General features: G+C 35.8%; 3 protein-coding genes across 7 annotated transcripts; 1 reads left to right on the top strand and 2 right to left on the bottom strand.

Annotated features, from left to right (window-relative positions):
- Window positions 1–8,226: 8,226 nt before the first annotated feature.
- LOC139778412 (uncharacterized) lies at window positions 8,227–11,093 on the bottom strand. Its single transcript, XM_071716327.1, is given in 4 exon segments — window positions 8,227–8,762; window positions 8,764–8,916; window positions 10,211–10,652; window positions 11,089–11,093. Coding segments are annotated over 4 exon segments (1,092 nt in total). The 3' UTR covers window positions 8,227–8,270.
- Window positions 11,094–27,346: 16,253 nt separating this feature from the next.
- Window positions 27,347–51,875, bottom strand: LOC139778395 (cytochrome P450 4C1-like). 2 transcript variants are annotated; one of them, XM_071716309.1, is made up of 14 exons: window positions 51,739–51,875; window positions 51,489–51,641; window positions 45,136–45,359; window positions 44,197–44,306; window positions 43,866–43,956; window positions 37,753–37,938; window positions 37,445–37,538; window positions 35,783–35,885; window positions 32,048–32,153; window positions 31,743–31,849; window positions 31,593–31,661; window positions 31,175–31,343; window positions 29,394–29,573; window positions 27,347–29,317 (listed from the first exon to the last, which is right to left on the bottom strand). In XM_071716309.1, exons 3-14 carry the CDS (start codon window positions 45,287–45,289, stop codon window positions 29,142–29,144), a joined length of 1,545 nt encoding a protein of 514 aa, XP_071572410.1. In that variant the 5' UTR covers window positions 45,290–45,359; window positions 51,489–51,641; window positions 51,739–51,875; the 3' UTR covers window positions 27,347–29,141. The 2 variants fall into 2 exon arrangements, with proteins under 2 accessions (XP_071572410.1, XP_071572411.1); XM_071716310.1 differs by lacking the exons at window positions 45,136–45,359; window positions 51,489–51,641; window positions 51,739–51,875 and adding an exon at window positions 44,876–45,002.
- A 10,134-nt stretch (window positions 51,876–62,009) lies between these two features.
- On the top strand, window positions 62,010–67,444 carry LOC139778388 (serine/threonine-protein phosphatase 6 catalytic subunit-like). 4 transcript variants are annotated; one of them, XR_011719555.1, is made up of 8 exons: window positions 62,010–62,576; window positions 62,705–63,070; window positions 63,338–63,552; window positions 63,645–63,660; window positions 63,743–63,848; window positions 63,974–64,135; window positions 64,222–66,432; window positions 67,168–67,444. XR_011719555.1 is itself a non-coding variant. In XM_071716301.1 (8 exons), exons 5-8 carry the CDS (start codon window positions 63,649–63,651, stop codon window positions 64,410–64,412), a joined length of 471 nt encoding a protein of 156 aa, XP_071572402.1. In that variant the 5' UTR covers window positions 62,010–62,576; window positions 62,705–62,843; window positions 62,948–63,070; window positions 63,338–63,552; window positions 63,645–63,648; the 3' UTR covers window positions 64,413–67,444. The 4 variants fall into 4 exon arrangements, 3 of the variants coding, with proteins under 3 accessions (XP_071572402.1, XP_071572401.1, XP_071572403.1); XM_071716301.1 differs by having other exon boundaries at window positions 62,705–62,843; window positions 62,948–63,070; window positions 64,222–67,444; XM_071716300.1 differs by having other exon boundaries at window positions 64,222–67,444.
- Window positions 67,445–72,089: the final 4,645 nt, after the last annotated feature.

The following is a 72,089-nucleotide window of genomic DNA, read 5'->3' on the forward strand; positions in this document are numbered from 1 at the left end:
AATAAAGCATACTTTATTGTATGATATGTGTGTGTTAGGCCCAACGCGCAATAAAAAAAATTAGAAATAGAAATAAATATTAAATAACAGAAAATCTCTCTTTTTCTGTGATATAAATATATTTAATTTAAAAATCTATCTTTTCAATGTCTTTTCTATATTGTGTGTTGGATTCTCTTTTGTTGTTGGCTTGCTGTTGACTGAGTCTACCGTCATTTGTTTATTGCGTGAGAAATTGGCGGTAAATGTACGTCAGTCAGCTGTGTCAATCAGAGGTGCATTTAAATTGTGGTGTCTGATTAAATGTCAACTCTCATGACAAGTGTAGTGTTACATTGAGTGATCTACTAGTTAAGTGCAAGTGAAAAGGAAGTGATAAGGAAAGGAGAAACCAATTTTAGGGATTGTAATCTGTATAAACAGTATATACAGGTTACACAGGTTTTCAATCCCTCGTGAGCTTTTTTTTTTGGTCTACGCTTTGGTCTTGATTTTGTTTCAGATTTTGCTGTAATTTAGAGTGAAGATTTTTCAAGAAAAATATATTATGACTTCGAAGAATACTCATTGGTGTGCAGCACCAAACTGCATGTTGGCAGTAAATTTAGAGAAGCGACATTATTTCCGTTTTCCAAAAGAGCATCAAAGGTATACATATATTACTTAATATTTAATATATTATAATACATAAATATTTTAAAATTGTATAAATAATAATATGTTAGATTTTTGATTACATATATATATTTTTTTTTGTCATAACTGGCATTAGGGGAGACCGGGGCTAAACCGCCAGCGGGGTTGAACCGCCAAATCAAATATCTCGGAACCTGTATATTGTGCGAACTCGCTATTAACATTGTAAACGCTGCTTATGGTACCCATGTGACCAACGGAGTTTCGGCAGGTTACCTGCCGTGTTATGATTTTTACGAGGGCAAACGTGTTTTCGGAAGGTGAAAGTGAAATTTTCTGCGCGTGGAAATATTGTAATATCTGCAATAATATTTGCTCTCCAAATCTCGCGGTACGTGATTATAAAGAGTAATGCATGCTGAACACGAATCCAGTGTAGTTTTTTCATTATCGTTGATGTCTAATATTTCGTGGGCGATCAAACCTGAAACTTATGTTTGGGGCTTATCCGCCAGTAAGCACCCGGGGTTGGTCCGCCAGTCTCGTCACTGTGGCGCGCCGGGCGCACGACTTCAGCTCACGGCGATTTCAGGTTAGGTTTCCCTCGAGCGTGATTCTGTCTTCCCTTGCACGTGCGTCAGTTTGTGTAGGAGGGAAATGGTACGCACGTATCGTCGCAAAACGGGTGTTTTTGGGTGTTTTGGCCGACCGAAAAGATGGCGGACCGTTGTTTTCGAGATCGCTTACGCTCACGGCACGTCGGCGAGGTACGGCGAGGCACGGCACGGCTCTGAGATCCCGCGATTTCCGCGCGAGAGTTGACATGCCGCGCGCGCTGTAGATCGTCCCGACTCCCGGCCGCGGTAAATCGTCGTTGTTGGTCGTTGTGTCAGTGACAGTCGCGCGTGCGACCGCATCGTCCAGCGTTCGCCGCATCGTCTCGGCGTCATTGTCGCCGCCGTTGTAGTGGTGGTGGTGTCGGTGGTGGTCATCGTCGTCGTCGTCGTCGTCGTCGTCGTCGTCGTCGTCGTGGTGGTCGTGGCCGTTGTCGTCGTGGTGGTCGTGGCCGTCGTCGTCGTGGTGGTCGTGGCCGTCGTCGTCGTGGTGGTCATGGCCGTCGTCGTCGTCGTCGTCGGCGCGTCGAGGAATCGGCGCGAGGACGCCGTCGAGTCGGTAAAATGGTCGCGCTCCACCGCGAGCTTTTCTAACCCCCCTGTCGCTATTTATCGCTCCCCCGCGAGAAACGCGGCTTGGTTAGGTTGCTCGAGGGTCCGCGCTGATCCTATGGCACCGGAACGCCGTCACGCGTATTCCCCGTGGTTGCCCGCGTTGACAATGTGACGTGCCGTTGGGGAGTTTACGATTTGGTTAACCTCTGTATTCACGTGCCTAAATTGTTTTATGGAATAGGTAAAACAATTATTTTTTAATGTTTTGCATAAAAATTTTTAATAAATTTTTATATTTTTCTCTTAAAAAACAATTATTAAAATGTATCATATCATTTTTCAGGATTACATGTACGTATATGTATTGAAAATGCAGTGTGGCGGATAAACCCCGGGGGGGTGGCGGTTCAACCCCGGCATTTTTGAGATTTCAATTTTTGCACCGTTGTCGTTTTTGCTCTATACCGGTTAAACAAAGCGACGTAGATAAAAATTTCCTTAATAAATTTTGTAGCTAAAGGTTCACTTTTTACAGTGGTATACCACATTTAACTTCAATTATTTATTTTGTTGTTAAAAATCGGCTCCGAAAAAAAACTGGCGGTTTAGCCCCGGTCTCCCCTATATATTGAAAAAGAGAACAAGTTTAGCTTCAAAGTCATGTAACTCGGGCAAAAAAATTGTAGAAAAATTTTAAAAAAGCAATTTGTACGTAAAAGATTGTAGTTTATGGAAATTTAGTTGTATTTGTCGAGAGAATTTATCCTGTCACGGCATAGAACGTTAAAAATACGTAAATTTAAGGGAAAAAACGATATGCCCTTTTTTAGAACACAGCACTGAGAAGATTAAGAGATTTTTAAAAACTATCAATAGTACGTTTAAGTAGAAACTTCAAGTTTTGAAATGCTTTTTTGAGCACCTCTGTATGATGATTTTTCACGGAGTTACAACGATTTGAAGATAGCCCATTTCTTTCTTTGTAAAACGCGTTTCCTATTTTTTTTAGAGTAGTATATATTATGTGCAATGCACTGCTTTCAATTAAATGTTGAAACTATTAATAAATGTCTGAATGTAGATATGTAATCCAACATTTATTAATATTGAATTATAAATATTAATTATTTTATAGTTATTTATATTATTTTATTATTAATTTTTTAGTATTTAATTAATTATTTACTATTAACAATTAATTATTTTTAATTACTTATTAATTGTTTATTTATATAATATATTAATATATTTAATATTATATAGATGGTTGGCATGGGTACAAGCATGTGGAAGGCAAGATCTTATACCTTTAGGACCAGAATATGCCTATCGAAATTGTCGTCTGTGTCACCATCATTTTGAAGAAAAATGGTATACAATTAAAGCAAGAGCACGACTTCATCCAAATGCCATTCCAACGAAATTTTTTATGTCAGATTTGAATAATAGGTAGGCTTTCATCTTGTTATTATTACTGTAATAATTTAAATAACTATATGTATAAAATGTGTGTGTTTGATGTTTATATATAATACAAATATAATGTTTCTAATATACTGAATATGAATATATAAATAAAATATAAGAAAAAAAATTGATGATAATAATTCTTTTTACAGTAATGAAGTTTCCAATTTAATATCTGAAGAAAAAGATGCAGAAAATCAACAAGAGGAAATAAATAGGTATATTTAATGTGAATTTTTTTATCTATATTTTATTTTAATAATAATATAGCATATCTCTATTATATAAAATCTGTTCGCATTTTTCTTTCAATAACAATATATATACAAATATAAATTTGCTTGCATATTACGTGTATAGATGATAAAATAATTTTGCTTTTATTAAACATAAAATTAATAGTAATTAAGATTTTATCTGTTATCATTGTATATTTTTCAGAGATCTACAGCCAAGAGAATCAGAAACTGAAGTAATGCAAACAGAAACTGATTGTGAGCTGATAGAAGAAGATGAAACTGTGCCATTGCATGCTGACATAGAACCTCAAATTGAACCGTAAGTTTTTATACATAAATTATTAAAGTCAATTATATACAAACATATACATATATATACAATACATACATATATACATACATACATGCATACATACATACATTCATATATATATATATATATATATATATATATATATATATATATATATATATATATACACATAAATGTACATACATATACATATATACATATTTCTCTCTTTTAATCTCTTTCTTTCTCTGTTCTTCTTTGTGCTTTTTCATTTTCTAATAAATTTGAATATTTTGTAGAAGTACATCCAGCGGTATCCAGCATTCAACTGCAATGTCAACTCAGGATAAACTGCAGGCAGAAAATAAAAAATTAAAAGCAAAGGTGAAAACATTGCAGCAGTTAGTTAGAAGATTGAAGAAAAGAGAAGAAAACAATAAGAGAAGAATTGCATTAGCTGAAGAAGAAGGTAATGATCTTGAGAAACTTAGAAAATTAGGAAATAAGTATTTGCATGGTAATTTTAAGAAATTATTATCCGCGCAGATTGATGCACAGATTAAGAGCAAGCGTGGTATGAGATATGATCCGGAATTTAAGAAATTTGCATTATCTTTATTTTTTTTAAGTCCGCGAAATTACAGAGAATTAAAGACGTCAATTGCATTGCCTTCTGTGCGTTCCCTGCAACGATTTACTCAGACATGGGAGATTGAACCAGGTGTAAATTCAAAAATTTTTGAACTATTACGCATAAAATTACAATCACTACCACCTTTAGAGAGACATTGCATTTTATCTGCAGATGAGATGAGCTTAAAAAGTCATTTATTTTATAATGTTTCCAAAGACAAAATTATTGGTTTTCAAAACACTGGTTATGAAAAATCTCCCATACCTGCAAAAAGTGCTTTAGTCATTATGGCACGAAGCATTGCTGGCAAATGGAAAATTCCTGTTTTTTATTGTTTTATTGAAACCGCATGCCCAAGTAAAATTTTAAAAGAGATTATTTTTGAAATAATAATAAAATTAAAAAGTAATGGCGCAAATGTACATGCTTTAGTAACAGATATGGGGTCTAATTTCATACAGTTTTCGCGCGAATTAGGAATTTCAACAACAAACTCTACTTTTGTTGTTGACGAAGAAAGAATATTATATATTTTTGATGTTTGTCATTTAGCTAAAGCAACGCGCAATAATTTAATGAAATATATTTTCGAGTTTTGTTCAAAAGTTGCTTCGTGGGCGCATATCGTTCAATTTTATGAAAAAGATAGCAAACAGTGGATAAGAGCTGCTCATAAATTATCGAAATGTCATATTGAACCAAATGGATTCCAAAAAATGAAAGTCAAATTTGCTGTGCAAGTATTTAGCAATCATGTAGCTGCGGGCATGTGTACCCAAATGTCATCTGGTTTTCTTCCATCTGAAGTAATTGGAACTATTGAGTTAATAGATCGTTTCGATAAGTTATTTGATATTTTAAATTCTTCTGCGATTGTTAGTCCGAAAGAATACGGAAGCGCTTACACTGGAAGTGAAAAACAAAAACAATTTTTAGAGGATATGCTTGAATTTATAAAAGCAATTGTAGTAATTGATAAAAATGGTTCGCCTGTTAAATCAGTAAAATGCTTTCAATGCTGGCAGATCACAATCAATAGTATAATGCAATTGTGGGATACATTAAAATGTCACAACTTTTCGCAACTTTTTACCCGCAGATTAAATCAAGATTGCGTAGAAAATTTTTTTGGTTCAGTTAGACAACAAGGTGGTAATTGCTTAAATCCAACACCTATACAATTTGTGCGCGCTTTCAAAAAACTTTTTAGCATAAAATTTATGAAACATACTGATGATACAACAAATTGTGCTCCAGATAATGATGAAATGTTAAATGAAATTGGAGCAGTTACAGAATCTATAGTATCAGAATTTACTCCATCTACGCCATGCAAAATTTTAAATATACCGAACCATGATTATTATACACTAGATCTGCCAGAAGAGAATGCATTTAAATATGTGTGTGGATTTTTAGTCAAAAAATGTTTAGAAATACATCCTTGCGATACATGTGCAATGTATTTAAAAGAAAATAAGACTGTTTTAGATGATACAACAATATATTGTTCTTTTCGAGCATATCAAAGTCAAGAAGATAATCAATATGGGAAATTGACTGTACCAAGTAATAGTTTTTGTGATTATGTACGTCAATTAGAAAAAATATTCGTAGAAAATTTTGAGAGTAATTGTTTCCAAAAAAATGTTGGCAGTTATTTGCTTGAGCTAACACAGAAAGTAATTTTTAAACCTCCATGTTCTGACTTTCCCATTTTATTTCTCATTAAATTGTTTTTGCGCATGCGAATTTATTTTACATTATCACAACATAATAAATCAAGCAAAAGTATAAGCAATAAAGTAAAGAAAAAAAATAGAAAACTTTTAAATATTTTACATCTCTAATTGTATTTTTATATACATATATAAGTGTGTCCTTTTCATTTCATCTATCACAGTCTTGTTTTTATATAATATGCGTGCAATGTATTAATATGATTTTTTCTTTGAATTGCAACAGTTTTATTAATAATGTAATTAAATTATTATATAATCAATTGCATGTTTTTTCACAGTGTGTTTTTGTTATGTTCTAATTGCATGTATAATTGATATACATATAGTTTGAACATTCTTTAATATTAATGTTTTTGTAATTTTTTTCTCTTTTTTTCTCTCTTTCCAATTTGTATTGAGGTGGATCAAGTAGCTGAGATACGAAAAGGAAAGAGAGTTAAAGAAAGAGAAAAAACGTTTTAATGTATAAGGTGCTGTATGCGTATATACATATGTGTTTAAGTACATTTTAAGGCGTTATTTTTTTAGCATGTAACTAAATAAGTATATATATATGTAAGGTGTGTTATGTAAGATGGGAGGTTTTAGTGGGTAGGGCCAGTTTCGGTGACGACGGGCTGGAGGAGTCCCACACTACCCCGGGCTTTCGCGGCGTCCCGGGATGTGCCTAAATGCATTTTCTCCTCCCTCCTTTAAAAAAGATTTTAAATAACGATATATTTATTGTTTGCCAAAACTAAAAATCGATTATTTATATATATAATGTATATGTTTAAGAAATTCTTTTCATTATAATATTAAAAAATGTTTATTAAAAATTGTTGTAATTTTGCATATATTAATTGTATTGTATAAAAGATCTTTTCTCTTTTTCTCTCCTGTGTAAAATTTAATATTTAATATTTAATATTTAATATTTAATATTTGTCCTATTATGCGCAGGCCCTAATATTAATAAGTACAAAATATAAAATTGGAAAAGAATAAAACTTAAATTTTTTTATTCCAAAAACCAAAAAGCTTTTAACGTGATAAATATATGTTTATTTTTTAATATACATTATTTTTAAGAATTTTTCTGAGAAAATTAGCCTTAGGTTCCTGAAATTATTGATACAGCCTGATACAGAGGGCGCTACTGTCACTTGCCCTAAGTCGCGCATGACCGTGGTCAGCTTGGCTTCACCAACATCAAAGGTGCCGACACAGAGTTGCGCTACTGTATATACTGTGACGCGGTTTCCTTTAATTGTTATTAATTTTTTATTAATAATTTATTCAGCAGCGACCGATAGCAAAGAACGATTCTCTTCAAATTTTTAGGGGATTACGTTTTTGTGATAACCAAACGATTCAGCAAGTATCTGCGACAAGACGCGGTTTTCTTTAATTGTTATTAATTTTTTATTAATAATTTATTCTGCAGCGACCGATAGCAAAGAACGATTCTCTCCAAATTTTTATGGAATTACGTTCTTGTGACAACAAAACGATTCAGCAAGTATTTGCGACAAGACGCGATTTCCCTTAATTGTTATTAATTTTTTATTAACAATTTATGCTCTAGTGGTCGTTCTCGATCTTTATTATCACAAGAACGTAATTCCCTAAAAATTTGGAGAGAATCGTTCTTTGCTATCGACCGCTAGAGAATAAATGGTTAATAAAAAATTAATAACAATTAAAGGAAACCGCGTCCCCTCGCAAATACTTGCTGAATTGTTTTGTTATCGCAAGAACGTGATTACCTAAAAATTTGGAGAGAATCGCTCTTTGCTATGTTCTACAGTTATTTATCGAATAATCTATAACAATTAAAACATATTTTTATATTAAACCGATGAAAAAAATTATTATTGAATAATGAGAATATATTGTTCTTGATATAACTATACAAATTTTTCATGTAAGCAAGTTATCTTTGTCTAACACTATGTAATCTCATTTGAACATTTAATATTTCAAAAATAAAGATAGTTTTAATACAAGAATGTTCTTTCTTCAGTGTGCATAAGAAGGTATTTTATTTAAAAATTTGTTTCATATCTATATGTAAATAATTATTTATTAATTTCTTACAATGTATTTATTTTACAGGATATGTTCTACATGTCCACCATTGTTCTCCAAACACAATGCGACTCTCCGCATAAAATTTTGTCGCACTCTACTTAATGTGACAGGTGTAATATCGCGACTTGCTACCCGTATTCTTGCAATTAACTCGTTGCGATTCATGGGTAATGTTTTATATACCTGATCGCGTATAAAACCCCATGCAAAAAAGTCCAAAGGCGTGAGATCAGGTGATCGCGGTGGCCACTCGTGCAGATCACTGTGAATGCCTATCCACCTGTTTGTAAATCGACGATTCAAAATCGTACGGGCGAGAACGGAAGTATGGGCTGGATGGCCGTCTTGTTGGAAGATGATGTTTGGGCGGATGTGTAATGAAATATCTTCCAACAAACCGGGCAGTGTTTTCTCCAGAAACTCGGAATATACTTCTGCCGTGACATTTATATGTTCAGGAAAAAAGTACGGTCCGATAATCGTATCGTCCACAACCCCCATCCAAACGTTGGTTGACGTGAAATCTTCCCTGGGCGTGCGTTTCTTTTATGCAGTGGGGGTTCTCTTCCGCGTAATGGTCTCTCTCTCTCTCTCTCTCTCTCTCTCTCTCTCTCTCTCTCTCTCTCTCTCTCTCTCTCTCTCTCTCTCTCTCTCTCTCTCTCTCTCTCTCTCTCTCTCTCTCTCTCTCTCTCTCTCTCTCTCTCTCTCTCTCTCTCTCTCTCTCTCTCTCTCTCTCTCTCTCTCTCTCTCTCTCTCTCCTCTAACCCTCAATCGTGTCGTGTGTGTGTGTGTTCCCGCGGCCAACCTCTATCCCTCTTCTTCTTCTCCCTTACTTACTTTATTCTCTCCTTGACTCCACTCACTCCTACTTTCCCTCTCTTCTGCTTTCTTCCTCGCCTTCCTTGACTTCTCTTTTCCGCTTTTCTACCTTTCCGCTTTTCCGCTTCTCCTTTACCGATCAGCTCTTCATTGCCTTGCGACCACTAGCTTCCACATGCTATTGCCTAGCGCGCACCTCCTCGATCGAACCATCGTCTCGATCCATCGATTTCTCGATTTCTCCCGCTCCTCTCCCATTGGCTGCCGTGCAGTTCTCTTGCGCGCTCGCCTTAATCCAAACGCCTCTCACGCCAACTCCTCCGTCGCCGGTATCTACTCTCTCCTCCTTACCGACCTGCTCTGCCCGCAGCACACTCTTGCGCGCCACGTCCTACCGCCCCGCAGTGGTGCCAACATGCTCTTTCGGAGCAGTCGCCTCCCCGCGCCGGCTCGGACCGATACCTCCATAGCGCCTTTTTCTCGTCGACAGCCAACCAGCGGACTCCACGTCTCCACTTCTGCCCGCCAGGCCCTGCTCCAGCTCCAGCTAACACTCCCCTTCCACCGCCTCTCACCTCTTCCATCCCCGGCGACCTCCTTCCAGTTCCTCACCGTCATCCTAACCTCACTTTCAACTCTTCTCTTCTCCCTCGGTTTCTGGCCACATCACCTCGAATCTTTCCTCACCTCCAATGCCTCTTCTTCCTCTCAACCTCCTTCGTAACCTTCTTTATTCCTGCGCCTCCACCCTTTCACACAATTCTGTCTTCGACCCAATTTCTACCTCCTCGAGCTTTCCACCTGTTCCCCCGCCGAGGGCTAACGGAGGACCGCTATGTTTTACAGTTATTTATCGAATATCTATAACAATTAAAACATATTTTTATATCAAACCGATGAAAAAACAGTTTAAATATTAACAGTCAAAAAATTATTTATATAGATATATTTAATCTTCATTAATTAATTATATCTAAGAAAAGCTCAGCGGCCGATAATAATTAACCTACAATACATATGTAATCTCATTTAAATACTTAACATTTCAAAAATAAAGATATTTTTAATACAAGAGTGTTCGCGCTTAACATTTTTATCAATATTTTTTCACAATTAAGAGAGAAAAGCGCGCGACCTACTCGATAAGTCGGTAATGTCAGTAATGTTAAAGTCGGTAATGTCGGTAATGTTAAAGTATTCAGCAAATCCGCAGCAGGTCTCCAAGGTAAAGAGCCTCTAGTCGATAGACTAATGTAGGTAAGGGAAGTCGGCAAATTGGATCCGTAACTTCGGAATAAGGATTGGCTCTGAGGAGCGGGGCGTGTCGGGCTTGGTCGGGAAGCGGGTTTGGCTGACGTGCCGGGCCTGGGCGAGGTGAACCGATCGGCGTTCTCGCGCCGGTCCCGGGGATCCGAGCTCGGTCCCGTGCCTTGGCCTCCCGCGGATCTTCCTTGCTGCGAGGCTTCCGTGGCGGCGCGAGCCGTCGTGGTCGTCCTCTTCGGCCGCCATTCAACGCTCAGCTCAGAACTGGCAGCGAAGGACAGTTGACGTAGCCCTACGTCAACTGTCCTTCGCTGAATACTTGAACGTGAAATAGTGACAATTGACGTAGCCTTACGTCAACTGTCCTTTGTTGAATACTTTAACGTGAACTAGTGACAGTAGACGTAGTTCTACGTTGTTGGTTGCGACACAGTTGTTACTGTGCCCGTTTGATTTTTTAAAGTAAGTTTTGTATACGTATTGGTAAGAGCAATCCACTCCACGCGTGCTCAACTCTGTATCTAACTTTTTAACTTGCCTAACTTATCTTTCAAAAGTAACAATTAAAATCCATTTGTGAGGTTAAAAAAACCTTCTATGACTCACGCGGATCGCCTGACTATTTGTTACTTTACATTGATTTATTGTTTTACGATATGTTAGGCTATAATACATCTAACAGTCAGTAAGGTAAAATTTCTTTTTTATTTTATTTATTTAACCTACTAAAATATATTTAAATCAGTTCTGTTACCGCATTTTGATGTCATACTTTTGCTCTCTCTTCAGATGTTTCAAATTTAATTATTTAATTAATTATTTGAAATTTTTTGTATAGTATATTTTATTTAGCATTCTTTACATAAAAAATATATAAAATTTCTATTCTTATGTTTGCTTTCATTTTATGACTTTCTCTTTTCTCTGTTTTCTTTCATTTTTATACACTAATCCATAAATTAAATATCATAAAATATCTATAATATTATATAGTAATTTTTCTATAATATAAACTTAAGAATTTAATAGTAATCACAGAAAGGAATAAAAAAAGGATAAACTTACGAAAACCACCCACACCCAATTTTGATAAAATTTTACAGGTATGCAGTACCCACTACATGTAATATAAACCCACAGTGTTGAGTTCCAGAAATTTTTAGTTTCCAAAAAAAAAAAGAAATTTAATTATTCGACAAAATTAACGTCTTGTATGTTTTTGTAACAAAAAAATTATATCACTCTATGGATTAAAAATGACATTAGAAAGAAGATGACCAACTCATACAGCATAAAATATTCCATGAATGTTCTATAAATATTCCTTAAAATATTCATGAATTTTCTATGAATGATCTATAAATGTGCAAAGAACGTGTAATAATGTCCCGCTTTGAATGTTCTTAGAAATTTCTGTAAATATTCTCGAATAATCTACAAATGTTTTATAAATATTTCCGCATAATCCATAATTTTTTAATATATGCAAAATATATTTATGGAACATTTATAGATTATTTTAGGAACATTAAAAATGGGGTATCGCATATTCTGTATACATTTATAAAACAATTATAGGATATTTGTGAATATTTGTGAATTTATTAAAACAATCTTAGAATACAGACATTTTTCTTAATATATTTGGGAATATAGGTACATCTTGATATTTGAAAAATATACATATCTTGCGAATGTCATACTCTTGCTTCGCCAGAGACCTGCTTATATTAGCCCTCAACTGAAATTTACTTACGAGTTAGTCTTACCATCATGCGCCGCCTAGCGGCGTCGTTCCAAACTAGCACGGAAAGATGCGCTACTATGCATTTTTTAATTAAAAATATTTCATAATATTTCAAAAATATTTAAAAAAAGATTATGGAACCAATAATAAATTTAAAATATTTTTAAATATTTTGGAACAAGATTATAAAACAATAAATATGTAGATTTAAATTAATATTTCAAAAATATATTTCAAATATTTAAGAAAATATTGTCTGGGTGATAAAAAAGAACATTTTTATAAATATTTTTAAAAGATTCTTAAAATATTCTTAAAAATGTTATCACAAAAGGTTTTTTAACTTTTTTAAAATATTCATAAAACCATTTTAAAATATTTCTTGTAATATTTTTATAGAAATATTCAGAAATATTTTTTAAAAACATTTTGTGCTGTATGGGTAGGTCCGAAGTTAGAGGGGAGACTGTGGCAAATCGCTTACAGTAATCACGACGATTAACGTAGATACTAAATTTTTATCAAATTTTACGGGAGACCAGTGGCAACTTTCTACCTGTATAGATACATACCTGCTTGTGCAGATATACTCCATTGAAATAATTATATTTATTCCAAAACATTTTTATTAATGTTGATTTCTACGGTTGACAGATACTTATCATATTTGTTTTCTTATTATCTCGATCGTTATGGAGGTTCTAGGGTTGAATATGCGCAAAACGTTTGCAGAATATTTATAAAATATTTCTGAAATATGCATAACATATTGTAGATACTTCAAGAAAATCACGAAATATTCTATAAATATTGCAGAAAAATTTCTAAAAAGTTTTTATTAATGTTTTCCAAAATATTTATATAATGTTCTAAAATATTCTTTAAATATTCCTAGAATAGTTAGAATGTTTTCAATATTTTTCCTAAAATGTTTATAGATTATTTTAAAAATATCCTACTAATATGTAAAAAATATTCTATTAATATTCTGATTATTTCATGTTCATCGCAATGTTTACAGATTATTATCGAAATATTTATAGCAATTCTAGAAAAGTTTCTTAGAATATTCATAGCACATGCTATAAATGTTTAAGAATATTAACAAAATGTTCTGTAAATATTCCAAATATTCTATATTTGTCAAAATATTTATAGAACATTCTGTTGTGAGCGCACAACGTAGTTAAGACTAATTAATGCACTTGGCAACACCAAGTGCCTCCGATACGAAATCCGACCCTAGCGACGGACATAAAATCCACATCCGCCGAAAAGACTGACGATTGCATCGGGCGACCGATCATCCGATGCAACTCGACACGACCAGAAACGCTGACCGCGTAGGGTTAGCGCTAACGCGGGAGCCCCCGAGTTAGCGACAGACGCGGACAAATACCGCCGAATCCGACGATCGGCGGGCAGTCGTCAGTTAACAACGAAACGGTAACGTGCGTCTAAAATATAAAAGCGTTTCAACTTCGCGAGTATCGGAACTAGAATAAAGGGAACTAATGTAAAGTGTAAAAGGGAAATATATTTGGCTCAATTATTGTACACATTGTGACGTGCTTTACTCTCCGACCCGGAATTCCCGAATCCTGTGCCGGCCCTGAGAACAACTCCCGGTTACGGCACAACAATTGGTGGCAGCGGTGGGATTCTGGCAATCGGAGAACATCCCCGTCGCGTGTGTTCCCGCCACGAGTATTCGCCTGAAAGAAAAGAGCGAAACAGTGAAAGTGGTGAAATCAACCCTGACGGAAGCACCCGGTAGCAGCCCGCTCGAGAGGAAGGAAGCACCCGGTAGCAGTCCGAGCCAGAGGAAGGAAGCACCCGGTAGCGGCCCGTTCCAGAAGAAGGAAACACCCAGTAGCGGCTAGCAACGACACCGGAGAAGGCGTTGACTTACCACAACGGTGACTCGTCGGTCCAGCAGCCGAGCCACGCAGCGACGGTCAACAACCAGTGCAGTAACGAGCAACATGCGACTACTAATGTAAGTCGAGAAAACAATTGTAATGCGTTTAGGTGTAGAGCGTGATAAAGCGATAAATGCCAGAAGGCGAAATTACCCCGTTCCGCCCCGTTCGAAACGCGTCGTTCCTCCACAGTGAACCAGCACTGCGCGCGATAGAATCTAGCTCGCGACGTCCCGTGCGCGTCAATAGACATACCGATAGCGAAACATTAGACCGCGTGCGACGGAATTTAGACTCGCAATTTTCGGACGATAGCACACCGGTGCTAGAACTGCACCCGAACGTCATTATAGAGCGGGAATTTCCGTTCGACGAAATAGACGCAAGTTTAGCGCGTGAAAATAACAATAATAATTGCGGTAACGGCGACGATAGACTGACCCCGACACAAGCAGACGCACACTCCGACGTCGCAAGCAGTACGATTAGCAGAATCTCTCAACGAGGAGAATTCTCCCTGACCTCGTACGACAGCGAAATATTCGATCCGACGGAAGAGGATTATACCCCCCGGGCCAACACTATGAGCCAGCAAGGAAGAGCGGTTCCGGTTAATACGCCCCGCGACGAAACTCGAGACATGCCGGTGATACCAGAGCAGATCGACGCGGAAATAACGCGACTCTCGGTAAACGGGCGACCGTCCGAAATTGACCAACGCCGAGCCCCTGAGCCGGCGCGAGCAGGTCCAGGAGCACAGGACTCCGTGCTAGACGACATCCTGAACATGATGCGCGACATGCAGGATCGCATGAACCGTGCAGAGGCCGCGGAATTCGATCGTTCTGTAGAACTCCTTCGCGCAATGCGCGATATGCAGGACCGCGTAAGCAGGCTAGAAGCCGCAAATTACAATCGCCCCGACGAAATAGGTCGCCGCGTACGCAGCCAAAATCCTCTCGACATAACTTACGGACGAACGGTGGAAGACGTCAGAAACCAACACGATCTCGTAAATACGTACCTTAAATTAAAGGAAGCTCGCGATATGATTCCGGAAATCGACGGAACTTCGCGTAGTCAGGTACAAAAATTCTTAAACGCAAGCTCCTATGCGATGAACGAAATTAACCCCGCTGAGGAGAAATCATTATTAAAAGCTATACGTTGCACGAAATTAACGGGGAAGGCAATGTATGATTTCCAAACGCGAGACATACACTCTTTCACTCAATTGAAGCAGGAAATAGAAATGTGCTATTTGGCAAAGCGAAGCACCACGCACATTCAGAGAGAATTTAATATGCTCCGGCAAAAGCCAGGCGAAAGCGCGAGAGAATACGGACTCCGCGTAGACAAATTATCAATGGAGCTATATCAATCAATGATCGAAGGCCGTGAACAGTCTTCAAAACAAAGAAAAGCGATATTAGATACGATACAGGAGCTAGCGCTAGAAAATTTCCAGCTAGGACTCCGAGATGACATTCAAACTATCGTGAGATCACGAAATTACGCTAATCTCACAGCAGCCATTTTAGGCGCCACGTCCGAGGAGAAGTTGAAAGGACCGCCTCAGCGCTCAACATATAATATTGACCGAAACAAAAACGGTCAGGAGCAAACCCGACAAGCTCAAAGCGTTGGAGTTGAATGCGATAAATGCGGAAAGCTAGGCAATAGCGGACAAGAATGCCGCATTAGCCGATACGCCAATAGATATTCTCTCCCGAGAGCAGAAAAACCCAGCGGAATAAATACCGTTGAGAAATATTGCTTCCACTGCAAGAAAGAGGGGCACAAACGGGAAGATTGTTGGCAGCTGAACGGCCGACCCGAAAAGGAAAGAACACGCCAATCTAAAACTGATGGAAATAAAAAACCACAGGTATATACCACAGCGAAAGCGTTTAAGCATACGTCAGACAAGGACGATGAAATATCGAATAGCAGCAGCAGCGGCAGCAGCAGTAGCAGTGAAGAGGAAAAGAAACCGAGAAAGCATAAGGCGCGAGACGTGAGCGAGTATCAAGTTACTCAAGTGACAAGCAAGACTAGTAAAAATTATAATCTAGATCTCGTGACACTCCCGATGCAGGAAACCAATACGGGAAAAATGAATTTTTTGCTCGATTCCGGAGCTATCTCTGCTGACAGACACACACACACACACGCACACACACACACACACACATACACGCACACACACACACACACACACACACACACACACACACAAGGGATCAAACACCCGTCACGTCCACGCCGTTGATAGCGCTAAGAACGGGTAGCGCGAGTCAAGAGCCATATTATACTCGATCTGGCCGTATCAGTAACTTGGCCATATTAGCTGCACGAATGTTGCGTAGCTATTGCTTATCCTGACAGTCTTCACACATCCTCTGAACAAGTCCCGTCTCAATGCGGAACAAGTTCCGTCTCAATGAGTGCCGTCGATGCGTGCGTAGATAACCCATGTAAGCTAGATCTGTTGGCCATATTCCCAACTTTTGACCTCTCGTATCTTGAAAACTGACCATTTTCGGACTTCGCGCCCATTGAAACTTTTGATCAGCATCACATAAACTACCGATTCCCAAAGTTTTAGCCAATTCGACAGAACGGCTTTTTCACGTGGTTTTGTGCGGGGTTCTTTAAGTGTTGACACTTAACTTTGATGACAAACACTAAACTTACGCCCAAATTTGAGTGTTAACTCTTAAATTTGGGCGTAAGTTTAGTGTTAACACTCAAATTTGGGTGTTAACCATCAAAGTTGAGTGTACTTTTTCATAAGGGAATTGGCGGGGTGCCGTGAAATCACCGGGTTTCGTCGTGAGCGGGGGATGCGGGAAATTTCGGGATTCGCGTGGCAAGTCGCGGAATCGTCCGCGATTCGGGTCATCTTGCGTTGGTGTGAGGCGAGGACGATCGTCTGCCGATGGTTTGGCAGGGCGAGGCCAACCGCCGAAAGTTGGGTAACGAGAGGCGAGGACGATCGTCTGCCAAGGGTTCGGCAGAGCGAGGCCAACCGCCGAGAGTTGGGTAACAAGAGGCGAGGACGATCGTCTGCCGATGGTTCGGCCTGGCGAGGCCAACCGCCGAGAGTTGGGTAACGTTCGGATCGTGAGTACAAGCCGTTGCGTGTTGTTCGGATTCGTGCGTATGCGTGAGTACTAGTCGTTGCGTGTTATTCGGATTCGTGCGTAGGCGTGAGTACCAGTCGTTGCGTGAGATTCGGATTCGTGAGTATGCGTGAGTGTAAGTCGTTGCGTGAGATTTTCGTGAGTATGCGTGAGAATAAGTCGTTGCGTGTTATTCGATATCTGAGTGTTTCGTGACTCGTGTTTGCGCGAAAGGCGGTTCGCCGCACTGACATTCGTCCTTACATCTTTTCTGATATCTGCCTTATTTCTGACTTCAAACATATTATTCTGTTTCCGATTCTGACTCCAAAATATGTTATTCTATCTCGGACTACATTTCTGTCTCTGATTTCAACTATGTTATCCTATCTCTGATTACATTTCTTTCTCTGATTTCAAATATATATTATTCTATTTTGTTAATTGTGTATGATTAATTGTGTTACGTCTCCTCTCCAAAATTTCCACGTAAAAGGAAACTACGCCCTTAGGTATTACGTTAGGTATTGGTGCTAAGGTATTGTACGGTGGCGCGAATAGTCGCGCCTGGCGCCCATTTTATTACGTTTATCTGGCAATTATCTGCGGGCATCCGCCCGCGTTACCTTGACGTCTCTCAACCTAACTTCGCGTTTTGTTAATCCACGACTGCCCTTCTCCGGATAGCGAGACCGTAGGAAATAGCGTCGCAATATATATATATATATATATATATATATATATATATATATAAACATTTATAATATTTAGTTTATTATGTTAACTGTAAGTTTATTCATTAATTAAGTTTATTCGTTAACTAAGTTGATTTACTGCTATATGATTTTAAGTTACCTGTCATATAAATTTAAGAACAAAGCTTAAATCTGATTAAAGAACCTTATGCAATATATTTCTGTCTTTATTTTGTCTCTTTTTCAATGTAATTTAGTTTTAATTTTATTTTAATTTTGCATTTATATTACTGTAAAGGGAATTATTTACTTTGACATCAAACAGACATCAAAATGACATCAAAATGACAGTCATAATCACAATCAAGGTATGGGACGTTTTGCAGTCATGATGCCATCATTTTGATCACTCCTTTTGACATCATACCTCTCGTCAATTTGATGGCAATTTGACATCACTTTGACTAGGTTGTTTTCACTGGGTACTTCCTCATTAAATTATAAGAATAAAAAGAAAATTCATACGTCAACAAACTTTCGATTAAAATGTCTTAGAAACTAAAGCCGCAATAAAAAATCTAACGATATTTTTTAAATATAATGTCGATACAAGCTTTCGATTGCGACCAATCCGAATAAGATTGGTGCAGCCAATCCCGAGATATATAAGAATCAATGCAAACAAAAAAATCAAATATTTTTTAAACCAATAAGAGAATTGTGCTCAATTTTCACAAATATTTAGACGTAATAATAGAACAATCTATGAAATTTTTAGATTTTTGGTGATACTTTGAGATGTGTCACATACATCCTTAACGACCCTTACGAAAAAGTAGTACTAGCAATCAGTACTCAGTACTGAGTGATTAGTACTCGTACTATTGAGAGTATTAGTATGTTAATACTCATGAATACTGCAGAATGGTCAGTACTGTGTCTGTCAGTGCTTACAGTACTGGCAGTACTACAAGCAATAATACTCATTAGTACTTCAAAGTATTGAAGTGGTCAGTACTTTATCAGATTAATATACGGAGTACTATCATGATAGTACTGCCAGTACTGTAAGAAACTAATAGGCACAGTACTGACCATTCTGCAATATTCATGAGTATTAACATACTAATACTGTCAATACTACGAGTACTGATCACTCAGTACTGAGTACTGATTGCTAGTACTACTTTTTCGTAACGTATCTTGGAAATACTAAATTAATAAAATACTAAATTAACACACTAAACTATCAATATGACGTTATTTTGATATCATCTTGACTTTTTGTTCTACTTGGATAGTACTGCGTAAGTAGGGGAGAGTGGGCTCCCTTGAGCCACGGGGTCCAATGTGACAGTGCGAGTTTTCTGTATTAACGTTCTGCAAAATAGTGACGGTGGGTATGAAAACTTTCGTTTTCAAAACATATAACTTCCATCAAAAAATTATGCCGAAATAAGTATAGGGGAGACCGGGGCTAAGCCGACACTATTTTTTCAAAGGCAATTTTTAATATTTAATTAAAATTTTTAGGCAAATTCAATGGTACATATTTAAAGAGTGTTTCTTCAGGTACAAAATTGATTCAGGAAGTTTTGCTGTACGTCGCTTTGTTTTGCCGCCAGGAAAAGAAAAGTGACGCGAAGACAAATTTTCGAATTGAAAAATGCCGGGGCAAACTCGACACCCCGCCGGGGCAAACTCAACACTTTGTCTGATCGACACAATTTGATCTGGAACTTATTTTTTACTGTCTGAAAATGAAAATACATTGTTTATTGTGTATTTAAAAAGTTCAAAAATTTGGAATAAAGTAGCTAGAACAATCATTTGAAATAATAAGAACAAAAATTGTTGAACTTTCAATTATCTTCATCTAAACTCATGTCTGAAAAACAATTAATGCAGGTAAACTCGCGATCGGACGTGCGCATACATTTGTCATGAGCCATACGGCTGCATGACAAGCATTGTTAGTTACTGGGAGCCGACGAAACGGCGTGGTGTTGACTTTGCCCCGGACGTCGTTTTTCACTTTTGTCACTTCAAAAACATGAAAATTTTGAAAATATGCAAAAACGATTATCGGATTCATATAGAGCATCAAATTTCCCATCAAAATCACTTACCGGTAGATTCGCAAGAGTAAAGCTCGATGAAAGAGTAGACATTTTCGAGAGATCAGAAAAATTACTTTTCACTATCAAAAACGCTTATGTCGCGTTAAAAATTACACTATAACTCAGAATGTTACCAAATTCCGTTGATAATACTGGCACATAAAGACGCATTTACAGTAGGAAAGGCAAGTTTCTACGATAGATTTAAATTGGCAAAAAGCCTAGTGTCAAGTTTGCCCCGTTGTCGGCTTAGCCCCGGTCTCCCCTATATACTTTAGTTAAAGGCAGATATGTAATTGGAGCCTTGCAAAGTAAATTTTTACTTGTCATAACTTTTTGATATGTATGGATTTCTAGGGATTCTACAGTTTAAAAAAAATTCATAAGACGTTCGTCGGGATCTAGGTTCAATACCAACGTGCGCACAAAAACGTTTAATTATTCTGTATCTGAAATATTTACGATAAATAATATCGATGTTCAGTGGGGTCCAATGTAACTGTAGCGTCTTAAGCGGAAAGGATGGAAGGAAAATAGCACACGACGTATTTAATATCACACTTTTTAATCGACTTGACTCTTCAATGTTACAAGAAGGAATCTTTTTTATCAAAGACAACGGAATGTCTCTTTATATGAAGCTGCGCTTCTAGCGTTCGATTATTATTGGCTGGAGGCCTTAAGTCCGCTTTGCAAGAGCGCGACCGTAGTAGGCTTAAGGCCATATTACTCCCCTCCGAGCAACTTTGCTTGAGTTGCGAAAGTGACCTTCTTCTTCGCTGGAGGATAGGTCCTTACAGGTTGCTGTGGTGGAGTAGACTCTTGTTGCGCATCATGTTCGGCAGGAATCAGCTCTTGAAATGCTGGCTTTAACCTTTCTGTGGATACTGTAACTTTCTCTCCTTTTATGTTAAGCTTAAAAACTCGATCTGATATTCTCTCTACTATCTCGTATGGACCCTCGTACGGACAGTCTAAAGGTTTCTTTACAGCATCTACTCGGATGAAAACATGTGTACAAGTAAAAAGGTCTTTGTGAACGAATACTTTGGGTCTGATGTGGTGCGCTGGTGGTGAAGGACGTATCTTACGCATGAACTCACGTAAGTTCTCGATAAATATCTGCGGATCTTCCGGTGGGTCCTCGTTGCTGAAGAATTCTCCTGGTAAACGGATGGGCGTTCCATATACGAGTTCTGCTGCGCTGGTTTTGATATCCTCTTTTACGCTGGCTCGTAGCCCCAAGAGAACTGTAGGAAGTGTGTCTACCCATTCTGAGTCTGCATGACAACGGATAGCTGCTTTAAGAGAACGGTGAAATCGCTCTATCATACCGTTGGACGAAGGATGGTATGCCGTAGTTCTGATTCTATGTGCGCCAATCAGTTGAGTGAGAGCTTGAAATAGTCTTGATTCAAACTGAGAACCGCGGTCTGTAGTTATTGTTGCTGGGGCGCCGAAACGAGAAATCCAACCTGCATAGAATGCTTTGACGATAGTGCTTGCGCTTATATCTTGTATCGGGATGACTTCTGGCCATCTAGTGAATCTGTCTATTGCCGTTAAGCAATACTGATATCCGTGTGATGGAGGTAACGGGCCGACGATATCCAAGTGAATTTGGTGGAATCTGCTGTCTGGAATTCGAATATGCTCTGGAAGGTTTCGATTGTGCCTTTGAATCTTCGCGCGTTGGCATGCTAAGCATGTTTTTACCCATTCTGCGATGTCTTTGTTAAGGCCAGGCCAAATGAATCGGCGTGCAATAAGCTCTCTAGTAACTCGGGTTCCTGGATGTGATAGGTGGTGTACGGTGTCGAAAATCTTACGGCGGAGAGAGAAAGGTATGTATGGGCGTACTTCTTCAGTGGAAATGTCGCAATATATAGTGTGTTCGGAGTCATCAAGGCGTAGCTTGCGTAACTGAAGGCTTGAATTTGTTGGTGAGGCAATTAGCTCTCGCAGTTCTTCATCACTGGATTGTTCGCGAGCGATGTCCTCAGTTGAGACGATGATCGGCATATCTATCGTTTGAATGCGGGAGAGTGCGTCTGCAACAGTATTCTTTGCTCCTGGAAGGTGAATGATGTGAGTGCCCACTCGGCATGTAATATTTCAGAAACATTTCTGCAAAATTCCATTTGAAATATTACACCTTTCATCAATATTTCAGAAATATTTCACGACCGTTTCTGCAACATTTCTGCAATGTTTCAATCGGCACAATTATTTCAAATGCAACTTTGCTGAAAGATTTCGGCAATATGTCTGAAATATTTCTGAAATATATCTACGAAATATTGCAGAAACACTTCAGAAATATTTCAAATACATTTTACACTGAGAAAACAAAATTTTGTTACTGACGCAAAAACTATTTGTTGATATGTGAAAAATGAAATATTTTGTTACCGGAACAAAAAAAATATATGTGCGTATAGTCGCCGCGCATTTGTCCGAAGAAATCCGCTCTCTCAGCCGGTCACCCATCCAAGTAGTATACCGGCGCCTTGTTGCTTGACATCGATGATCGAACAGGGTAGTGGTGATCCTCTGACTCTGACGCTTCTTTCTTTCTTATACTTGCTTATTTTGGTGAGCATAAAGCTATCGCATAACAATATTAACAATACAGATATACGAATAAATCTTTTTTGCCAGTCAGCGTCGAATATTATTTTATATTAAATATTATTAAATATTTTATATTTTATATTAAAAATGCCATATAACAAAATTTGGAATATTAGAAAATTCTTAATAAAAGAGAAAAAATGCAATAAAATGCAATATTAAATAATAATAAATTTAATTTTTTATAAGTTCTAAAGTCTGTCAGCAATTTTTCGGAAATATTACAAATGCAATGTTGTATGTGAAACATTCAAAAATATAACGCGTTCAATGTAAACGTAATAATAGTTTTATCATGTATCAGAAATGTTTCTAAACCATTACATCTGCAATATTTCTTCTGCAATATTGTAGAAATTCACTGCCTGCAATTCAATTTTTCATTACCTACGCAATCTTTCAGAAATTTTTCAGAAATATTTTAAATGCAATGTTGCGTTTGATATGTTACAGAAATATTATTCGTGCAATGCAAACGTAATATTACTTTTATAATGTTTCAGAAATATTTCTGAAATATTGCATCTGCTACATTTTTTTGCAATATTACAGAAACTTACAAATATTGTAAACAACTTTCTGAAAGATTTCAGAAATATTGTTAATGCAATGTTATAAAAAACATGATGCAGGTACATTTCTGAAATATTTCAGATGCATAGTTACAAATGAAATGTTAACGAAATATTTCTGCACCATTTCCGAATATGTCAATATTTCAGCAACATAACATGCCGAGTGGGTGGTAAACTGAGCAATAAAATCTAATTGACGCAGCTGCCTTGGCGATGCCCGATCTGCTTTTTGATGAAAGGCATAGGTTATAGGTTTGTGATCGGTTACGACAGTGCATTCTCGACCTTCTACGAAATGGCGAAAATATTTAAGAGCTTTATAAATCGCTAGCAGCTCACGGTCGTAAGTGCTGTAATTCTTTTGCGTGTCTGTTAGTTTCTGTGAAAAGAAACTCAGAGGTACATACGTGTCTCCTTGATGTTGCTGCAGGACTGCTCCAATTGCGGTATCCGAGGCGTCGGTTTGTAGTATTAATGGTGCTCCTTCCTTTGGGTGTGCGAGGAGTGTTGCTTTTTCGAGTTGCTTCTTGCATGCTTCAAATGCTTCCTCTGCAACTGGTGTCCACACTAACTGTCGTTTGTCTCGCTTCTCTGCTCCGACTGTCATCTCGTGAAGTGGTGCCTGTGTGAGGGCTGCATCTTTTAACATTCGGCGGTAAAAATTGATGAAACCAAGAAATCGGCGTAATTCTGTCACAGTTTGTGGTTTTGGATATTCTTTTATTGCTTTCACGCGTTCTGGAAGGGCAGTGATACCATCCCCGTTAATCAGGTATCCGAGGTAACGGACTTGCTGTGCCCCAAACGTACATTTCTCTAGGTTGATGGATAAACCATGTTGTTGTAGTCGTGACAGTATCTCACGTACGTGTGATGCGTGCTGTTCCGGTGTCGCCGATGCAATTAGTATGTCGTCTATGTAGCAGAATGCGTAATCTATCCCTCTGAGGATAGAGTCCATTAGGCGTTGAAAGGTTTGTGCGGCATTGCATAACCCGAATGTCATCCTGTTGAACTGAAATAATCCAAACGGAGTAATCACAGCTGTCTTTGGTCTGTCTTCTGGAGCAACTGGTATCTTGTGGAATGCTTTCTTCAGGTCGAGTGTTGTGAATATTTTGCATCCATGAAGGCGATGTGTAAAGTCATGTATATGAGGAACTGGGTACCTGTCAGGGATTGTAGCTTTGTTAAGGCGGCGGTAGTCACCGCATGGTCTCCAACTTCCGTCTGCTTTTTTAACCATGTGTAATGGGGAAGCCCATGGGCTTGACGACGGTTCACACACACCTTGTTGAATGAGAGTTTGGAATTCTGCGCGGGCTGCTTTGAGACGGTTTGGTGAAAGACGTCTGGCACGCTCCGCGACAGGATGTCCGGTAGTGATGATGTGGTGTTGCACGGAATGTTTTGGCTCCACGACTCTACTCGGACGTAAGACTTCGTTGAATTCTTGAAGAATTTCCTTTAAGTTGTTGTTGTGACTTATCTTGGTTAAGCACGGTGTAAAGCATGTAGTAATCGTTCCGATTACGTGCAGTTGAGTTACTGAATCGATTAGGCGGCGTCCGTGAAGATCGACAAGTAACTGATAGTATTTTAAAAAGTCAGCGCCGAGTATAGGTTGTTGAACATCAGCTATAGTAAATCGCCACTCATAATCTCTGCGTAGTGCAAGGTTGGGCTTCATGTTGATCTCGCCGTATGTTGAAATAATGGTATCGTTAGCTGCGTAGATCTTCCCCTTGACAGGAACAGGCTTCTTGTGCGTGAGAGATTTGGGGATTACCGACACGTCTGCCCCTGTATCTAAGAAAATTTATCCTTGAATTTCGATCAAAGATGGTGAGACGGCTTGGCGTGTTAACAGTCCCCGCAACCGCCTCTATACACGGAGACTTTGTTAGTTTTCCTGTTGCAATTTTGTTCCTTGTGCCCAGGAACATGGACTCTGGCATTTTCTTGCGCTAGCGCCGAACCTGTTATGGTAGTAACATATCTCGGGTTTTGCTTGAGTTGAAGCAGGCGTCAAGGCTCTGGATTGCGTTTCTCTGCTCCTACTTCGAGCGCGTCGAAATCGATTGGCACGATTCAATTTCTTTTGAATCTTGGCGACTTGTAAGGTCAGTGCGTTTAGAGATTCCTGTAATGTTGGTTGCGTACCTGAAGACGCTTGAGCGCTTGCCGTGGTCCCTGCGGAAACCAACTGAGTCGACGAGACGGTGGGCTTCATGACATCAACGGCCTTGTCGGCCATCTCTGCCAAGCGTTGAAGATTACTTGTGTCCGAAATGGCGAGAACCGCACGGATGTGTTCCGGCAACTGTTCTAGAAACAACGAGCGTAAAATGGCGTCTCCGCACTGGTTAGCGGCGAGACTTCGGAGGCGGTGGAGATAAGCCGTAGCTGGTTTTTTCTCTCGCATTTCATGACCGCGAAGTAATCGTCGAAGGCGTGCTTCGTCTCCTTCATCGTATGCTGACATGACGCGTCGTTTTATGCTTTCATATTTATTCTCGGCCGGCGGATTGAGTACTAGATCCGAGACGCTACGTAAGGCTTCGCCGGATAATTGTGTTGCGACGTATCTAAATTTCGTCGTATCCGAGGTTATGTTGTAATTAGCGAAAACTAGGTCTACCTGCGCGAACCATAGTCGCGGGTCAGCTTGATAAAACGGCGGTAGCTCTATATGACGCCAAACGACCGAAACTCCCGAGCCGGAATCACCATTCATGCTTGTCGGTTGCCGGGCGTTGGTGCTATCGTGAACGTTGCTTTCCCCTTGGCCGGCTTCTTCTCCTCGGGGAGGCGAACTATCTCTCGGCATTAGCCAGCTGGGAATACCCGTACTCTCTCGTGCTTCGATATCACGTCGGGGTCACCAATGTAGCGTCTTAAGCGGAAAGGATGGAAGGAAAATAGCACACGACGTATTTAATATCACACTTTTTAATCGACTTGACTCTTCAACATTACAAGAAGGAATCTTTTTTATCAAAGACAACGAAATGTCTCTTTATATGAAGCTGCGCTCGATTATTATTGGCTGGAGGCCTTAAGTCCGCTTTGTAAGAGCGCGACCGTAGTAGGCTTAAGGCCATATGACGCAGGTTGATGGGGTCCTCTGTGCCACGCTTACAGAACTATCTAACCTACCTACGTGACAGCGCGAGTTTCCGTAGTGTGTTTCGATCGCGGAATAGTAAATGTTAGTGCCTAAATTTTCCTATAAAATGAAATAATTTCCATCGATAATCATATCCACACTTTCATTTTCTCTTTTTTTCACCCTTTATAGTTACAGATCACATGTAATCGAGTCGCTGTGAGGCAATATTCGTTGATCTCTGCTAGGTTACGACAAAAAGTGAGGTTATAGGACTTTGTTTTCAGTTTTCAATTTCTTAGGTCATCTGATGAAACAAATATGACACGATTATTGATAAATTGGTTCTCTAGCACAGTCTTGGTTTTTCATTTGACCAAAGATTTGTAATAAACAGGATTTAAACAGATCTCTTCTACGTGTCACAGGGTACCCTACCTTTCACATTACATGTCACAGTGTACCCTACGCTATGGCTCAATCGACCCCACGCGTGGGGTCCACTGTGACAAACGCAGCATTTCGAAATATCATTATTTTTGCAAAATATTTCTGAAAATTTACTTCTTAAATCATTTACAAACAAAGTTTATTATATTAAACATCGAATAGTCTCATTTATATTATAATGAAGTTATTAAAATTTTTAAATTCACATTTTTAATGTGATTTGAAAAAACGTGGTTCAAGGGTGCCCACTTTCCCCTACTGCGCCTGTACCACACGTTAGTATCCCACGATTATTTGATAAGTACTAAAAGAATACTGGAGGGAGTACTGGAGGGAGTACTGGTGGGAGTACTGGGGAGTGAGTACTGGGGGGAGTACTGGAGGGAGTATTGGGGGGAGTACTGGGGGGAATACTGGAGAAAGTACTGGAGGGAGTACTGGAGGGAGTACTAGAGGAAGTACTGAATTGAGTACTGAATGAGTATTGGATGAGTACTGGGAAGGAGTACTGACGAAGTCAGTATGGTCGAATTTAGTAGTATTTTGAGTACTTATGTCTCCAGTACTTTCACCAATACTTTTTCCAGTATTAAAACCAGTACTACTTTTTCATAAGGGGATTAAAACAAATATAATAATGTTGATCATACTTTATTATATTGATCATAATATTATATTGGTTATATACATAATATGCAAAATATATTTTTATCTTTGCGACGTTTGTCTTCGGGAAAATCCCGTTTACTTATAAGAAGATTGCCAACAACATCGCTTGTGTATAAGTATATCTACTGTTATATTGCACGTATGCAAGTTGCATACAAGGGTATATCACACACAAATTGCACACGCGACTGTATTGCACATATAAAATAGTAAAACCATAGAAACGTTTTGTGCATATGCCATTATTGAATATATTAATAAAATAATTATTTATTAATTATATATTTTATATTTATTATATTTTACTTATATTTTAACTATATAGGGGAGACCGGGGCTATCTGTCTACGGGAGCCATGTGTCCACAGTACTGCTATCTCAAGTTTTAAGAGACAGATGTCTCTACCATTGTAACAAGTAGTTGAAAAATGCCCTACATAAGATATTTAAATGTTGTTTGCTTTCTTGCAATGCCTCTCGCAGACGCTATATACGTTAAAAGAAAAGCGAAAACAATTATTCACATTTTTCGACGGTCAAAAAATTTGCTGTGCGACAGTAGTTTAACTTAAATTAAAGTAAGAAATTCATAATATTATCAATTAATATATAGTTATCACGTGTGAGAAGTGTCAAATCTTAATTCCGCATTATCTAAAATTGGCAACATGTTAAAGACTGAAAAACGTGGTCGGGGCTATCTGTCCTATTTTTGATGGGGCAATGTGTCCACACTTTAATGACGAATTGTTTTTTTATAAATAGATAATGGTGCGTAACTATAAAAGAAAGACTTTTCTTAAGACGGATAAGGTAGACATATCGAATAAAATTATATTTAGAGCGATTAAAAGAATAAAAATTGAGCGAGAATCTTTTAAAAAAAAACAGCGTTAGACTTTGGAATAAATGTTCGGGCTCTCACTCGCTACTGTAAAAAAGTGACCTACAAGCAACTACTTGATTCTGCGATTCAAGAATCGTCATCAAATTTTTATTTTAAAAATACACGTCAAGTTAAATATATGAGTTTGTCTTAAATTATTGAGTATTTTCTATTTCAAACGCTGCCGAGGATAAAGTAAAGGCCCCAAATAAAAAAAAAAGATTAAAGAATTGAGGGGACAAAAGAAACTCATCACATTGATTTTGCAACGGACTCATAATCAGTTTGATGCCACCGTATATAAAATAAAGTCAGCTCTACGCAGGAAACTTGTCAAAAAATCTACACAAAGTGCCTACAACTTTTCTGACTCCAACGACTACGACTTCAACGACTCCAACGACTCCAACTGCCCCATAGGCAGTTTTTTCAATATTATATATTAATAATAAATAATATTATAAATAAGTATAGAAATTAATATAAATAATGTGTTTTTTATTATGTGGACAGATAGCACCTCGAATGTGGACAGATAGCCCCGCATATGGGGCTATCTGTCTACGCTTGACTTGTCCACTTAAAAAATTCGCCTCTTTAAAATGTTAAAAGATCAACGATTCTAATTATGTTTTTTTTTAATAGCAAAGTTAAAAGGTTATACCATTAAAATTTTAGCCAAATATCTTTATTAGTTTTTTAGTAAACTTGAAAAAAGCGTAAAGTGTGGACACATAGCCCCGGTCTCCCCTAATAAGCGATAATGAGATGTAATGAATATAAAGTGTTACTATTACGACGCTGTGGCAATCATTTTGTAAGCAAATAAAGCCTTCTCTTTGTCTTTTATGATCTTCATTAAGGCGATATTTGCTTTAAAGAGTTACATTTGTTTTACAGACAGGGATAAATTTTACACGAAGTTGATCAACGCGAATGACCAAATCAACTTTCAGCCGAAGATTTTTTAAATAATCAATGGGCTCCAAGTAGAAATTGTGTACCAGAGGAGCTATCATTGCCTTTAATTCCAGCATAGCAAATCGTTGGCCTATAATTTGGTACGTATTGTAATTTGTTTATATAACACTGCATTGTATATTAAGGTATAAAAATATGCAGCTTACCGATGCAGTTACGTGGTCCAGCACTGAATGGTAAATACGAATAAGGATGACGATTTCGGATCCTCTCTGGCAAGAATCTATCGGGATCAAATACTTCTGGATTTGGCCAAAAATTCGGATCTCTGTGGACTGCGTAAATATAAATATTCACCATTGTTCCAGCAGGTACCAAATATGACTCTAAAAAGTATATTATACAATAAGATTTACAAATAATCATTGAAAACTATATTAAATTTTTAAAATTGAATATACATCTAATATACAACATAGAAATAGATGCCTATTAATATTTAAATTTTATTAAGAAATTGTTAGTTTAATACTATTTTCTGAAAATATTGTATGTTGCATTAGATATAGCTATGTATATAAAATTTTGAAATATTACAGAAGCAAACTTATCAATATAAATATTAAAATATTAAAATGTTAAAAATATATAAGAATATTGTATTTTTTACATACGTGGTATGTCTAGAAAGTAATCAGACTATTTTTTTTTTCTTTACAACTGGTAACATTGTAAAAACGAGACTGTAATAGACCGAGAGTTACATTCATACTCTACCTTTAGTCAAAATTTCAATTTGATAACATTAACACATGTGATTTTACACACACACACACACACACACACACACACACACACACACACACACATACACACACACACACACAATTATTTGTATAACTGTATGTCTATAGGTGACGCGTCACAAAAATGGAATACAAGAAAATCGAGCAGCGTTATGCGACTAAATTCTGTGTCATAAAACTCCCGGATAATGCGATGGAAACATTTAAGAAGTTGAAACAGACTTACAGAGATCAAGTTCTATAGCGGGCACAAGGCATTTTTAGATGACGGTCAAATTGTGAAGATGAATCCCGTGCTAGACCACCAATGACATAAATAATTTAGCGATTAAAATTTAATTTAATTGATCACCGATCATTTTCACTGTCAAATGTCGATCAGATCTGATGAGTGTCCTTACTTTTGTCACATTTCTTTAATTCGTGCAGTACTTTGTCGTTCAGAACGAGGTTTATCTTCATAGTTTCACGGCCATCTAAAAATGCCTTGTGCCACCTAAAAATTTGTGCCCGGGATAGAACTTGATCTCTGTAAGTCTGTTTCAACTTTTTAAATGTTTCTGTCGCGTTATCCTGAAATTTAACATAGAATTTGCTGTGTCAAACTTTGCATAACGCTGCTCGATTTTCTTGTGTTCCATTTTCGTGACGCGTCACCCAAACATACAGTTATACAAATGATTGTGGAACCGCATATGTTAATATTATTAAATTGAAATTTTAACTGAAAGTAGAGTATGAATGTAGCTCTCGATCTACTGCAGTCTCGTTTTTACCAGTTGTTGTGAAAAAAATTCAGTCTTATTATTCTAGCGGAGAGAAGAATGAGAGTGGTCATGTCTGCGTTTTGGCTGTTACCAAATCCTGTAATGTGCACGATTTTGTGGTTCTCTTTCGTGCTATGTCCATGATTTTTCGATTCTTCTTTGGAAAAAAACCAAAAAATCGTGAACATAACACGGAAGAGAAGCACAAAATCGTGGACCTACCACTGCATGAAAAGAACCACAAAATCGTGCACATTACCTACAGGATTCGGTAACAGCCAAAACGCGGGCATAACCACTCTCATCTTTCTCTCTAATTCTTATAGACATACCACGTAAATACTCATACATTTGATGATATGTAGCGTAATATACTTAAAAAAATGTACAATAAAAAATTTGATAGATGCATACGTAATTTTACGTCTTCCGCAGGAATTCGTGATATAAAGAATACGCTGGGATATAAGCGCAAGGCTTCCTTTATACATCTTTCTAAATATGGCAAATCTTGCAATAATTTCATAGTAAATTTCTCCCCATGCTCTTGCAATGCAGTATCGACTTCGTTTCTAACACGATCCTGTATCATTATTGTTAATTAAAAAGGTGTTTCTTGTGTATTGTGATGGTTTTATTTAGAAACAAATATATTTCGAGAAATTATAAAAATGTTTTTTTTACAAATGTCTTGATTAATTTGTTTGGAATATATATATATATATATATATATATATAATACATTTGATATTAATATATCTTTGATAAATAACTTCTAGGATCAATTAATTTCTTTGTTTAGGAATGACGACTTAGACTTGACGATAGATACCTGAATGTCCTTATGCTCAGCTAATAGTGCTAAAATAAAGCACAGACCCATCGCTGTAGTATCGTGACCCTATAATCGTATACATCAATGTATCATATATCAATAAATCAAATATGAATAAGGTTTACAAGAGAACTTACAAATACAAACCTCAAACATAAAAGTATCAACTTCTTCTCTGATATCTGAATCAGACATAAGGGCATCACGAGATGCTGCTATTAGAAGATCCAACATTGCAAGCCGTTTTTTCCGTACTAAGTATGTAAGCATGTCAAAATCAATTTAATAGCCTGATTTTTCTGTGACGTTTTTATTACATGACATTGACTACGTTGAAAATTTAACTACACTTAGATTTTGAACTACATAATATTAGTAAATTGTAAAATTTATTTTATAGACAATATAAAACTAACCAAATTAAAAGAATTGCTGTTAATTACATTACGTACTTCCTATCGGTTCTGTGTCATCTTTCTCCCCCGATGTATCATTGTTAAAACTTCTTAGGTATTGACCATTAGTGCGATCATGATAAAGTTTTCTTTCAGCAATAATCTGTGTAAATATAGCATTATAATGTTTTAAATAAATGCATTAGCAATGTGTTGTCAACCTTTATTCAGATTCAAAGGCCAAGAACGAACATATTTAGGTGTTAATTGATTCATTAAAAAAAAACTAATTAAACATTTTATAATCCGAACGTTTCGACTATACTCAGTCTTCATCAGTGGTGAATTACTTGAATAAACATATAAACATTGAAATAAATTAAATAAAATGTCGTGGATTAATATGTGTATTTATAATAAAAATAATTAAACAAAATAAAAGTAAAAGAGTGTCAAAATCAATGGCAAGATCGGACTCATTGTCAGCAGTATAAAATAATGAAAAATAACATCTTTCCCTCTGCATATTGTATTTTATAAAATAAAATTGTGTGAATTTCAAAGGTTGTGCACGCGACCTATGAATCCCTAAATTCTTAATGTCAAGGTGGTCAAGGTCCGCGGTGATAAAGGTATCAACAGTTATTAGGATTTCAAGCCAGTCAAAAATGTAACTGTGAAGGTCTATATTATTAAAAATGCAATTTACTTTTTAGAGAGTTAGTAAAAGTTAGTTGTCCCTATTTATTTTTGTTGTTAACGTTTATGAATTATTTGACAATATTATTTTATGTTTTTACATGATACTCGTGAAATCTTTATTGTAATTGTTGGAAATAATAATTTAACTCCCTAACGGAGGGCAGCAATCTTTTGTTTTAGTTAGAGCCCCTCTAATCAGAATCTGGCTAACTTGACAGTTCTGGCAAAATTCTACGAGAGAGAAGGATATACCCAGGTAGCACATATTAGTTTCATAACCGTAAAGAACCATTAAAAAACGTTTGAACATAAATATTTTTGAAACCATGATTTAAGAAACGTATTTTTTTACGTTTCTACAGTTAATAAAAATACCTATTTGTTAAATTTTTCCTTTTAAAATTATAATTTACTTTATCTATATATATAATAGCTTTAATAGCCTTTTTTGAAACATTTAAATTTATATTGCACTAATTATTGCACAAAATAAATCATTTTATCCATGCACATATGTCCACTTATTTACTTAAATTAATTTTGTCCTACCGGTCTTAATCTATTTGTCATCGGACAAATCTGAGCTCAGAAAACTTCCAACAGTTGCAAAATAAACGTTCTGCTGAACGTGGCCATTGAAAAAACATTTATACGTGTGTTCCGTTTTGAAGAACTTCCTGAACTGGTGCACATCAGTAAAGCAATTAAGTTGGAGTAAGACAAGTATATTTTGTTCTACTTTAACTTATTGCACGAATGTGCACCAGTTCAGGAATTTCTTTAAAAAAGAATAGACGTCATAAATGGTATATGCATAAAGCTTCTAGAACATTCTCACGCATGTCTCAAAGACGTCATAAACACGTTCAAAAGACGTGAAAAGTAGGAATTTTAAATGTCTTTATCTAAAATGTCTTTATCATTAAAACAAAACGTTTCTATAATAGTTTTTTAAATGTTATTTTATCGGAAAAGAAACGTTCCATCGAACGTTTTTCGAATGGACCACTGAGAGAAAAATCCAGGTTTTTATCCATCCGAAAATTAACAGACGAATGTTTCCGATCTTTTAGATCGGAAAAAAACCCGATCAGACCGAAGTGATATCCGACCAAAGTTATCCGATCCAAAAATTGAAACACATTCGATCCAAAAAATCCGTTTGTTAATTTAAAGACGGATGATTCAATTATATCTTATCCGATTATATCTTATCCGATTATAATATATTTTATCCCGAATATGGCTGATGACAAAGAACGAGACGTCTGTTGTAATCGTGGATGTAAAGCAAGGCAGAGAAAAACGTAAGTTGTTATAGACTATCATACAACAGCCTTTTACGAATTACGTTTTTCTCTACTGCCTTACTTTACGTCCATGACTACGACCGACAGACGTCTCGTTCTCTCCCATTAGCCTATGCATACGAGAAACATATATCATATATGTGTTACTCGTATATGCATATTCGGGATAAGATAAAACTGCACACTTGCACAACTTCTCACAACCGGCTCAACACGCACATACGTAGCTGTAACGATTCTGGTCGAAAAGCACGCGAGCGCGAGGCATATACGAGGCACTCAGGGACGAGCAGGCACGAGCACGAGGCTCGCATACCGGAGACGAAGGAAACGAAGATCGAGCCGTGTACTACGCGTGCGCTCTAAATGATATCGGATAAAATATTCAGCTCACTGACATCATCGGATAACTTTTCATCGAATGTCACTCAATTTCATGGGATGTTAAACTTTGTCGGATAAAATAGTTCGTTTTTTTCCAATGAAATCAATGTCTGATATTAATCCGACGAAATTTGAACGACCAAGTAAACGGCGACTCATTTTCCATTCACATATTATCGGAAATTACATTTTTCATTTTGTTTTTCTCTCTAGAGCGTGCCTAGACGTTCTATGGCTACGTTTACACCCTGAATTTAGACCGCGGCCTATACCTCGAATTGACCTAAATTATTTAGACCGCCTGCTGTAAGCACTTGATAGGCGACCGGACCTGGCTTCAAGTCAGGCTGCGTGATTTTAGTGATCCGACTTGAAATAGGCCGTTATCATTTGCGGTGTAAACGCGCGATTCCGCGCGACGCGTCCTAAAAGCTTTATTTGCTTTTTCGGATTCGCTGCAAATCAGGGCGATCCCAAATACGATTCCGTCAATTTTTAGATCTCTTTCGGTGTAAACGAATGATGACTATAGACCTACTTCGGGTCACAATATAGGTCAGGCCGCGATCAGGTCGCTGGGTGTAAACGTAGCCATTGTAACGTAGCCATTGTAACGCTGCCCGCGTAACGCTGCTCGCGTAACACTGCTCGCGTTATATAACCGTTTCTAAGAGATTATTAAAGTTTACTACAATCATATTTTAGTTTTTTTATTGCGTAAATTCACGGCCCTCGATAGTAATTATTCTAAATAAATAATATTCAAATAGGGGAGACCGGGGCTAGACCGTTAGTTTTTTTTCGGTGCCGATTTTTAACAACAAAATAAATAATTGTAGTTAAATGTGGTATACCACTGTAAAGAGTGAACCTTTAGCTACAAAATTTATACAGGAAATTTTTATCTACGTCGCTTTGTTTAACCGGTATAGAGCAACAACGACAACGGTGCAAAAATTGAAATCTCAAAAATGCCGGGGTTGAACCGCCACCCCCCCGGGATAAATCAGTTTCAGGTTTGATTGCCCATGAAATATTAGATATCTACACTGGATTCGTGTTCAGCATGCATTACTCTTTATAATCAGCATGCATTTATAATCACGTACTTCGAGATTTGGAGAGCAAATATTATTGCAGATATTACAAAATTTCCACGCGCAGAAAATTTCACTTTTCACCACGAAAACACGTTTGCCGCCGTAAAAATCATAACACGGCAGGTAACCTGCCGAAACTCCGTTGGTCACATGGGTACCATAAGCAGCGTTTACAATGTTAATAGCGAGTTCGCACAATATACAGGTTCCGAGATATTTGATTTGGCGGATTTACCCCGTTAGCGGTCTAGCCCCGGTCTCCCCTATAATATATATTAAGTATTATATTTACGTACTCGTTCAGTAAATCCATGCAGTATCTTTAGAATCTTCCTTTGCTCTCTACCTGTCGGCGATAACGATAACATCCATTCGCTGTACAGCCATGGACTCACTAATCTAAATAATTAATAAATAATAGGCATATTACTTTAATTCTAGTTTGCAACATTCTGGTCCAGTGGACCGCTAAACGTCTTTCGATTTTCTGGCTTTCACATAATAACATAATTTTCTAGTTTTCTTATAATAAGTTCATTTTAAACTCAAATTATTTTCTTGACCTAATATTATCATGAACATCTTATTCAGATTCTGTATTTCCAATTCCCAATTATTTAGAATGAATATGACAATGCGACAAAATCGAGCGTTCTCATGGGTCGGAGTGTGGCAAATTTGGAACTCGAAAATAAGTGTGGCTAGCTAGGGTTAAGAAAATTATAAAATAATTTTGTAACAGCTTTCTTTAATTTTTCTCTAAACTCGATCTATACAATTAGTAATACTTATCTATATATATAAAGGAAGATGTCCTGACTGACTCACTCATCAACGCCCAGCCTAAACCCCTGAACCGAATTTTTACCAAAAGTATGCCACTATGTGTATAGTTTTTTGTTACCGATTTTCTGGAAACCGGTTTTTTTAATTTTTCTAATTTTTCGAGAAATAATTGACCGAATCTCAAAGAATTACAGATCAAATTTTTACCAAAAGTATGTGAAATAGGGGTAGAATTTTCCGGGGAGTGCCACTATGTGTATAGTTTTTTTGCATATAAAACAGGGGTAGAATTTCCCGGGGAGTGTTATAAACTGTATAGTTTTTCGTTACCAATCTTTTTGGGAACCGGTATCTTTTTGGAAATCGGTTACGAAATTTTTCCAATTTTTTAGGAAATAATTGAGTGAATCTCAAAGAATTGTATACGACGGAATTGAATTTCAGTCGATAAAAAAGTAATATTTTTCAATTTATAGCATTTTAGAGAGGGAGAGAGAGAGAGAGAGAGAGAGAGAGAGAGAGAGTGTGAGAGAGAGAGAGAGAGAGAGTGAGAGAGAGAGAGAGAGAGAGAGAGAGAGAGAGAGAGAGAGAGAGAGAGAGAGAGAGAGAGAGAGAGAGAGAGAGAGAGAGAGAGAGAGAGAGAGAGAGAGAGAGAGAGAGGGGGGGGGAGGGAGAGAGGGAGAGAGAGGGGGAGAGAGAGACTATTTGCGTGTTTTATTACATATGTCCTCCGGGGCGAAGCCCGGGTAACCAGCTAGTGTAAGTATATAAAAAGAGAATACATATACAACACAAAAAAAATTTTGCTAAAACGATACACGGAATATTAGTATAAACATTATACTTTCTTTAACTATATTATCCTAGATTAAAAATCTAGGATTAAATGTTTCACGATATCATTCTTACCTATACTGTGACAATTACAATAGTTAACATTTGAAGAACTGTCAACTATATTAATTTCTAAATAAAAACAATTTAATAGATCATACCTATGTTATGTGTAAATTTCTAATTACCAACAAAAGTGATGTTTTACATTGAGTATGATTATTATTATATTTCACTATCTTTTGAGTATTATTACTATTATTATTATTATTATTATATGAATTTGTATCTTAAGACAGAATATAAATATGTAGTTACTTATCACACTTATACATTACCTATAAATAAAAAGTTCGCCCATGCGATAAACCGCTTCTCGATACCGATGCTGGAACGCACCAAGGCCTCGTAGAGAAGTGCCCATAGAAGTTTCTGCAAACACATTTGTAAAGATATTATGATAATATTGTCATATATATTTCAAGAATATCTGTGGTTGCAAAAATTATGTAAGTATTAGTGTGTTGGATATTGATATTTATAACTTAAAAAAAAATTAATTTTAACCTAATATTATTTGTCACTGGCAATAAAATTTACAGTTAAAATATATAGTTTAAAATATATAGTTATGAATACATCATACCACATATTGCATTTAGCGTATGTTTACTAACAAACGGTACTAAATCTTTTACAACTGTCCCTCCTGTATTTTTCAAAGACTTGGCCATGTTTTCACCTTCTTCGATCAAAATCTCAACAAACTGCTGCAATATATTAAAATGAAATGTGGGGGTTAATATCTTTCGTCGTGAATGCCATTTGGCTCCTGAAACATAAACAACATAAAGGATAATTGAGATAACAATGTGTAACAAACATTGTGGTAAATATATATATTTTTAAAAATATTTTTAATTTATTTAAATTTTATTTTTTTAAATTAATTGTTTTTATTGGTTATTACACATTTATTTTTTCTTTGTTGTGCGTTTAAACTTTTGCGACAATATATTCTATGATAAAATATACAAAAAAGAAGCCCTTTATAATACGCTTTGTCTATAAATACCTAATATATACATTGGATCAAAAAAGTATTTGCACACCCAGTTTTCTTACAATAACTTTATTCGAATAATACATAATTACGAATTGTGTCCATAAGTACCCACACAGCAAAATATATCTGAGATATAGCCAGATATCTTTATGTCTACGATTTTAAGTCAAATCTGAGATATCTTATTTTCAGATATTCACAGAATATCTGCAGGACATCATTACTCGATATCACATTATATCTTTGAAAAAGACATCTCTGCAACATTTGCATTCAAATATATGGCCAATTCACAGTTAGCTCTTATATTTTATAAAAATCAACTCAAGTATATTCGTAGCCAATAAAACAATCCGAGAGGACTTGGACGCCGTACCGATTCGTCCCGGCGAAAGCCACACGCCGCGAGGAAACAAAATTTTCATTCGGACGGCGCCGGAGGTAACGACCGCGGCGCGAAAGCAACACGCCGCGAGGGAATTTAGAAAATCACTCGGGCGAGCGCTAGTGACATGCGCTGCTGCGACGCGGCTACATGCGCCAGTACCTTCTCGTAAGCAAAAATCCTTACGTGCTAGGATAAAAGGCGAGCATGTGAGATACTTGGCTCTAATATTTTTCGTGATACCTCCGAGATATCATACAGAGATGGCAAAATGCAAAATATTGGAATAGTAAGATAGATAAATACGTTTATTGACTTCCCTCAGGGTTGCAAGGCGTTTTTGTAGGGACGTTCCCAACCCTTTATTCAATTCTCATCCATTACTACCCTTCTTCTCTCACTTAATCCTTTGGACCAACGGCTTAACGTCTCTTTCCGAAAGACGGAGCCCAGTTTGTTCCGCACAAGAGCTTATATCTTGCACGAAGGGCGCAGCTTTCGGAAAAAACTTTCCATGTTTACATGGCTCTAGTGGACTCGAACCTGGTTCCTCAGATTACGAGTCTGGCGCTCTACCACTAGACCACACTGCCGCACGCAAATATTGGAATAGTATTGAAGCATAATTTTGAATTTATTGCGAATTCTTATGAAAAGAACTTCTTTTATATCTGAAGAAGAGCTCAGAATTGGTGACATAAAAATGAATTTTTTTAAACTCTTAAGAATTATTTTAGAACAGAGAATAAATACGGAAAGAGAATTAATTTCAGAAATCGAGAATTTAAAAAGAATTCTTCTTTTCTTCTTGCTATTTGGGTTGTATATAACATATCTGCTTTTAAATGAAATATAGATATCCGATATATATGTAGACTCAGATATCATATCTGAGATAAAATTATCATGGCTTTTTATAATCTTGGAGATGTCTCTGAGATATTCTCATGATATCTCGACAAGTGTTGCACAATCAGATATTCTATTATTTAGATATCTTCCACATATCTTGGTAATATATTTTGCTATGTGGGTAACTTATTACATATACTGTATGTAATAAATTACTTATGGACACAATTCATACTTATGTATTATGCCTTCGAATAAAGTTATTGTAAGAAAACTGGGTATGCAAATACTTTTTGATCCACTGTATATACGTTTTTTTATAATGTTTAACGTGCTTATATTATTTTACAATTTTATTATCTATATTTAATAATACTTACATTTATTTTTTTCATGATTGATATAAAATTTTGTAAACATATACGTAAATCTAATTACTATATTAATATTAATAATAATTTCTTCCAATCGATCACCTTCAATTACAGAAATAGAGCGTTTATAATATTAATCCTTTAACTGTTTTGGACAAGAATATTCGCGCGACTATATCGCCCGTCAGACGCTTTGGAGTTAACTTGGGCCGCAAGTTTGTCAAGCAAATCTTCATAATTTGACTATAAATACCTATGACTAAAAATCAAGATTGTTTAATCAACAGCAACTAATGTTTTATTTTGTATTAATATTAAATTATAATATTTAATTAAATTATAGTCTTACCTCTAATAATAGAGGTAAGAGAAGTAAAAAAGAAAAAAATGCATAAAGAAAAAATAGTAATTTATTTGAATTGTTTTTCTGTGAGATAAATTCGAAAGCATGGAACAACACAAACGGCAACATTACAATGCTTACGACTTGACTTCTGAGAGTTTGACTAGTTTCTTTAACAAACGAGTTACTCTTCCAAAGCGTCTGACGGGCGATATCGTCGCGCGAGTATTCTCGTCTAAAGCAGTACTACTGATCGGCTGAGCGTAGTAAGGATGTAACTTCAAGTGTTGAATAAATACATATATATAAATATATAAATATATAAATAAATATAATAGAATTTTTCCTAGCACTTTATCGTTTTTGCGATTCTTCTTCTTATTTTTTGTTTGTTTGTTGCCATATTGGATTCGCCATTTACAGTTCTTGACATCATATTCGGAATCAGCGACCCCGAATACTCCTTAGTACCGATTTTCATACATATTTGATTCAAAAAAGTAGTTTCAATCACCATATTGGGTTTGCTGTTTTGAATTTACAGTGTTTGACCAAAATCTCGGCCAAAATTATTAGGCACTTTATTAAAATAAAGTTTTTTCAAAATAACATTTATTAAAAAAAAAAATTAAAAATAATCATGCAAACGCGTTCATACCCTTATGAAAAAATACACTCAACTTTGATGGTTAACACCTAAATTTGAGTGTTAACACTAAACTTACGCCCAAATTTGAGAGTTAACACTCAAATTTGGGCGTAAGTTTAGTGTTTGTCATCAAAGTTAAGTGTCAACACTTAAATTTAGGTGTAGATTGAGTGTTGACTATTAAGGTTTAGGTAAATTGTGGGTTTAATCCTCAATGATGAGTCTATATTGGGAGTTTATTCTCAATGATAAGTGTAGGTTGGGGATTAAGCCTCAATGTTTAGTGTAGGTTGAAGATTAATCCTCATCGTTGGATGTTGGTTTGGTGTTAACAGAGTGTTAACCTTTAATGTTCTATGTCGATTTAATCAGTGTCGCCATGATCCCTTTATCGTTGGGTGTCGTTTAAATGTTATTGTGTTAATTTTCGTTAAGTGTCAATTGACGGCTTGGTTTATTGGAAAAGTGTTTCAGATAAAAGTTGAAAGGTTTGAAGGGAGTCAATATACGATCTTATTGGATTTTGGATCCAGGGCCTGTATTGAGCCCAATAGGGCCTAAGTCAAATTTTTTAAATGAAAACCCCTATTTTTTATTGTACCATCTTTCTATATAATACTTTTATATAATATATAATACTTTTTGAGATATTCAAGGAAAAATTGGTAACGTTTTCAATATATATTTAGCTTGTGATATCTTGATGATTGTTTGTTAGAGAAAAAAGTGGTACATAAGACTTTTTAACTTAATTTTATTTCAAAAATGTGCTGTTGCAATAGTATACTCCAATTTTTTTTAAATATTTGTGTATGCATCTTCTTGGAGTGTTTACAAATATTTAAAAAAATTGGAGTGCTATTGCAACAGCATATTCTTAAGACAAAATCAAGTCAAAAGGCCTCTATACCACTTTTTCCTCTGGCAAACAATTATCAAGATATCATAAGCTAAATATTGAAAAAGTTACCAAGTTTTCCTTGAATATCTCAAAAAGTATTAGGCAAATAAAAGAATTTTCCAAACAAAAGTTGTTCAAATTAATTAATAGAGAAAGATGGTACAATAAAAAATAGGGGTTTTCATTTAAAAAATTTGACTTAGGCCCTACCCAGCGAGAAATGACCTATCGAATCGACGTCTAATTGACGTCGAAATTATCGATATTACATCATATCGAAATAATGCTCCAAATTTGAAGCTTATTTCGATGTTTGTGCTATATGACATTTAAAAAAAAAAGAGATTATTTGTGACATACATTCATCGCGCCAGACTGTAAACAGGCAAATTATGTATTTTCTGTTAAGACATCGATATTTCATCATTTCGATATCGATTTGAAGCTATTTTGATTTGCCTGTCAAATATATAATAACATTGCCATTATATAAAATGCAATATGAATAAAAAATTATATTGTATTGGCAGACATGGATAATGTAAATACTTTATGATTTGAGCATTATAATAATTGCGTTACAATATTAATTTTTTTAGGCTTCCATTTCCATTAAATAGTTACTTTATAACTGTAAAAGTCACAACAAAATTCCTGTTTGTAATTTGACAATTTTGAAAATTAAAATATTATATAATAGGTACATTTTCAGTACTACATCCGCTCATTTATTAAACAAGAAGTTAAATTAAGCAACTAATTAAATGATTAATATTAAATATTAATACAATAAGATATTTGTATTTACATTTATCAAAATAAAAAATAAGTTCAATTATGAAAATAAATATTAATAATTGGACTTACTTAAAAATTAAATAATTTGTTTAGATATTGCGCTCGAATTCTTTTCGCGTTTTACAACGCCCGATCGTTTCACATTAGATGGCGCGACGCGGGAGTCGCCACTCTCAAAGAGCCCCCGCCTCCTTCCTCACTCGTTAGATGTCATGGCCGCACTTGCTTGCGTTTCTTCGAGTCCGTTACCTCTTTCTTGACGGATTGATCGTTGCGGCGCGTATTCTGGAGACCAACCGAGCGAGAGTTGGATCACCAGGGAGAGCTCACCGCCAGGAAAGGGAGAGCTGCGGCAGCTAGCGTCCGAGAGGGAGGATCGAGGCCAGGAGTCCGGTTCAGCGAGCGGAGCCCTTAAGAGATTCTCATTGGGACGCCATATTTGTTACTTTCATTTGAGGGTTTATATTTTTAGCGTTTATACCGTCATTTTCAAGGATTAACCATTAATTGAAGGTTAACTATCACTTGAAGGTTAACCATCATCCAAAGAAAAACCCTTAAAGTTGGGTGTGATTTTGGACCGCCAATTGAAGATTAACCTTTAAATGATGGTTAACCTTCAATTGACGGTCCGAAATCACACCCAACTTTAAGGGTTTTTCTATGGTGTTTTTTTAACGGTTAACACCAAAAGTTGAGTGTATTTTTCCATAAGGGTAATAATGAACACTCTAGTAAACCGTTTTTAAACAATGGAAGTCTTTCCTGGTATTAGATTCAGTACAGCGTAATGATTACGAGGGTGCCTAACAATTTTGGCCAAGGCTGTACGATTCAAAAAGGTAGTTTTGGTCGCCATATTGGATCCGTTTTGAATTTACAGTTGTTGACATCAGATTCGAAATCAGCAACCCCAAAAACCTTTAGCGTACATGTTTGAAAGAGATTAACTTATTTTATTAATTTTGGTCATTTTTTCGGGTTTCCCGTCCCACTGTGCAGTGAATTCTGAATAAATTGTATAATAAGTAAACTTCCAAAAATTACAAATACAAAATTCGGGAACTTTTTGAACAGATCTCGTATACGTATCATGCCGAAGACATTTATGAAAATAATTGCACATGCATTTTTATTCATATCAAGTTCCACACTTGATTTGAACAGTATTTACACTATTTTATAAGCAAGAGAACATTATATTACATAAGTTTGCCATTTATAATATACATTATTTAAATTTCAATTGCAGAAGTTTATTTTTCTATCAATTAACAAAATTAAAACGTAAAACAAAACTTAATAACAAGCCAAAGAAAAACTTAATTATATACAAAAGAGCATATTGTATTATTATATATTTATGTTAATATTATTATATAATATGTTACCTCCACTAGTGAGAAGACCAGTACCTAACCAAGGATGAAGAGCGTGATAAATCCAACTTTTTTCGATGTGTTTCGTGCTGCTTAATATTGTCTGAAATTACGGAAAATATTACATTTAACATTATTTTATTCAGACACTAATAATACATCCAATAGATAATCATTTAATTAATTTCGAAAGTATTTTAAACATTCCGTTATCTCTAATAACTTATTTATCATCAATAAACATATTCTTGCAAATTAAAAAAAAACAATAAATATCTTATCGCTAATGTACCAATAATAAAAACAATAAAAACGGTATCAAACATTTCTTATATTTTATTACCTCTAAATCATCCGGATGACGGATGAATACTATGGGAAGAAAGATTTCCCAAATTTTACAAATGGGATAGTACTGGTTAGTCATATTAACTAGAATCTTCCATTGTTCTTCTAAAAAAAATGAATGTATACATTTTTTATGTAAATTTATAAATATTGCTCGAAAAATATATTGTTGCGGCACTGCCACAGTATATAGGTACTGTAGCACTGCGCCGTGGCACTCATCGATTAAAGTCAGCTGACCGCGAGAATCGATATCGACAAAAGAAGAGTTATTTTTGGCGATGAGCGGATTATTGATTAAACTGGGAATCTGCTGAGAGATTGACTCAGGCGACTTCCGTTGTATTTGGTGACACATTAAAAGACGTTTGACATTCCTAAATTGTGTTCCTTTCTTCCGGGCGCGTTAGCGGCGAGTGGGGGAGTGCCGTTTCGGGTACGCAAGTGCCGGTAAACAAGAGCGGCGGTTGTCTCTTCGCGAGCAGTGCGATGATCGCAACAATATGATCAACTTTATCAATATACGTATTCTATTGTATCTCAAATAACATGAAATTTAGGAAATAAATTGCTTAAAAAAATTTATGAGCTTAAATAGTTCTTAAAAGTAATCAACATGCAATAATATCTATATTTATATATGTATTTCATAGAGGAATGTCTGCAAGTATTACATTTAAAAACTTGTGTAGAAAGGCGAATCGAGAGACACGGTAGTGTCTCGCGCCAAGTACACGCGAAGCGAGACCGCACCGTGACTCTTTTACGCGACGCAACGAGTTGCAAGTACCCGAGATTTTGAGATCTCGATAATGACTGAACGGATCGAGTTTTGAGTAGACTCAATCGATAGCTTGGGGTCGATTTATATAATAAAAGTGTTTTTATTTTTCCTCTATTAATTTACAAGAATGTATAAGAAATTTTAACTTACCTCGTGTACCAATACATTGCAATACATTTCCAATAATCGGAAGACGTGGCATTCCTGGTATAAGATTGATAAGTTGCCCGTTTTTTCCATAATGCACATAATAATTAGTTATTAATAGAATAAGAATAAGCAATAGCAATATAGTAGTGATCATCGTTTGTGTTGACGAAATAATTAGCCAGTTCTTATTGAGTTTTGCTTCCTTCAGCTCTTTTCTCTTAGTTCTTAAATTACACAAATCATAAAAGATGTATTATTCATTTCAAGACAAAATTACATTCCTTATATTCTACATGTGTTTAGCAAATAAGAAGTACGTTGAAAATTATATATATTTAAAAAAAAAAGGTAAAACAGCCGCCGAGTACACGCGTAGTGTATGTTGTTAAGTAATAAAACCCAAATGGTAAATAATATTTTTTTGCACTTCGGAAAAATCCAAATGGTAGTAGCTTCAATTCTTCTAAAAAAAAAAATAATATCTAATACCATAAAACTGCGTTACCTTACTCGACTCAAGTGATATGTAAAAATTAATATAAAATTAAACATTTATTAAAAAGAAGAATTAAAAATTAATAAAAAATTGAAAAAATTTTTTTAATTTTAGTTGAAAATACTTGGCGCTGCTAGATTTTCAGATATCTGTATTAAATAATTAATTTAAAATATTAAATTAATAATTACAAAGTAAATGTAGAAATACTTTCACACAATTTGATAATAATTTAAACTTTTTCCATTTATAGAAATTATTTTATTAATATAATATATTGTTCAGCAGCGCCAAGTTTTTTCAACTAAAATTTAGAAAAATTTTTTAATTTTAAACTAATTTTTAATTCTTATTTTTTACGCAATTTATATAATATAATTTTTTTTAAGGAAAATTATTTATGATCATTTAATGATTTTACCTTAATACTGTCATATAAATAGATGAAGGAAAATTAAACTAACAATAAGCAAAAAAGATTACATCATTCTATTTATAGTAAGCATAACAATAATGTTGATATCTTGTAAAGACCACATGTTATATAAATATAAATGTACTTGGCGCGAGACACTACCGTGTCTCTTGATAATTTGTTGCATCTGTCCATGAAATTTATATGTATATCTATATATTGGTATATTAGACTTTTATTTGAAGCATATTTTTAGAAGATATACTGTTTCTTTTATATGTCTATTGGAAACTCTTCTCAAAGTTTCTTTTCTTCTTTCTGTACATATAAATGGTAACTAATTTTGTCCTTCAAATATCACTTATCTTATAGACAAAGGAGGGAGCGTAAAATAACTCGATTTCTGCCTCAAAAGTGTTAGGTATATAATGTACGTAAGTTATACATGTAATCTAATGTTTTTTGAGTTGCTGAATACGATATTAGTATTTTTATTCGTCTAAATCCGTGGAAAAGTGGTCAAAATTTGCTTTAAAAAAGTTGAAATAAATCACTTTTAATAGTACAATAATACAATTAGTGACGATTTTGTTCACTTTCCCATGGGTTTAGACCACTGATCTTTATATAACACTGGATGGCGTATTCAAAGGAATTTTTGTGATGAATTGAAGCCATCTTTGATAAAGTGAAATATGCCAATATGCGGCGTCTACTGTTGGTGTATGCTGTTTCGAACTGTGTTCTTTCAAAAAGGTATAAGTAAATAAGAAATGTCTACGCATCGGAAGTATTCCAACAATATACAAATCAGTTGTGTTTACTGTCATGCAGTGAAAGGCAGTGCATATTTTATTTTATCAAAAAATGACTGCACATAGCAAACGCCATCCAGTGTTATATAGAGATCAGTGGTTTAGACGGATAAAAATGATACGTCATATTCAGCGATCAAAAAACGTAAGATTACGTGAATAACTTAAGTTGCACTTTTTAGGGAGAAATCGGCCTATTTTACTCACCCTTTGTCATATAGACAAATAAAGAATATTGATAGAGAAAATTATTTTATGACTTTAAAATGATACGATAATAATATCTTACGGGAAAAGGCTCTTTAGAAGCGCGAGAAAAAAATCGGTTTGCATATTAATATGTGTATAAGAATAAACATGCATTTATTAAGTAATATGCAGAGTATTCTAATATTATCAGGTTATTATAATTAATTTATTCAAATTTTCTAGTTACCCGTTATAGCTCTTTATCCGTTATTATCTACACTTTTCAACTTCACTGGTGTTTATATGAGAACTGTATGAGAGTTTTATCTGCGAAAGTTAAAATGTTTCTTTTCATAAAACTGAAGAAAAACATCTTTACTGTTCTAAATAACGATAACGTTCTCGATAACCCTAAAGTAATGCAATAAGTTATACGATGTATTTTTTGTTTCTCATTCGGTGACAAATAATGGTTAATGTTTTTGCTTTTTCATAAGAGATAGGCCCGTATTTGTAGTCGTTACTCATATCTCGTCTCAAGAGCGTATCAAATAAGATACTCAAAATTGCGTTTTATATCTAATCAAAACACAACTATTGAACCGTCCGCGTCTCTAGAAACGAGACGGTTCAATGAACTCAATCTCTTTTCAAGTCACCTATGAATAACACTTGAGTGATACACGATTTTCTCCGACTCAATATTTAATTGATACAATATTTTTTTCTAAAAAATGAGAACTATCAGAAATAGATCTCGTTATATCTCGAGACAACTTGCAGCTAAGTTCTCACTTGAACTACGAATACAAAAATGATGCATCAAATATCAAGCGACGCGGTAGCGTCGTGACGCCAAGTACATGAAAAAGAGAGCTAGCAGACGACGCTACCAAGTAGTTTATCCGGAGTTTTTGGACCGATTGATTTTTCAAATCAAATATCTCAAGAAAGAAAATTGCGATCGAAAATCTGATGACAATTTTCTAATAAAATGTTGATACGAGTTTTTGATTGCAACCAGTATGATTTAGATTGATGCAGTCAATACTGAGCTCTCGAAATCTTACATGTCAAAAATGTGAATTTTCTCGGCGATATCTCAGCGAGTTCAGATTCTAGTCATACGAGCACGCGTTTGCTGCGCTCACCCACGCAAAGCCAGTTTGTCCCTCAAGGACGCATTCATATCGCTCTGGTCAGTGCAATCAGAGCAACCACATTCGCACGCTTACATTCCTTGACGCTAATTGGTTATCTCGCTTGTGCGTTAAATGCATAATTTAATTATGTGCTGCATTATGCATATATGTAAAGTTTGTTTGTCAGATTTGAGATTACATACAAATTATGCCTGCGCATACACATTGGGAGTTATTGGGAAAATAAAACCTATAATACGTTATTATAAATTCGGGAATAAACGAACACAGGCTATTTAAGAAAAGAGGATAAGAAAGAAGGGAGAAAGAGAAATTATCTTAAAAGAGAAACAGAGAGAGAGAGAGAGAGAGAGAGAGAGAGAGAGAGAGAGAGAGAGAGAGAGAGAGAGAGAGAGAGAGAGAGAGAGAGAGAGAGAGAGAGAGAGAGAGAGAGAGAGAGGTAATATATTTTAAAAATATTATATATATATAATATATATATATATATATACATATAATATTGCATACGCATTTAGAGTAACTTCGGTATATATGCCGCACCTAAGGAAAACTTAATTTATTGAGTACTATTTACTATGTTTAAGGCAAATAAATTATATCAATAAAAACTTTATATTGTTTACTACTACAAAAAAAATTAGAAATATGAAATATTTATTCTTTGTATTTAACTAAAAAGCTTTTAAAAACTCTTGCATTTTTGCCATATATTCCATAGAGATGGGATGGGTGGAATATACGCGTTATAAACAATTACAAATAATGTTTATAAATAAGACAATAAAATGTCATAATAAGTTATAAAATGTGTGTAAAAAGTTTATTAAGGTGTAAGAATGATAAACAAATTATAAAACTGAAAGATTTTAAAAAGAAAATAGAAGAGCAATAGATGCATTAAAGGTTATTGTTATATACGATCCAAAAAAAGAAGGAAAAAGAACACATAGAAAATTTTGATTTTTACAGAGTGTTTGTATTATGGCATAAATCCCGCATGCTAAAGATGCCGTATATCCCAAACAGGAAGGATATACAAGATATCAAGCTAAACAAAGAATACAAGGCTATGCACTTGTACTTGCTGTATATATTCCATCCTTTACTATCTCTCTACACTTATATATCATGAAATAACTATTAAACCTTTTACATTTCCTACAGTAATAATTTTATATGTAGGTCGTAATATATGATCGCGCTACTTAGGAGAGACCGGGACTATAATATCTGTCTACACTTGACGCTCTTTTCAAGTTTACTAAAAAACTAATAAAGATATTTGGCTAAACATTTTAATGGTGTAACCTTTTAACCTTGTTATTAAAAAAAAAATAATTAAAATCGTTAATTTTTTACCATTTTAAAGAAGTGAATTTTTTAAGTAGACAAGTCAAACGTAGACAGATGGCCTCATATGCGGGGCTATCTCTCCACATTCAAGGGGCTATCTATCCACATAATAAAAAACATTATTTATATTAATTTTTATACTTATTTATAATATTTATTATTAATTTATTATTTATTATTTATTATTAATATATAATATTGAAAAAACTGCCTAGTTGTTGGAGTCAGAGTAGTAGTAGGCTTTGTGCAGATTTTCTGACAGGATTCCTGCGTGGAGCTAACTTTTCTTTATATATAGTGGCATCAAACTGATTTTGAGTCCGTTGCAAAATCAATGTGATGAGTTTCTTTTGTCCCTTCAATTCTTTAATTTTTTTTGTATTTGGGGCCTTTACTTTATCCTTTGCAGCGTTTAAAATAGAAAATACTCAATAATTTAAGACAAACTCATATATTATTAACTTAACGTGTATTTTTAAAATAAAAATTTGGTGACGATTCTTGAATCGCAGGATCAAGTAGGTGCTTGTAAGTCACTTTTTTACAGTAGTGAGTGAGAGCCCGAACATTTATTCCGAAGTCTAACGTTGTTTTTGCGAAAACATTCTCGCTCGATTTTTATTTTTTTAATCGTTCTAAGAATAATTAAACTATTATCGCACAGCAAATTTTTCGACCGTCGAAAAATGTGAATAATTGTTTTCGCTTTTCTTTTAACGTATGTAGCGTCTGCGAGAAGCATCGCAAGAAAACAAACAACTTTTAAATCTCTTACATAAAGATTTTTTAACTATTTGTTGCAATAGTAGAGCAGTCTGTTTCTTAAAACCTCAGATAGCAGTACTGTGGACACATATAGCCCCCGTAGACCGATAGCTCTGGTCTCCCTATTACTCCCTATTATTGAGAAATCGATTCAACTCATGACGGTTTTGTTAACATTAACAGTAAAGAACTGAAATTACAACACCATACTAATATGGCATAAAGGCACACAACAGAGTGATTGCGAGCAAATATCTTTATTCCTTTTATTTTTTCTGACTTTTGCGGCGTAAATCCCCGCGCGGCGTAAATACCGGAGTTACACCAATATTAGTTCAGATGAAGATAAGATAAAATAAGTAGTAAATTCATGTATATGTATACTAAGAAAAAATATTTAGATCTAAAAAAATATTTATTAGGTGGCTCCTAATAGCTTATTTACTTAATATAATACACATATTTATTTAGAATTAGATATTTTTATTTAAATTAAGTAAAAATATCTCTATTCTAAATAAATATGTGTATTATATTAAATAAATAAGCTGTTAGGAGCGACCTAAATAAATATTTTTTTGGATCTAAATATTTTTTTCTTAGTGTATGATTTATATACACTCTTTGCTAAAAAAATTAAAGCACCCCGAAGAAATCGCCGGATTTCAATAAAACTTGGAATTCTGACTGGCCAATGGAGGTTGCCAACACCTCGAAGATACTTCTGCATGAGAGATGTGAGTTGCGTGCGCAGGGGCATTAGCTTGAGGTATCTGTACCCTAAATTTTACGGTTCTTGCAACCGTATTTATTTTTCGGGATGCTTCGATTTGTTTTAGCAAGGAACGTATGTATATTTCCTGAGATATTTTAAATTTCTACAAAAATTGTCCGGAGGGGTGTCAATTCCTCCGGAGGTGAAGAAGCAAATATAAACGAAAGACTCGAAGGACCGTGATAAGGGGGGTAAAAAGCTCCTTTGCTAGCGATTGATAATGAAGTGACTCACCTCACAGTGCGCGCCTCTGTGTCTAAACAAAGCATGCGTGATAAGCCCCAGCCAGTGCAGATGTTCAAGCAAGCATGTAAGAGTGCAAGATTTCAAATGTGTATGCTGTCGAAGGCGGCTTGAAGAGAGAGTGTAAGATGGTATGTACCTCCGTACAAGAGAGTGTGATGGTGGGCCCGTGCACGTCTCGGAAATGAGTCGATGTTCACACGAGGACGTCTCGGAGTGAGTGTATTAGATGTGTGAACCCGAAGGCTTCTCGTGAGTGAGTGAGTTCCGCGCACTTACGGCTTCGCTCAAGCTGCCGAAAAGCACGTGTCCGCACAGACACAATATAAGTACATACAGTAGTAACACTGAGAAAGGGGGAGAAGTATCTTTCTCTTTGTCATACATACAGGCCGCCATATTCCTGGTAGGATAAACCGATGCGTGCGCACTGGAAATCGAGTACCACTAAAAAAGTTCAGTGTTTCTACTGTGTACACTTATATTGTAACGCGGACGAGTAACATGCTCTATAGATTTCTATGGCTGGTATTCATAGTCGGTTCTTATTTCAAGACCGTCTTAAGTAATGTCTTAAGCTGTTAATACGGTTCTGTGATTGGTTTATGACATCTTAAGATTGTACTTAAGACGGTCTTAAATATAAGAATCGACTATGAATACCGGCCTATATCAGGTATCGTCGAAAGCGGCACCGATCGGTGAGGTAATGAGTCTATACACATAGTTATCGACCGATACTGCCTCGCGATCCACCGATATTTCACTACGAATGTTCAGCAAATTAAGCTACAGCAAATTATTTACAAACTACACAAATTTATCTATTTTAACACTAATCTATTCAAAGCAGAGAAAACGGACTAAGTAACAAAAAAGACAAAGATACAACTAATTGAATATATGTACAAAGGCGATGCACCAAACACAGTAAAATCCTGACAAAAAGTCTTTACAAAAGAAAAAATACGCCAAGTACATAACCACAGTATAGGTAAGAACAGTAGGTACATTTTGTCGGTGCCTTTGATTTTTATGGCAACCATCCGCCATGTTGTTGATTGTACAAGCGCCCTTTATTTGATATATTGTATATTTTATAAGTTTGAATGTATTTTAGTATACCCAGAGCACCCTAAGTTTTTGATTCTCCCCCCCCCCCCCCGCGCTGATGTTAAATTTTCCCTCAATTTCTCACGTTAATATTTCAGCGTTTATTATTAATATGTACATGCAGAGAACCAATATATTGATATAACAACGTGTAGATGACAGCGCTAAATACTTCTTACTTAATATGTAGATATTAGTAGTATAAGAATTGTGTAATTCAGATTATAACATTAATAGTATATATTGTAATTAATACGTATTAACTGTAATGAATAATGAGTTAACAATAAAATAATTTTCTATTCGACCAAACTGGCTATCTTTATTTAATGTAGTTATTACGACGTTTTTACCTATGATATTTGTCTTTTTGTGTAAGTTTATAAATTACAAATCTAATAATTAAGAAGCATGTAGAATCGTAACTCACAATACTAAAACTGACGAAAAAACTACAATATAATACAATATTAAAAAAAAACAATATATGTCTAATTGTAAGTCATGAAATCGATAGCATTTCACGAAGAAACATTTCACAAACATCTCCCTGATGGTCATGACATTGTGCCAAAGCAAGTCATAAATCTAGAAGCTGAATTTAAGTCGGTTAGACCATAAAGATAAAGAGATCAAAGTTAATACAAATTAAAAGGGTTACGTCATTACGTTTTGTATGTCAAATACTCAATAATATAATCTGTATAGTCGTAAAATTTTATCAAACTAAAGTAGATAAAACTAGAATTGCTTATTTGTTATTATAGTTGAGTATAAAACAATTTAAAACCAAAAAGTAGGGGAGATCGGGGCTAGTTGGTACATGGGGCAGGTAGGTACACGACAATTATTGCAAAAGTCACAAAAGATAATATTGCATAAAAAATATAGTATTTCCGCAAAAACATTGCGATAATATTTCAATTAGTTATTTTAGGCTGAGTAGCGTATTTTCACAAACAGAAAATATTTTTAGTTTTGTATAGCCAAAAGTAAAATAAATCAGTAATGTATTAAATGTTATATTTATAAAAATCTGGTTATTATATCACAATTCTAACTGTGTCTTTAAAATCTTTACTTTAAACGTAATAACTTCCAGTTATGTTACTGTCTTAAAAAATTTTTTTTGTTTAAACAATAATCAAAATATATAAATATGGCAGGTCGGAGCTGGTTGTGACGGGGCAAGTTAATTGTTACTGCTGTTCTACTTATAATTTCGACCAACTCCGTCGATATAACACATAATTTCGGCATAACAGTGGCAGATATTTTAATCTTATGTAAGATTTCACTGTTAACGTCTCTTATTACGTATTAGAACCAGTCAATACAGAACATCAGTTAAATTACATTTATATTATTTTGCGCTCAACAATGTAAGTGTAATATAACACATATTGTTACATATTGTTATTTCTCTTTATTAAATATATTATACTTTGAAAAGTGGATCTTTCACAACTTAATCCAGTACTGTAACAACTTACCCTGTATATGGGGCTGGTTGTTACAAATGTCGTCGCCTTATAATTGTTATTGGTGCAACAAAATTAATTATACTATTTAATTAAAAAAATAATTTTTGTGTTGTATAAGCATGTGCCTATTGAAACATTCTTTTGCGGCTTGTATTCTGTGCGCGAGCGGAGGAAGGATCGGAGTAGAGGCGCGTGAGAAGGGCTTATTGCCGAATTCTAGTTCTTTACACAGTCTATTTACACAGTCTATATTTTCACAGTCTATTTACACAGTTAATTACAATTATTTACAGCGACTTTATTCGGTTCCGCAAGTCCGCGATCCACGGGTTTGTTCGCGGACGCCGAAAGGACTCCGTTCCGCGAGCCACGGTTCGCACCGAAATCTAACTAAACGCGAGCCGCGAAAAGTCTCTCGGTTTTACTGTAACTACGCGATATCGCTTCTATACTGCCGTATTAGAGTGCTTAGAATCGAGTTCAGGCCGCGCGATTTTTTTTTTTTTTAATGGATCCTTTGTGTCATTAAAGCAGTACCCAGGAACAACGCCTATTACCTGCATAAAACATATGTGAATTAATATTTTACATACATATTACATTATGGAAAAGCGATTTATTTTCCGAGTGTATTTATTGGGAAAAAATTTGCAAAAAAACCATGACACATTGCCGATAGCGCTGGTTTTTATGAAAGGAAGATGGGAGAAGGGAAAGGAAAAGTAACTGTCTATGTTGAGTCAATATAATGTTTAGGTAACTTGCATCTAATGGTCATTGGAATTTCATCTGTGCTATAGTTTCCAATGTTGCTAATGAGAGGGTTTTCGTGATCAGGTTTATAGACTTTAGCGATCATCCCATAAATAACTTTACTAACATACTCCACTTGTGTTTGCGTATGCAAATCAGCGATGCGCGTTCTAGGTATATTGATGATGATGCGAAGAAATTTGTTCTGCATGACTTGAATTCTTTTGATATGCGATTCGTGAACTTTTCCAGTCCCTAAAGAACTGAGAAATGACATCAACATGCCTTTGCAATCTGCTGACCAGCAAAGCCGGACTCCAAGAAGAAGTATACACGGCAGTGTCGTCAGCATAAACTGCCAATTCTGTGTTCGGGTCTTTAGGAATATCATTAATGAATATATTGAAGAGAATCGGCCCCAAGATGGAGCCCTGGGGCACACCCGACATAGCCCTGCATACGGAAGAAGATTCTCCCTCAAAAGTGACTGTAAAGTAGCGATCTCTTAGATACGAGCGTAAGATTTTGATTATGTATTCCGGCATACTAAGAGTATTTAATTTATATAGCAAGGCCTTATGCCATACTGAGTCAAATGCTTTTTGGATGTCAAGTAATATCATTGCTGAGCTTCTTTTCTTGTTAATTTCCATTGCAAAGAATTCCGTGACTCTAAGCAACTACTGAATTGTAGAATGACGAGACTTAAAACCGAATTGTTCGTTGATAATGATATTATTAGTTAACAAGAAGGCATCAATCTGAGTAAGCAAAACTCTTTCATACACTTTACTTAACGAGCTTAGGAGGCTGATTGGTCTATAATTTATTGGTGATGTTTGTGCCTTACCCGGCTTGGGGAAAGCAAGAATCTTTGCCGTCTTCCAACATGACGGAAAGTAACATAAACGAAATGAATTTAAAATAATATAATATATTTGAAGAACAATTTTGAAAGATGATTTCTTAAGCATAACAGTCGTGACCCTGTCCGAGCCTGGGGCTTTGTTGTTAGGAAAGGATCTAATAATATTAGAAATCAGGCGTGGTGTTATGAATTTCAAATCGTATTGCAGGATCTTTTCATCCAGTTGCTCAACGTATTCATTTACAACGTTTTCATGTGGAGATACCAGGCTGTCTGCCTCCTGATAGATTTTTTGGAAGTTTTGCGCCAGTAATTCTGCCTTTTCCTTAGGATCATACGCAAAAGAGTTATTACCGAGATCAAACGGTGGAGCGGGTGTTTTATTTCTCTGTAGAGCCTTCCACAGGCCCCATATATTGTCGCTGATCTTCGCACTTTTCAGTCGCTTCGCCCATTTTTTATTTTTTGCTTCGCTTAATTTATTTTGAATGATGGAATTAAGTATATTTTGATAGTGCTTATGCCTATCTAGACCAGCATGCTGATATTTCCTTCTGTAATAATTACGAAGTTTAATGAGCTTATTTAATTCTGCGGCCGTAGAGGAATCAGACGTTATATGGCTGAAGTTGAAATTTTGCACTTCAGTGGCGTTTTGGAAGGCTCCACAGAGAAACTGTTGCAAGTCGCGAATACATGTATCGATTTCTTCCTGGCTTAACAGACTATGCCTTAATCTCCACTTATTCGTTGCAGAATTGAAAGTTTCCCAATTAACTTTACGAGACTGATTTAACCTTCTTTCTATTTGCGATTTCTCAAGATTTAGAAGTACTGGGAGGTGGTTTGAGGAAAGTTCGTCGGCTGTTACGCAAGAATAATCGTAATTCAGATTTTTTGCTACGAAAAGATCAATGTTGGAAGGTCGCCTGCGGGGCATCCTATGCGAATATGTTGAGCTGTGCATGATGTTAATAACTTTTTTATTTGTGTAGTTTAGCAGTTTGATGCCTCTGCTGTTATTGCTGAAATTGTTCCAGCAGCGGTGTTTAGCGTTAAAATAACCTCCTATTAGAATCCTGTCATTCGACAAATCTTGAAAAATCGCATTAAATTTATCAAAGTCAAAGTTCTTACTGGGGGGAATGTACGCTACCCCCAGCGTCAAGCTCAGGCCCGATAGCAGTCTTATCAAAAGAACCTCGCATCCATCTATATCAGGGTTTGGAAGTGTATGAAAGCGCAGAGACTTACTAATTACTATCGCCAATCCGCCCGCTCTAACACGTGGAGCATCTAATCGAATAATATCATAACCCGAAAAATTTAATTTGATACCTGGATGTAGCCACGTTTCGGTTACTAAGGCTATATCTATGTTATTAGCACACATGAAATGGTTTAGTTCAAGTTCTTTATTATTTAAGCTTGTGGCATTCCACAAGCAAATCTTTAGGGATGAGGGAGAAGGAGCCATTTTTAGTTTATAAGATCGGCTGCCTCAACAAACATCTGTAATTTGCTAAGTCCATCAGAGCAAGAAGCTAGCTTTTTGTTAAGCTCACGTATAATATTACACATCGATTTAATGTTAATTAGTTGGCTTAGCTTTTTAATTTCAAGGATTAGGCCGTTGAAGTCGGCCATATCGTCTGTATGTGTAAGGTTACTAGATATATTGCTTGGTACGTTATGTTTCAGTGCTTCAGAATATGTTTTTGGTGGTAAGTAATCATGTTTGTTTCGTTGAGGCAGTCGATCTGCCCGACAGAGGAAAGTCATGACCAGCTGGGTTTATAAACATGGTTTTGCGCCGTGTGCCAGGGGTTTCCTTGTTATGTATCTCGAACGGCAACAAGCCAGACGGGCGAGTTGCCGTGCGCTTTTCCAAAAATTTTAAATAAGATACGCATTTTGAATAACTAGCAGGGTGCTCTCCCGAACAGTTACAGCATTTAGCCGGTGCACTTAGGTCTTTATTACATTCCGATGTTAAGTGATTCTCAGCACATTTGACACACCTTGGCTTTTTAAAACAATTGGCTGACGTATGGCCAAACGCCTGACAGCGAAAGCATTGCAGAACGATTTTACGGTTAATGAACTTATCCCAGTAGATTCTAGAGTAGAATAAATATCGAATCTTTCTTAATTGCGCGAGCGAGAACTTAGCGCTTAAATTAATTTTATAAGTGGCATATGTGCTATTTTCATCATTAAGCTGTATACACGAGTTGATTTCGATTCCGTATTTAGTTTTTAGTTCGTTGGAGACCGTTAGGTTCTGAATGTTTGGAAGGCCTTTCAAGGTTACGGTAAGAGTCTTCTCTTCTGGGAGTGAATAAGTGTGAAACGCGTATTTTTTGTCAATTGCAAATTTCTTAAACCCAACAAAATCACTCAGCTTAAAAAACTGTATTTTAATTTGATTGCCAACGTATTTCAAATGAAAATTTTCACCAACACTTTGCTTCAGTAGGTTCGCGAATTCAGCATAGTCATGTATTCTAGTTGCAAGATAGATCGGGGGGGGGGTTTTAGTTGCTTTATGTTCATCCGAATTTTCAGATAATTCTTCGTCACGATTAGTTAATCTACTCACATGCTCACTTTTTGACTGATCTACGCATTCCTCATCGTCTCTCTCAAGCAAATCTATCGTCTCTGCCAGGCATTGGAAGCGATTAGTTGTATTGAATTTACCTTGTAATGTAGAGTCGGTTTCTATGCGGGGTAATTTTTCCAAGCCAGAATGGCTGGAAGAGTCGCCTTCAGCCTGTCGCTTAAGCGGCAGCCCTGTAGTCTTCTTACCCTCCGATTTGGAGGGGTGTCCAGACGCCCGCTTCTCCGGAGACACTGCGCCGGCTCCGCCGTCCAGCTTTCAGCCTCTCCAGCAGCACTAAGGTAGCCCTCGTCGGCTCAGCTCTCACAAGACTCAGAACTCGCAGAGTCGAAGACAAACTTGGATAATGCGATAACCGAGTATGCTACACCGCTGCTTGTGACCTGCTGTTCAGGCCGCGCGCGGAGGGCCGGGCCTTTTATACCAGCGCGTCACGCATCCCCGGTAACGAGCCGAACAATTAGTTCAGCCAATCGGCCGCCGACCCACCGAAGTTGCGTTTGATTTGAACTCAGCGGATTTCGGAGTCGGCAACCGATCAGCTGTTTACGCCGTGGTCTTGCGCGCCGTCCCGAATGTTTATGTCGCGTACCCGAGACAAGGGAATAGAGAAAAGGGGGGAGGCCGTTTCTCGGCCTCTCGAAGTTTCCGAGAATAACATCGGTTATTCCCGACATAATTCTAAGTTTAGATTTAGCAATTTAATCGCGATTAATCACGCGGTCGTTTGCGAAGACTCTCTTCCGAACATATTCCTTTATTAGTTACGTGTAAAAAAATATTTAAAAGAAAAAGTGTACCGACTAGCCCCAGTCTCCCCTACATAAATAAAATAGTCTTAAAAAACTCAACAACAAACGACAATTTAATACAAATGAGCCAGTATTAAAACAAAATGTAAATCTTTAAAGATGTATAAAATAAATAGAGAGGCAAAATAGCTATGTATATAGCCTTTATAATTTTATCATATATGTATAACGTTCAGATTCTCTGTATCCTTTTTTTAGTTAATAATGCCATTATGTTTTTTAATAAAAATATTTCAGCTATCTCTCTCTTTTCAGTATGTTTCTTTTTGTGAAAAATTCACAAAGGTTCAACCCAATTAAAATTGTTTATATGAGAGACAATGTCTGCTTACAACTGAGTGATTGCTCTTTAACTCTTGTCTCTAAATGCCTCTTATTCGCGTACCTACTGAATGCGCACTAGTGCGTCCAACCGAATTCACTATTGGTTTGTCTTAATATAAAACGTGGCAATTATTGCAGTTGAATTTATAAATATAAACTAGTTCCGTTTTCTTAAAATTTTTTAATTTATCCTTTCTTCTCTTTATGACACTGTCTATCTGAGGAAGATCACCCTTATGGAAAAATACACTCAACTTTTGGTGTTAACCGTTAAAAAAACACCAAAAAAAAACCCTTAAAGTTGGGTGTGATTTCGGACCGCCAATTGAAGGTTAACCATCATTTGAAGGTTAACCTTCAATTGGCGGTCCGAAATCACACCCAACTTTAAGGGTTTTTCTTTGGATGATGGTTAACCTTCAAGTGATGGTTAATCTTCAATTAATGGTTAATCTTCAATTAATGGTTAATCTTCAATTAATGGTTAATCTTCAATTAATGGTTAATCTTCAATTAATGGTTAATCCTTAAAAATGACGGTATAAACCCTAAAAATATGAACCCTCAAATGAAAGTAACACCCAAAGAGAATAAATCCCATATTTAAATGTTCTCAATTTGCTTCCGCCGATAATACATACCCGCAAAAGAGAACATCACCACACACTATGCAAAGTTTTTATATATATATATATGTTACGGGCAATTTGATAAATTGGGCATTATGCATAATGGCCGGGCAATATGCATAATTCCCAATTTGTTCGGTCAAAATGATTAATAGAGAAGAATTAATCAAATTGCCCGGTCATTATGCATATTTCCCAATGCTAAATGGTCATTTTGATAAATCACCTTATTTGAGTTAATTTTCCCGGCAATCTTAAGCCCCTTGCACAATAGACGATAGCGATAGCGATAGCGACAGCGACAATGTTGCCAACAAAGGTATAACCTACATAGGTTAGATGACGCGCTTTAAAAGTATTTAACTGTTTAAAGCGCGTCACTAACCTATGTACAAGTTTAGCGACAGAATAGTTGCTTTTTTCAAAGTCATCAGAAAATTTTTTCCACCGAAAGAGAATACAACCGACAATAAGTAATAATTAATCCGTATTTGATAAATAAAAAAACCAAATATCCGAGTTTAGTGTTTTTTTCTTATTTTCTTAACGATATCTTAACAAATTCTAGCGACCCCCAAATTTTATCAACAGTTTTGGATTCGAGGGGCAAAAATACATAGAATTTACCTCTTTTCAATTGATTTCTCGTTGGGGCCCTAATTGTAGACATTTACCGAAAGTTGAAATTATAGACAGACTGCCATTCTTTTTAGAAAGATATTTTAATATGTTAATCACATTTCCCACTTGTCTGTGGGCATTATGCATAATGACCGGTCAGTTTGATTAATTTGAACATTTTGGCTTTTATTATTCAAATGTCCCGAAAGAAGCGGGAATTATGCATATTGCCCGGCCATTATGCATAATGACCGAATTAATCAAATTGCCCGTAACATATATATATATATATATATATATATATATATATGTCGTAGGCAAATGGTTATTTTAGGAAAATAGCTTCTGACTAGGCAAATGCTATCTGCCTGGCCAAATAGCTTTCACCATTTATTATTGCTATTTTCCTAGTCAAATGCTATTTTCCTAGGCAGATGCTATTTGACTGCACCGCTGTTAGGCAAATGGTATTCCGCGAAGCATGCATACACGCGGATGCGTACACGATATCCGAGGACGGCAGGTCGGGGCGGGAGAAACGCGGCACTCGCGGCTTCACCGTGGCTGTTTACACACCAATTACTGTGGAGGGCAACCTCACCGGTCCCGCTGATTCCCGGGCGAAATCCGAAGCGTCGTCACAGGCGCCGGGGATGATCCATTCGCTCGGAATCCGGATCCTCGATAATACGCGAGAACTTTCTCGACTGAATTGTATTGCGAGACGTCTACTCGAGTCGGCGGGCGAACCAGGAGAGATCGAGCGGTGATCCGAGGGAACGCTGGCCAGGCGTCCCGGGTCCGCTTGGATGTCCCGGGGTTGGTTTGGAGGTAGCTCTCGCCTCGGGGGAGAAAGGCCCCATCACGGCCCTGTCGGCCTCTCGCTGATCAGCTGCGCCGTGCGTGTCCGCCTCGTGCCCCGCGGTCGGACTCCTCACTGGGTCTCGCGATATCTTCGCGCCGCTCCGTCCATTGCCGTGGGTCTCGCTCCCGTCGTTGGCTTCCGCAATCCTGGTCCCGAAGCACGGTGCCTCGGCGAGGTGCCACATTTTCATACAATACAAAATAAAATAAAATGAATAAATGATACGCAAGGCCTCCTGGAGATTTCGCGGTCGCTCTCCTGGCTCGCCCGAGGGCGCGAACCCGCGCCTTGTGACGGCGGCGGGGCGCTGCCACGCGCGGCGAACCGTCACGTCAGAATATAATATATATATATATATATATATATATATGTATATATATACACATATATTTTTCCAACTAATAAATCATATATTTAATATTAATAAATTATTTATTTAATTTTTTTAAAAACGTTTATTTAATGTTAATGTGCGCGAGCGCGGTAGAGATCTCGGAGTAAGGGCGAGAAGAGAGATTAGACGTGATTATCGTCGATAAACTTATGTCTGTATTTAAACGTCTATCAAGAGACACGGCAGTGTCTCGCGCCAAGTATACGCGGAGCGAGACCGACCGTGACTCTTTTACGCGACGCGACGGGTTGCGAGTATACGAGATGTTGAGATCTCGATAACGAGTGAACGGATCAAGTTCTAAGTAGGCTTGATCGATAGCTTGGGGTCGAATTAGGGGGGGGTTTCTGTTATAATATTCCGCTACGTGCCCTACGAGCGGAGATATTGCGACGCAAAGTCCAAATGTTGAAAATTTTATTTTAAGATACTTTCTTCTACGTCGACCGCTCTCATCTCAATATAACATATATATAACAGAAAAATGTCACTTTCACTTTTTCGACACTGGCGGCTAACGGCGTTAGTATCGCAGCGCAGTGCAGTGCAGTGCAGACAGTGCGGAACGCAGCCTCAGTCAGTTCATCAATTATATCGCAGCGCAGTGCAGTACAGTGCAGACAGTGCGTTTAGCGCGCTGTCAGTCAGTTCATCAGTTAACCTATCTCGTCGAGAGACACGGTAGTACGCGCGGAGCGAGACCGACCGTGACTCTTTACGCGACGCGACGATTAATTCAAGGTAATTGTTTTATTATGTAATTATCTCCTATTCTATATATTACTGTTACTTATTTTACTGTTTACTACGTTTACGCGAGTGTTTACATACAGGTTAACCTATACTATATTATTATATATTGACGGCAGGGAACTGATACTGAGATCAATCAATCAAGGAGTTGACGGCAGGGAGCAGGGAGCTGATACTGAGATCAAGGAGCCTGTTCACACGAGGCGCGATTGCGGCCGCACGTTAACGTTTGCACGAGCCGCACGCTGTCGCGAGGTAAGGTGCGACAACGCGCGCATACGCGCGTACGCGAAACGGTAGTAACACCGTAATCGTGCCGGCGATATACTGAATTTGAATTGCTTCGTGCTTATCTGGAGATTTCGTATCCCTACATCGTGTTACCACCGCTGCCGGAAAAGAAGGTTCTCTACGCTTGGCAGAAAGTGACGACTGACACGTTCGATCCCGACTTCGTTGATCGCAGAAGAGCTGGACTCGAGGTACGTTTCCGATTTGCAATTATAACAGTATCGTGCGATGAATGTTGTACTAACCTCAAAGTCGGAGCATCCTTGCTCACCGCTACGGGATCGACGTAAAGTTTTAGCGGATTTTAATCTTCCGAATTAGCGTCGGAACAATATTAGTCTTCCATTATCTATTGCCTCACAACTTTTCGATTTTAATATTCTGTAGCTGTATAGTTATTTGTACACAATCGTGATATTAATATACATCAGATTGTTCATGTTTTTGTGCTGTTACAGTTCTATGATTTAGAGGAACTGTTTCGTAACGGTGGCCCCGTGCCAGATACAAATTACATATTCCTGGGAGATTTTGTCGATCGGGGCTAGCTTAGAAACGTTTACTCGTCTGCTCACACTTAAAGCTAAATGGTCCGACAGGATCCGACAGGATAACGTTACTACGCGGTAATCACGAAACTAGACAAATCACGCACGTTTATTTGGATTTTACGGTAAGTGCGCAACGATACTTTCTTTTCTGGGCTTTTTTTATTTGTGTATAATAAAGCTTTGATTTCATTGGTCTCTTCATTTTCTGTTCTAGATGAATGCCAAAACAAGTACGGCAATGCTAATGCGTGGAAGTACTGTTGTAGGGTATAACTCCACTTTTGATTACGCTCAAATAAAATTCTGTTTTAGTTAATTGATGAACAGGTTCTTTGTGTACACGGTGGATTGTCTCCAGCTATTAGAACACTAGATCAAATTAGAACGATTGAAAGAAATCAAGAGATTCCACACAAAGGTATTAATTGTATAAAGTGATATGTCATTGCAAAAGTTACATAATAATTAAAAGTTACATGACTGGATATTTACTGTTATTGTACAATAATAATAAAATATCGTTGCTTAATTGCCATATTACAGGTGCTTTCTGTGATTTGGTCTGGTCCGATCCAGAAGATGTAGAAACATGGACAGTAAGTCCGCGTGGTGCAGGCTGGCTGTTTGGCAGCAAAGTGACTTACATGTTCATGGAAGTGAATGATCTTAAACTCATCTGTAGGGCGCACCAATTAGTTCAGGTAGGTATGTCTTTGCTCAAATATTTCTGTCGCAGATTTTTTTAAATATCTCGGAAGTATGTATTGATGACGCATATTTTTATCATGCAGGTTATAGGTACATGTTTAATGACAAACTCGTCACAGTGTGGTCGGTCCCAAATTATTGTTATCGATGTGGTAACATAGCTAGTATCATGCAGTTCACGACAGTGGATCAGAGATCACCAGTGCTGTTCCAGGCAGTGCCTGATTCCGAGAGAGTAATCCCACCTCTAATGCCCACTCCGTACTTTTTGTGATCTATCTTAAGTGGCTCATCTGTACGAATGCGGAAGAGAAATGTCTGTGTCTAGACTCTACGGAATCACATGATTTGATTGGCCGGATCCAGGCTGGTACCATGACGGACCCACACATTCATGAGAATATATCATTGATTATATACATATTACTTTAGAAAATTTTGATTCCCTTAAAAGAAATTATTTGATGCGTTCTACGATCAAAGTACGATACTTAGAGAGGACTGAATTGTCGTGTGATTGATCTTATTCAGGGAATGTTCTTTAGATTTTTTAAGAACTTTATCAGGTTTTACATGTTGTAAAGTTAATTACATGTTGTAAAGCTAACTTTTATATATCTACATAGTATCTGCCATTGCATCAGCCTGATTTTTGTAGCTCGAGAAAAAAAAAGAAAACGATATTTTGCATCAGAGCAAATGTGAACATCCTGTGGTATAGACGCTTTTGCTGTCTACTATGTACATTCTGTAGAGCATTCATATCTCAGAGCAGCATTCTGGACTTTAATGTTCAAAAGACTAAGAGCTTTTAAATAATTTATGAGCGCGAATAACGCAAATAGTCCAGTGCTGTGTGTGAATATAAAAAGAAAAGAAAGAAAAGAAATATCACGTTTAAACATTCCGGCAAAAAGTACACTCTCTGAGTACAGTAAATGCTTCTCTGACATTACAATCGTTGTGCGTAGAATTCAGATTTATTAAAGCGTGAGCATATATAGTACTGTTAAGGTCTTCCTGAACATATAAATGATCTGTTGCTGGTTTAGGTACTGTGTGTGCTGCGTACCGTTCTTTTTTCTTCTAAATGCGCAATCGGTGTTCTTAGCAAGAATCGTAAATTCGGCTCTTTTTCGCCGAAGTACAAATAGCGTGTAGCAGTAGCCAAAGTTTTCCTGCTTAGGTAAGGAAATCCGATAGCGGGATCGTTATAGCATCTGTAGAGAGTTGTCTTATTATTTTTATGCACATGGCATTTTTTTACGCTTAATTTTAAGAAATTCCGAGCTCAAATATTGTCTTTAAACTACCTTGACACACATTAATGTTCTTTTCAAGAAAGATATCCACCGTTCGTTCGTCACACACACTTCTCTCTTCTATATATATATATATATATACATATATGCCAAATCGCTGACGTATTGAATAATCGTAATTAGCTAATTGTCATAAGTTCATTAATGTAGGGAGCAACTTGAAAAGAAAAAAAACCGAGACCCTTAGCAATGTGCCTCTAAATTAATAAGCGTTTGTGTAATATAATGATACGATATTGATATGACATAATTAATGGAAATGCACCGGCCATTGCGTATCATAAGCCTGAATTCTGACCATCGATTTTTGCTAGCTCACGATAATTCCTAAGCGATCACAGACCCGACAAATATGGCATTGACATTGTGGCACAGGCTGTCAAGTTGAGACTACTCTATTTTGAATTTTGTGATATAGACCGAAGGAGGCGTGTGCAATGGTCATGTCGATGTTTATAACGACTCTCCTTGTCGCACCATTCGAAGAGGTGTTTTGCGAAGACCCGTTATTCCAAGAAATGTAATAAACTTTTGAACAGTGCCTTCAGAACTATAACACGACGGTCTACTAGAAGTATAAATGCTTTCTTATTCTATTTCATAAGCCTTCCGCTATTGTTTTGGAACGAGCCTTTGCTTTTTCGCGAAACTTTTCTACGATATTTACGTTTTACGATTTTACTACCTTTTAGGTCTACTCTTACAATTTTACATCACGCGCGCGCGGTATATTCTCTATTTGTACTACATATTATAACGTACAATTACAATTGCGCGATACTTTACGCGAGTAATGTATTACATAAGGTAGAGAGGAGCGCATCTAGAACGAATTGGGACACGGAGCTTGCGTTACAAACTCGACTCGCTACATTTGCAGCCTCCGAGTCGTGAAACGGTTTTGCAACGACGGGAACGCCCTACGTGCGGTACGGACCCTGGTGGAAATCTTCTCATGGGTAGGCAAAAAGGGTAGGCAAAATTATAATTCTTTATATTTTAATTAGTAACTTCACTATCAATTTATTTTGTAATTACGCATTATAAAGATATTAATTACAAAACAGACACATTAAAATAAACTACAGCGATAAACAATATTACACATTGATCTTTCATTACCCTGGTGGAAATCTTCTCATAAGTAGGCAAAAAAGGGAAGATACTCATGGGGAGAATTGGGACTTTTTTGCCTACCCATGAGAAGATTTCCACCAGGGGATATCATTAGAAATCCTTAAAAAAAAAGAAAAGAAGTATTAGCCTCTGTATCTATTGGGGTGTTCGCGGCGTTTCGTTTACCGGAATGCCTCTGTCTGTGATCGCTTTAATCTTATCGAAGTGTCCAAGCGCTTGCGGCGACTCGATATTAATAATCGGTAAGCTCGCGAGAGAGAGAACAAATAAAGACAATTTGCAAGATAAAAATAAAATAACGAAGACTAATTTAGCTTAATGTGCTCCGTGCGGGAGCTTGAACACTGCGCATAATCCTTAAAGATCTCACAGGTAGACACCATTTTAAAACGATCATCATGTACCTTGAAAGTATAGACTTTGTTATGTTAATGTAATGAAGAACGTCTGTAATAAAAATGCGCAAAAAATCGCACTTGATCGCATTGTCAATAATAGAGAAGAACACGATCGCATAGTGCAGACCAAACGCTTTGGACCAAACGCTATGGTACATGAGCATATTTACAGTTCGAAGACCAAGAGGCAGAGCCGCGGGGATACGACGACAAGAAGAAAGATGTCGTCAGCTAACTACCATTGGGGTAGACGAGGCAGAAGACCGAGACAGTAACATAATTATTTTTAAGCCGTATTTTTAAGCAGTAATATAACCCGTCAGTATTATATATTCGTACCTCTGACCATACACATATGAACACACACATACAAAGTGAATATGTGAATATGCTACGTTTCTTATACATACATGAAAACATAATTGCTAAATAAACATTTAATAAAACTATTATATTGTTATTTACTTCATACTTACCAAATCAAGTTTTATTTAATATGTATAATCTATTGTAACTGTAAATAAATTTATTATTTACTGTATAATTAAATGCTGGTACATTCAAGAAATTTGTAATTCTGACCTGGATTTATATCCTGTCTAAACTACACATGTATGTTTAAATTGATGTTTTACCTAGTTATTGCACCAATAATGTTTAAATAAATCGTAGCTTTAGTTTTTAACGCAGGAAAAGAAAATTTAACGTTTAAGCGCTAACCAATGTTGATGCATTTTTCTGAAGAAATACTTACATATTGATTTTGTTGCATATTCGAAATCTAAAATCCAAGCATGCTAGAAGCACTTTCATTATCTTCAATGTGTCAGGTATTTTAAAAGAACACTAAATTTATCTTTAAAAATAGGCAAAATTCAAGCAGCTGTAACTTTGTTAAAAACGAATAAAATTTAAATTTAAAAAAAGGATTTTAAAGCTTGAAATCTCTACTTTTGAAAGTTTTTATCGTGGATTGAATAAGAAATGAGCATTTTGACTTTGATTGCTCATAACTTCCTTAAAAATCATCGTATTGCAATTCAAAAAACAGATTCTTAAAGCTGAAACTTTGCTTTATTGAACGGTATAATTGCCAAATTTTTTAAAATAACAAATAGACATGATACAAATGGATGAAAATAATGTAAATTATTTTTAAATGCAGAGTACTTAAAAGTACAAAAAAACATAAAGAATAAATTTGTTTTATTTGTATCATGTCTACATGTTATTTAAAAAAATCTATTTTCTTAGAAATAATAGTCTGTAACACCTTTAGCTTTACAATCTGTACATACTGTTTGTAAGATATATTCTTTATAAGACTAGTTAGAAGAGGATGCGTAACACTACAAAATGCATGATATCAGTACAAAATTACCTTTTTCAAAAAAGGTAAAAAAAGGGCGCCAAGTACACGCGTGGTTGTTACCTCGGAAAAAAACCAAGTGGTAGTATCATTAATTTTATCTCACAAAATTGTCTCACAAAAATTGTCTCACAAAATTGTCTGACAAAAATTGTCTCACAAAATTATTAAATTACAAAATTGTTACTTTATTCAATCCAAGTGATATCTATCTTAACAAAATTATTAAAAACAGAAGTCGTTTTTGTTCGACCCAACTGGCCTAATAATTATTGTAATATATTTAAACTCACAACGTTTCGAAAAATTATCTCACAAAATTGTCTCACAAAAATTGTCTCACAAAATTATTAAATTACAAAATTGTTACTTTATTCAATCCAAGTGATATCTATCTCGAAAAAACCTAAATAACAAGTGGTATCTATTTAAAAAAAAATATGTGAAATCTTTTAATACTGCGCCAATTACAAAGAGAGAATATATATATATATATATATATATATATATATATATATATATACCTTATGACAAAATTATTATTATATCACGAAATTGCGTTACCAAACTCAATCCAAGTGATATATATATTTCAAAAAAATATATAAAATCTTTAAATTACGCCAACTACAAAGAGAATGTATATATTGCTTTGAAAAATAATTGTAGTGCAACTACTCTTAAAAAATAAAACAAAATTGTGTTACCTAACTCAACCCAAGTGGTATGTATCTTTGTATTCCTGAGGATCTTTCTATCAACCCAAGTGGTAGTAGTTTTAATTCTCCTTGATAAAATTATAATATTACAAAGAATCATTTAATCATTTTAATCACAAAGAATTAAAGAGGTAACATTATAAAATAAAAATATTTAATTAAAATAAAATAAAAAAATTTTTCTTGTAAAAAACTTGGCGCTGCTTTTTTAAAGTCTATCCAGACAAATTTGCATCGCGCATAAACATAAGCGTAAGAAATTGATTGGTTCAGATATATGTGCAAAAGGAAATAGACCAATCTATCTCTTTATGCATATGCTTATGCACCTATGCAAGTTTGTCTGGTTTAACCTTAAAAAAGCAGCGCCAAGTTTTTTACAAGAAAAATTTTTTTATTTTATTTTAATTAAATATTTGTATTTTATAATGTTACCTCTTTAATTCTTTGTGATTAAAATGATTAAATGATTCTTTGTAATATTATAATTTTATCAAGGAGAATTAAAACTACTACCACTTGGGTTGATAGAAAGATCCTCAGGAATACAAAGATACATACCACTTGGGTTGAGTTAGGTAACACAATTTTGTTTTATTTTTTAAGAGTAGTTGCACTACAATTATTTTTCAAAGCAATATATACATTCTCTTTGTAGTTGGCGTAATTTAAAGATTTTATATATTTTTTTGAAATATATATATCACTTGGATTGAGTTTGGTAACGCAATTTCGTGATATAATAATAATTTTGTCATAAGGTATATATATATATATATATATATATATATATATATATATATTCTCTCTTTGTAATTGGCGCAGTATTAAAAGATTTCACATATATTTTTTTAAATAGATACCACTTGTTATTTAGGTTTTTTCGAGATAGATATCACTTGGATTGAATAAAGTAACAATTTTGTAATTTAATAATTTTGTGAGACAATTTTTGTGAGACAATTTTGTGAGATAATTTTTCGAAACGTTGTGAGTTTAAATATATTACAATAATTATTAGGCCAGTTGGGTCGAACAAAAACGACTTCTGTTTTTAATAATTTTGTTAAGATAGATATCACTTGGATTGAATAAAGTAACAATTTTGTAATTTAATAATTTTGTGAGACAATTTTTGTCAGACAATTTTGTGATATTATATACAATAATTACAATCTTTACAATCTCTATACCGCGAGCCACGGAAATACGAGTGACTTTATTTTCTAGACGTACGTTCGCCGAAATACTTAGGTCGAATGCGGGATCGCGCGCGGAGGTCCGGGGTTTTATTCCCACGACTGTCGAATTTTCGCGAACCCTCCGGACTCTTGGTAACGAGCCGAAAATTCAGCCGAGCCAATCAGCTATCGACGCTCCGACAGATTCGTATTTAACGAATGTCACTGATCTCGAGGCCGGCAGCTGATCAGCTGTTTTGAAACACCGCTCGCTCGCTCGCTTTGTCCCGGATGTATGCCTCGCGCACCGAGTCCCCGAGACAAAGGAGCGAGTCGGGATAGGCAAAAACTGAGCTTTGTTTTTCTGCCCTTCTAGTTTACCAGGAAATATACTGATATTTCCGCGAACGGATCTATTCTTACCATTGAATCTAGACAACTGGCAAACCAGGAAGGCGGAATTTGACAGAGATAATTTAAATTAATGATTACTTTAATTCGCGGTATTAATTGACCGACGGTTTTAGGTTCGATCGCGAACAGTTAACAAAACATTTATTTAATGTTGATAAAACATTTTTTTAATGTTAAAAAAACGTTTTTTATAATATTAAAATAAATATTTTTTTAATAAGAAAAAAAATCTATTCCATTAATTTAAACGTTGTTTAAATATTTTTTTTATTACTAAAAATGTTTTTAAAAATGTTCAAAAAATATTATTTTGCTACTTGGGGGGTGTCGTTTACATGTTATTGTGTTAATCTTCGTTAAGTGTCAATTGACGGCTTGGTTTATTGGAAGTGTTTCAGATAAAAGTTGAAAGGTTCGAAGGGGGCCAATAGACGATCTTATTGGATTTTGGATCCAGGGCCTGTATTGAGCCCAATAAGGCCTAAGTCAAATTTTTTAAATAAAAACCCCTATTTTTTATTGTACCATCTTTCTCTATTAATTAATTTGAACAACTTTTGTTTGAAAAATTCTTTTATTTACCTAATACTTTTTGAGATATTCAAGGAAAACTTGGTAACTTTTTCAATATTTAGCTTGTGATACTTTGATGATTGTTTGCCAGAGAAAGAAGTGGTACAGAGGACTTTTTAACTTAATTTTATTTCAAAAATGTGCTGTTATAATAGTATACTCCAATTTTTTTTAAATATTGTATTTGTGTATGCATCTTCTTGGAGTGTTTACAAATATTTAAAAAAATTGGAGTGCTATTGCAACAACATATTCTTAAGACAAAATCAAGTCAAAAAGTCCTCTATACCACTTTTTCCTCTGGCAAACAATTATCAAGATATTATAAGCTAAATATTGAAAAAGTTACCAAGTTTTCCTTCAATATCTCAAAAAGTATTGGGCAAATAAAAAAATGTTTCAGACAAAAGTTGTTCAAATTTATTAGTAGAGAAAGATGATACAATAAAAAATAGGGGTTTTTATTTAAAAAATTTGACTTGGGCTCAATACAGGCCCCGGACCCAAAATCTAATAAAATCGTCTACTGCGGTCTCCTTCAAACCCTTCAACTTTTATCTAAAACGCTTTTCCAATAAACCAATACTTTCTGAGATAATTGGTGGAAATAATTGGCACACGAAATAAAACCTTATTATATATATATATATATATATATATATATAAACTTTGCATAGTGTGGGTGATGTTCTCTTTTGCGGGTATGTATTATCGGCGGAAGCAAATTGAGAACATTTAAATATGGGGTTTATATCCTCTTTGGGTGTTACTTTCATTTGATGGTTTATATTGTTAGGGTTTATACCGTCATTTTTAAGGATTAACCATTAATTGAAGG

The sequence above is a fragment of the Temnothorax nylanderi genome, unplaced genomic scaffold (genome assembly GCF_030848795.1).
Source record: "Temnothorax nylanderi isolate EJ_2023f unplaced genomic scaffold, tnyl_v1.0 TNYL_tig0182_pilon, whole genome shotgun sequence".
NCBI classification, from domain to species: Eukaryota; Metazoa; Arthropoda; class Insecta; order Hymenoptera; family Formicidae; genus Temnothorax; species Temnothorax nylanderi.

Bases quoted from the DNA above. Each gene is read 5' to 3' on its own strand.
- LOC139778395 (XM_071716309.1), bottom strand. From the start codon at position 45,289: ATGATCACTACTATATTGCTATTGCTTATTCTTATTCTATTAATAACT. The intron at 31,850-32,047 runs GTACGTAATGTA...TTACATACTTAG, and splicing joins TGACACAGAACCGATAGGAA to TACGGAAAAAACGGCTTGCA. The intron at 29,318-29,393 runs GTAAGCTGCATA...ACCAAATTATAG, and splicing joins TGGACCACGTAACTGCATCG to GCCAACGATTTGCTATGCTG.
- LOC139778388 (XM_071716300.1), top strand. The intron at 63,849-63,973 runs GTATTAATTGTA...GCCATATTACAG, and splicing joins TCAAGAGATTCCACACAAAG to GTGCTTTCTGTGATTTGGTC. The intron at 64,136-64,221 runs GTATGTCTTTGC...TTTATCATGCAG, and splicing joins GCACCAATTAGTTCAGGTAG to GTTATAGGTACATGTTTAAT.